The sequence below is a fragment of the Carassius auratus genome, chromosome 29 (assembly GCF_003368295.1).
Source record: "Carassius auratus strain Wakin chromosome 29, ASM336829v1, whole genome shotgun sequence".
Lineage (NCBI taxonomy): Eukaryota > Metazoa > Chordata > Actinopteri > Cypriniformes > Cyprinidae > Carassius > Carassius auratus.
In genome coordinates, this window is record NC_039271.1 from 11717903 (window position 1) to 11789991 (window position 72089).

Here is a 72089-nt window from a genome sequence, read left to right on the forward strand (position 1 = left end):
GACTGATCCACTTTTTTTTTTTAAATTGCTTAAGAAAATGGTAATACATATTAGAAGAAAAAAAAAATGTTATGCAAAAATCTTCCTTTCCATTCATAGTGATCAGGGTCATGGGCCTGCCTGAAGAAACAAGGACTGTCCCGTTACTGCAATCACAAATATGGGTAGGTATTTCTACAGGCAGCAGTCGAACTGTGCAACAAAGAAGTTATATTTAAAAACATGATATTTTAAGAGCACAATACAATACAACTAAGCATAAAATTATCTTACCAAGATGTTTAACAGAAATTTGACCAGCTGCCTGGAAGAATCCTGTTGATGGAGGTAAAGGTTGTACAAAAACCCTGAGACAAGTGAATCTCTATTGTGGAGAACAAAGAAGCTACCATGTCGTTTCTCATCACATTCTGCACAGAGGTAAGGGTAAGCGAGGCAGTCCCTACAGCGCACAACAGCTGCATTTGATCTGCACAGTTGGCAGGATGAGGAACTTGCATCTTCTCCTTTCAAAATGTTCTCCACAAGAGAAGATCTAGCTTCTTTCCATCTCTCCTCCCTCATTTCAGTTCTAATGGCCCAGTCATTAGAGATAGACCGAGGTTGATGATCTTGAATTGGGACAACATTTGCATCATCTTCCTTAGTGTCCAACAGCCTCTTTAGCTCTTCAAGAATAGTATCTAAGTTAAATTCATAAACATAAACATATTTTTTTTAAAGTCAAGATTTACATGTGCATGTACTTAAAAGTCTAATGATGAAAATATTCAGATTTATATAAAAAAGTCCATTAAATATAAACATAAAGCAAAATTTTTTCAGTGTATACCAGCTGTTTCAGAGGCATTTGCAGGGCCACCATTCAAGTCATCTTCCATAACAAATGGACCTGCCAGAACAAATGTAAGGAGGAAATAAACACAAAAGAAATACACATATACACAACAATATTTTTTATGTAAACATTACCTGAAACATTGGTGTGGTCTCTTTTTGGTCCTATTTACAAAACAGAAGCACAATTTGACATCATTTTAAATACTGCATAGCAAACAATTAAAAAAAAAAAAGTATGAATGCTTCATATATATATATATATATAGAGAGAGAGAGAGAGAGAGAGAGAGAGAGATTTGCATTTACAGTAAGTACATTAGTAAGTACATTATACTTGCTTTCTACAGTCGCTGCCCTTTTGGCTCTTGGATATTTGTAAAGTATTTCCCCTTGGCTGTCCCTCTTTCTCCACTGAACAGTAGGGGGTGAGGGTAGAGGGTGCACATTGCTTTTGCCCAGTCTTCCCTAAGTGCATAAAAATGACCAGCCAGTAATTCAAGAAATATAACTTAATGTCTTGTTAGGGTTAAAAACTGCTTACTAATGACCGATACAGTAACAGTAATGGCAAAATTAATATTGATTGTGACTTAATAATATTAAACCAACAGGAAAATATATTGAACTCAATGTATGTATGATGACTTTATTTTACCTCTCGAGCTTGTAAGTTTTCAAGGAGCTCATCAGTATTTCTCAGCTCTTCTTCAAACTCGAAGTGCATCATGTGAATGTATATAGACACTCAACAGATAGACGAATACACAGATCAAAACAGAGACAGACAGACAGACGAGATAGATAGATAGATAGATAGATAGATAGATAGATAGATAGATAGATAGATAGATAGATAGATAGATGAAAGATAGATAAGCTCTTAAAAGTGCTTTTGGGTTCGTTATATAGCCTATGGAAAAACAAAGAAAGATACTGCAAAAAAAATAAGATTATTTAATGTTCACATATACCATTGAATGTATATATATTAGGTTATCTAATAAACTCTGCAGACCCGGTACCGGGTCCGAAAATAGCATGCCAGATGTTTGTGTCTCATTTGCATATCCTTCCTTATATGGCATTTGCCCAAAAATGGGTTCATTTGAAAGCTTAGAGTGTTTTCTTTACAAAGAATACCATTAATTGGGGTTTTATGATACATAAAGTAGTCAAATTAAGCTAAGAAATATATTTCCCCCCCCCATAAATTTCCATCTAACGATTGCGAATACGTTTTCGTAAGAATGTGTATTTAAAATATTTTTCACAAAACAGTCAAGTCATATATCACAAGAAAGCTCTCATTCTCAGGAATCTGATGATGTAGATCATTTTATTGTGTGACAATCACAGATCGAATGATCTTCAACAGAATCGCGATGTAAAATTTCTCACCTTATTATTTATACATTTTGCACCGCTTCAGTCAGCCGCAAACAGCCACGCATACCTATATACTCGACATAATCTTTTAGATTAGAATCTCTTCTTTCAAACAAGACCATTTTTACGTTTCTGCGTGCTTCCATTGCTGAGATATAAAGCGTTTTGTACAAGTGCGCAAAAGCGCTCCAAGGGCTGTATTATTGAAAAGATCTTCAAGTCATATAGACGGGTCTAAATGCCTTTCTTCTGCTATAGACGTCTGATCTCTTTTGTGAAGCGCTATTTGTCCTGATAGCTGTCATTCACAAGTCGTTCCTCCAATCGAAGGTGTGAATTCAGCACCGCGGGGGTGCTGGAACTGGACAGCGACTGCCCACTCTTTTCCGCTCGTGGAGACGCAATGGTCCCTGGGAAACTGAGTTTTTTGCTGCTTCTAAACAAAGGCCACGCGAGGAAAAACTACAAATGGCCGAATCTCCGGATTTATAATGCATAATATTCATAAAACAAGTTATGGGTGGCCAACTTCGCCGTGGAGAGGTCAGGACGCGCATCTGGTAAGCCTATACGCGTGCTACTCGCTTTCATACATTTGATTCTTTATTCTGAGGCTTGGAAGCTTCGCTAGCAATAAGCTAATATGTTTATTTTCATAACTGTGCAGTGTTCGACCGCATCTCAGTGAATGTACAGTAATCCGTACAGTACTGGGGGAATAAACATAAATTAGTTTGTTGACGCTCCGAAGTTCGCGCAAAAGCTTCGGGGAGCTTGTTTACGCTGTTCAGAAACGAAACCAACATACACGCTGATAAAAAATCAAAATATGAAATATGAAAGAGACAGGCGAGGTCTCTCAATCTCTACACGATGCAGAATAGACATAAATGAAACGATATGAAGCTGGAGATTGTGGATTCTATTTTAGATTGTGATAGACCAGATATTTTTTATAATTTTATGCATGTTGCTATTGTGTAATATGACTTATTCTCTTTCAAAGACTGTTCAGAAAACCCACACACAAAAAAGCACATTGTATTGAGATGGTTCATCATATGTGAAACAACATAAATAATACTATTTGTCACAAACAGCAGCTTTTTATGTAACTTCTGAGTGTTTTCTGTCAAATAATATACAGAGATCACATTATTCCATACTGCAAGTGTGCAAAAGATGACTTCATACTTATTTAGACAAAAATTTTATACAAAAATGGTATTATTCCTTCCTTCAGTTGGAATAGAATAACTTTTGCATAGATTAGGATAGAAAGAAATTTCTGTTTTCCTCTAATAGCTGACAGTTGGAAGAATCACAAGACATTGGTCTGAAGTTGCCAGCCCCTTCAATGCCTGAGTTATACCATTTCAAACTTCAGTTTACACAAATAAAATAAAAAAGCGCCTTGTTTTTTTCCCTATTTATTATAACACAGACAGCATATATTGTCATTTTTATCAATTTCAACAGTGTTTTATGTAATTTCAAAGGGTTTCCTTTGAAATTATACCAAACTTTCTGAGCTTACACTGTAGCATTAGTATAGGCAGGCATTCAAAATTAGGTAGGAAAATGAAAAACGGAAATCCCCAAAATAGCATTTGTGCTTAAGAGGTGTCTTATAATTTCATGTAGCTTGTTTTCCTCCTTTAGGCCGTTACAACCTTAGCATGCCTCACTTGTCCTGTGCTTCGTGTGGATATTCACGAGAGGCGTCTTTGCCAGAACTTCAAAAGAGTGGTTACTGGCCTGGTAACATCCCTGCAAGTGCACTGTTCACAACAGATGTGCTTGTCTCATTTCAAGAGATGAAAATGGCATCACCAGGGATGTCTTTTCAAGCATTTGTTAAAATGTTTGATGAGAAAACAATTCTCTTTGGTAGAGTAAGTATTTTGTTTTGTTTTTAATTATTATAATTTTTTTCATCATTAACCATTGCCAAGTAAAATTACTATTTTCTTTGGACGAAGTAGAAACCTTTGCATGTATAGATTTAGCTATTAATATATTTAATGTACTGAGATTTTAATACATTATGATTCTCAATTTAGCTTTATAACCAAAACAAGTAGTTCATTTTCAATGTGAAAATGATTGCTTTTCTGTAGACTTTGCTAACTTTATATGAAATGTTAAACAGACTATCCTTTATGACTATCCCTTTTGAGTCTTTGGAGATTAATTTAAAAGAATATCAGTACTTTCAGTACTACATATAATAAAACATATCACCCAGTAAAACACCGGTATTACCTGTTCTTAATTTCAGAGTGGAAAAATATCGGCCATTGCCTTCAGCTGCAGTTTCAATGAATGGGTTGCAGCAAGATATGCAGTGGAAAAGATGTGTCAGGAGGAGTTTTTCACTTGTCTAGCATGCACTCCGGACATGTTAGCTGTATCTGTTGATGGCAATCGCAAACACTATCGCTTTAAAAACAAAGCAAGGTACTCATCTGTTTGTAAATTAAAGTGATTTTCTTAATTTTGAATGATGTGTTAATATAACTTCCGAATGTTTTCCTCATTAGCACAGAGAAAAGGGCATTACTTGACCAACTTTTTATACAGAGTGATGTGGATGTGTACTGATCACGTAAGTATTATGATTGGCAAATATTACTGTTTAACTTGATTTCACAGCTTTTCGCAAATAATTTTACACATTTCTTGAAGTAAAATGTATTTCTTAGAAAAAAATTTAACAGACCCAGAAGATATCGATATGATGCCCTCTGACAACATATGTATGTTTTGACTACTTAAGATGTTTGTGTTCATTGTTTTGAAATTAGCTAGGATTGAAGCATTTGGAGATTGTGTAGTTTAAGAACATAATATAACAGTAAACAGTTAATATGTACAACACATGGTGGGATAGATTTGGTTGTTTGAAGCATTAATAATTTTTTGAGAAATCTATAAACTTATCTTAATGTTCTGTAAATATTTCATCTTTTTTGTTGATCAGGTGTAAAGTTATGTCACATTTAGAGTGGTCTACAGTATTTAGCAGTGTATCTTTTGAGCTTTTAAAAAATGTGTGTAATTTATATGATCCAGGTGTCGGGAAGAGGATTATGTGGTGCATCACACTGGACAGCAGCAAAAGAACTGGCCAAGAAATCAAGCAGCAAACTGGATGAGGAGGGATTAGAGATCGCTGTCTGTCGCCATGGCGTTCTCCTTATGGCCTTAAATATGTTTCGAGGGGAAATTTTTGCTTACCCACTTTTTCTTGCAGACATGTCACAGGGGAGCATCAAATTCTTCTGTTCAGATGTAGCCTGTATTTCCAAGCACTTCCCCGAGCTGCAGTCTTTACTGGACATGCATCCTTTTCTGTCAGTGATGCATGCCAAAGCACACTATTGGAAATGTGAGGTACATTGCCATGTGTTTTAAGTATGTTATTCTAAGAAATAATATAAAATATACATAAAAAATTTGAGTGCATTGTTTTTGTCGGATTTGAAAACTTGTTAGGTCAAGTATAGTGGGGCCTACCAGGAAGGAGCTGGGTCAACTATTGGTGAGGAAGTGGAGCAGGCGAACAGCTTCCTATCTAGAATTGCTGTTACAAGCAAATACATGTCAAAATCAGGTATGTTGAATAAGGTATGATTTTATGCAGAATGCCTTTTGTTATGTACACATGTCTCATTACATGTTCTACTATTTCTGTTATAGGCCGAGCAGACATGATTACAATGCAAGCCATGTTGTGGATTAAGCGGAAGATTCTCAATTTGGGACAAGCTCTGGTTAACAGATATGTAAAGGTATTACTTTCTTATCAGTCAAATATTGCAGTTGGGATTTGTAGGTTTTACTACTTGATACATATATATTAGTGCTCTAATATAATTAAATATTTTTAAGAAAAAATATACGTTTGAACATAATGCACAAGTGCAGTTAAACCTGAATCTGACATTCTTTATCTAAATGATGTAATTTTGTCCCATAATTTACCGTTTTAAAGGACGAGATATAGCAGTGGCTGGCGCGGGATGCTAGAGTGGTGGGGGATGGGGGTGGGGGATGGGGTGGTTTGCTTTATCTTCTTCTTTGGAATTTTCGGTGTATTGCGCACCACATAACGCCGCCAACTGTTTATATGTATGTATTTAACTGTTTATGTATGATACAAAGTTAGTACCGTCCCAAGCTTGTGTATTCCTTTATTCCTTTGCTTTATTTATTTATTTATTTATTCCAAACATCCAATTTCTCTTATTTTTTTCTTTATCCTTACCTTTTAAGTTCTTTATCATTTTAATTATTATTACATGTTCAACGGTCCTGCAATATGTTTACCTATTTGGTATATACGGTTTCAACGGCATCAACATAAACAAACATTAATGCGCGTGAGCGCTTTTGTGGACCTAACTTAACTTCCGGTAGACTCCAAATAGAATCAATAACAACAGCCAAGTCCCTCTAGAGTAGAAATTTTTTGATAACAAACAAAATGTGTTTTCTGTGTGGATCAGGCGGACTTAATGAAAATGCTAATTCATTCTTTGCCAGCAGGAGATGTTTTAAAGCATAGACATAAAGCGCGAGAAATAGAGGTTTCCCCAGTAACAGCTGTAAACAAAGCAGAGCTACGCTCATACGCTGCTATCAGGCATATAACATGCAAATCTTCTTTCAGAAATACAGCGATATAAAAACACCCGTGCCTCGTTTTGATATTTAAACATAAATGTAAGGAATTATTATTAAACGTGTGGTATGTTACGTAATGTTACGTTACTCATGTTTATTTAACGAAGCCTTTTTGAAAATCGATCAGTTTTAAAATTGTGGCGAGTCTCCAAAAATAAATAAATGTATGGGAAACACATCCCGCAGCACAACCACCTGAGCCCAACTTCAGTCTACTCATCACCTTGGCTTTAACTGCGTTTGTAGATGGCACCGCAGCCAGACCGATATACACAACACAGACCGGAAGTTAACTTAGGTCCAGGCGCGTGCGCCCGATGAAACCGTCTATAGTGATGCATTTAGTCCTGCGTGCCCAAATGATAATCTATTTAAAATCACCTCATCTTTCCTATATCTTCCAAAATGTTATATATTTTTTTAAACTGATGAATTAGAACCCAGAGCCTTAGAAATTAGAGCCTCTCCTTGAACTGTCACCTTATCGTGGTGGAGAGGTTTGAGTACCCGAATGATCCTGGGAGCTATGTTGTCTGGGGCTATATGCTCCTGGTAGGGTCTCCCAAGGCAAACAGGTCCTTGGTGACGGGCCAGACTAAGAACAGTTCACAAAACCCCTTATGGCAAAATTAAAATCAAGGACCGTGACGTCGCCCGGCATGGCGCAGCCGGGGCCCCACCCTGGAGCCAGGCCCGGGGTTGGGGCTCGTATGCGAGCGCCTGGTGGCCGGGCCTTCCCCCATGGGGTCCGGCCGGGCTTTGCCCGAAGGAGTGACGTGGGGCCGCCCTCCTGTGGGCTCACCACCTGCAGGAGGGAGCGTAAGGGGCCGGTGCATAGTGGATCGGGCGACAGTCGTAGGCGAGACCCCCGACGACCCGATCTCTGGACACGGAATCTGGCTTTAGGGACGTGGAATGTCACCTCGTTGGCGGGGAAGGAGCCTGAGCTTGTGCGGGAGGTCGAGAGGTACCGACTAGAGATAGTCGGGCTCACCTCAACGCACAGCTTGGGCTCTGGAACCACACTTCTTGAGAGAGGCTGGACTCTCTACCACTCTGGAGTTGCCCATGGTGAGAGGCGGAGGGCTGGAGTGGGTTTGCTAATAGCCCCCCAGCTCAGCCGCCATGTGTTGGAGTTTACCCCGGTGAACGAGAGGGTCGCTTCCCTGCGCCTTCGAGTCGGGGATAGGTCTCTCACTGTCGTTTGTGCCTACGGGCCGAACGGCAGTGCGGACTACCCGGCATTCTTGGAGTCTCTGGGAGGGGTGCTGGAAAGTGCTCTGACTGGAGACTCCGTCGTTCTACTGGGGGACTTCAACGCTCACGTGGGCAGTGACAGTGACACCTGGAGGGGCGTGATTGGGAGGAACGGCCCCCCTGACCTGAACCCGAGCGGTGTTCTGTTATTGGATTTCTGTGCTAACCACGGTTTGTCCATAACGAACACCATGTTCAAGCATAAGGGTGTCCATCAGTGCACGTGGCACCAGGACACCCTTGGCCGGAGGTCGATGATCGACTTTGTGGTCGTGTCATCAGACCTTCGGCCATATGTCTTGGACACTCGGGTGAAGAGAGGGGCGGAGCTGTCAACTGATCACCACCTGGTGGTGAGTTGGATCCGATGGCGGGGGAGGAAGCTGGACAGACTCGGCAGACCCAAACGTACTGTGAGGGTCTGTTGGGAACGTTTGGCCGAGCCCCCTGTCAGAGAGATCTTCAACTCCCACCTCCGGCAGAGCTTCGACCGGATCCCGAGGGAGTCTGGAGATATTGAGTCCGAGTGGACCATGTTCTCCACCTCCATTGTCGCTGCGGCTGCTCGGAGCTGTGGCTGTAAGGTCTCCGGTGCCTGTCGAGGCGGCAATCCCCGAACCTGGTGGTGGACACCGGAAGTAAGGGATGCTGTCAAGCTGAAGAAGGAGTCCTATCGGGCCTGGATGGCTTGTGGGACTCCGGAGGCAGCTGACAGGTACCGGCAGGCCAAGCGGACTGCAGCCCGGGTAGTCGTGGAGGCAAAAACTCGGGCCTGGGAGGAGTTCGGTGAGGCCATGGAGAAAGACTATCGGTTGGCCTCGAAGAGATTCTGGCAAACTGTTCGACGCCTCAGGAGGGGGAAGCAGTGCCCTACCAACACTGTTTACAGTAGAGATGGGCACCTGTTGACCTCAACTGGGGATATCGTCGGGCGGTGGAAGGAATACTTCGAGGATCTTCTCAATCCCACCGACTTGTGTTCCGTTGAGGAAGCAGTGGCTGGGGACTCGGAGGAGCACTCGTCCATCACCCGGGCTGAAGTCATCGAGGTAGTTAAAAAGCTCCTCGGTGGCAAGGCACCGGGGGTGGACGAGATCCGCCCCGAGTACCTCAAGTCTCTGGATGTTGTGGGGCTGTCTTGGCTGGCACGCCTCTGCAACATCGCATGGCGGTTGGGGACAGTACCTCTGGACTGGCAGACCGGGGTGGTGGTCCCTCTTTTCAAGAAGGGGGACCGGAGAGTGTGTTCCAACTATAGGGGGATCACACTTCTCAGCCTCCCTGGGAAAGTCTATGCCAGGGTACTGGAGAGGAGAATTCGGCCGATAGTGGAACCTCGGATTCAGGAGGAACAGTGTGGTTTTCGTCCCAGTCGTGGAACACTGGACCAGCTCTATACCCTTTCCAGGGTGCTGGAGGGTTCATGGGAGTTTGGCCAACCAGTCCACATGTGTTTTGTGGACTTGGAGAAGGCATTCGACCGTGTTCCTCGCGACATCCTGTGGAGGGTGCTCCGGGAGTATGGGGTCGGCGGCTCCCTACTTAGGGCTGTTCGGTCCCTGTACGACCGGAGCAAGAGCTTGGTTCGCATTGCCGGCAGTAAGTCAGACGTGTTCCCGGTGCATGTTGGACTCCGTTAGGGCTGCCCTTTGTCACCGGTTCTGTTCATAATTTTTATGGACAGAATTTCTAGGCGCAGCCAAGGGCCGGAGAGTGTCCGGTTTGGGGACCATACGATTTCATCGCTGCTTTTTGCGGATGATGTTGTCGTGTTGGCATCCTCAGACCAGGACCTTCAGTGTGCATTGGGACGGTTTGCAGCCGAGTGTGAATCGGCTGGGATGAAAATCTTCACCTCCAAGTCCGAGGCCATGGTTCTCAGTCGGAAAAGGGTGGATTGCCCACTTCAGGTTGGTGGAGAGTTCCTGCCTCAAGTGGAGGAGTTCAGGTATCTTGGAGTCTTGTTCACGAGTGAGGGAAGGATGGAACGTGAGATTGACAGACGGATCAGTGCAGCTTCTGCAGTAATGCGGTCGCTGTACCGGTCTTTCGTGGTGAAGAAGGAGCTGAGCTGTAAGGCAAAGCTCTCGATTTACCAGTCAATCTACGTTCCTACTCTCACCTATGGTCATGAGCTGTGGGTCATGACCGAAAGGACAAGATCCCGGATACAGGCGGCCGAAATGAGCTTTCTCCGTCGGGTGGCTGGGCGCTCCCTTAGAGATAGGGTGAGAAGCTCGGTCACTCGGGAGGATCTCAGAGTAGAGCCGTTGCTCCTCCACATCGAGAGGAGCCAGCTGAGGTGGCTCGGGCATCTATTTCGGATGCCTCCTGGACGCCTTCCCAGGGAGGTGTTCCAGGCACGTCTCACCGGGAGGAGACCCCGGGGAAGACCTAGGACACGCTGGAGGGACTATGTCTCCCGGCTGGCCTGGGAACGCCTCGGGGTCCCCCCGGAAGAGCTGGAAGAAGTGGCTAGGGAGAGGGAAGTCTGGGCGTCTCTGCTTAGACTGTTGCCCCCGCGACCCGGCCCCGGATAAGCGGAAGATGATGGATGGATGGATGGATGGATGAATTAGGGATTACTTCTTTAATTTAATTATTTATTTATTGTTGTAATACAGTATTTTAAATGTCTTAATTATAAACCAACAATTATAATTTTACTCCGTAAAAATATCATTTTTTATTGTCTGTATGAGTTTCACAGTATTTTTTTGATTGGCCAACATAATAAGAACCAGATGTAAAAGCACGTTAATCTGATAATATTTTACAGACAACATTAATGAGCTGATTATTAATTTATTAATGTCCCTGGCATCAGATGTAAAAAAAGGCCTAAAGTGCAAATAGCAGTAATAATAATAATAATAATAATAATAATAATAATAATACATTACGCATGTACAAATCAAATAATTAACGACATAAGTGTAACTGGGCATCTCCAAACTACAAATAAAAAATAAATAAATAAATTGTTTCATTGTTTTAATATTTCATATATATATACACATACACACACACACACACACACACACACAGAGAGAGAGAGAGAGAATACATAGTTGGTCTACACAATAATTTAATTATGCATCATAAAAACGCAAAGGTTTATATAATATATAAACACAAGTGCTGTGGATTTGAAAGTTTAGGAGTGGCTGAAGGTAGCCTATATAACCAGATAAAAGTCTTTACAGAAAATATGAAATAGGGGATTTATAGACAAAAATTACATTTATGCATAAAAACTGACCTAGGAAAACTAATCAATTTAATATTTATTCCTTACCAGAGCTTTAGAAAACTGCAGGACGTTTAGGCTATTATTCTAGGCTCATTTGCTTTATGCATCTTTTTCTGACGCATAAGGCACGCAGTTAAAATCAATGGAGTTCCCTGATCGTCGAGATAGTGACGCCTAGGGGTAACTTCAGCGTCGCAGTTGTGAAGCGGAAGGCACTTGACCATGCTTCAGTTTTTGAGCCTTGGCAGTGAGAATGGGTTGACAGAGCTAATATTAAATTTTCTAAGACACTTTTTGTGTATAGAAAGGGTCTATGCTATCATGCATTATGTTGTGATTTACACCTGAGAAGACAAAGGCCTGCATAATGAGCTGCATAATGAGCCTCTCAGTCAGGTGTGTGACTGAGAGGGAAAAGTTACAAGAAAGAGTGTGAGGACAAAATAAATCTATATATTTTTATGCTTGTAGTTTATTTAGAATATGATTATCCAACAAAATAGTTTAATATTCACTTGTGAGTGCAGTTAAACAGTTTATTAGGAACAATCAAAGCTGACTTTCAAAGCATAATTACTCCAGTAACACACTGATTTGCACTGACAAAAACAAACAAACAGAAATACTTGTTTAAGCAACTTCATTTATTTATTTATTTGTTTGTTTTCAAGTTTAAAAAAAAATTATCTTATAGTTTCACCCATTCAACCATTCAATTTGTGTCTCAGTGAGAAGAGAACAAGTCTCACTGAAATAGTTAAAAAGCATTCCATTAATTAAGAACTAATTGTACAATACAAAAATAGACATTAATAAACTTTAAAATTTAATTTATTATATAAAGACAAAAGAAAACGTTATGTTCTGTTTGAACTTTTTGTTAAATTAAAAACAATTAATGAATAAATGAAATATTAAATACATCAATAAATAGTTAATATTAGAAACAAATTTACAACAACAACATAAAACACTCAATTAGTAAATCATCGACATAAAAATACATGAATGGATTCCTAAGTAAAACTGTACATTTCAAAATGTAAAAAATGCAATTTAAAAAGAGAAAAAAATAAATGGATTTACAAACATAATTAGGATGCAGGTCTAATCAGGATTAAGGGGTATTATGTTTCCCATTTGCCTTTCAATTTCCCTGCTGTTTTTCCTATTTTCTAGTACGTAAATTTGACTAGTCATTTGGCTTCTCATTTTAGCCTCTCTATTTAGCAATGAATAAAGTGAGATGGGAAAAACAAGTTATATTTTGAGCTTGTGAAATGATCTATTAACAATTCCTTTATATTTTCTTTATATATATTATCATTGAGTTTGTCCTGTGTACATCAGTATCTGGTTTGGTTCAGCTACAAAATCGGACATCAGAAGACTACAGAGACTGCTAAAACAATTATTGGTACTCCCCTGCCCACCCTTCAAAAACTGTATACATCCAGAGTGAAGAAAAGGGCTCAGAAAATCACTCTGGATCCTTTTCATCCAAGTTACTCCATCTTTGAACTTTTGCCATCTGACCGGAGCTTCAGAGCTGCAAATACCAGAACAGTCAGGCACAAGAACAGTTTCTTCCCCCAGGCAATCTACCTCATGAACAGTTAAATGTTCCCCACTTATACAATAAAAATGTGCAATATCCTTATATTTACCGTATTTTTCGGACTATGAGTCGCACCTGAGTATAAGTCGCATCAGTCCAAAAATACGTTGTGATGAGGTAAAAAAAACATATATAAGTCGCACTGGAGTATAAGTTGCATTTATTTAGAACCAAGAACCAAGAGAAAACATTACCATCTACAGCCTCGAGAGGGCGCTCTATGTCTTCAGTGTAGACTACAGGAGCACTGAGACGCATAGAGCGCCCTCTGGTTGTTGCAGACGGTAATGTTTTCTCTTGGTTCATTTCTCTTAGTTGATTTCTTTTGGTTCATGTCAAATTAATTTTGATAAATTAGTCGCATCTGACTATAAGTCGCAGGACCAGCCAAACTATGAAAAAAAAAAAGCAACTTATAGTCCGGAAAATACGGTATTTGTTACTCCTCCATCCTAGAAAATTCATGCATCTTACTCAGTTTTATTCCATCATCCATAGCACAACTGTTTATGCAATCTATTTATTTGCTTCTTATTTGGTTGTCTCTGGTCACTGAAAGCTTATGTCACTGAAACAAATTGAAATGGAATTTGAATTTGTCTTAGTTTTTCTTCAAAACTATACGGTAAAATGACTTGTAAATGGATACAGTGAATGAATGAACACAGGGTCACTCTGAATAAATATCAATAAGACAGAATGAGCAAATCTATAAAGGAAAGATTTTTATGAATGCTTGAAAATGAGGCATGGTGCAATAGCAAGTATGGACTTTGATGTTTGTTTTTCAAAAAAAAAAAAAAATATTCCATACTATTTATATGAACTTTCATTAGATTGGGTTGTTCAATTGAGCAGACACAACTTTTTCTAAAATTTTAGACATAAATGAAATAGGCCTATATTTTGCCAGTACACTAGGATCTAGTTTTTGTTTCTTAATAAGAGGCTTAGTAAACACCAGCTTGATTGGTTTTGGGACGTGACCTAAAGATAACGATGAGTTAATAATATTGAGAAGAGGTTCTTCAGCTACAGGTAACAACTCTTTCAGTAATTTAGTGGGTACAGGATCTAATAAACATGTTGTTGGTTTAGATGCATTGATAAGTTTATTTAGCTCTTCCTGTCCTATAGTTGTAAGTTTATCTTTGGGTGCGATGGATGAAACTGAAGTATTAAATGCTGTAGAATCTACATTCGCGATTATATTTCTAATGTTATCTATTTTATCAGTGAAAAAATCATAAAGTCATTACTATTAAACGTTGATGGAATATTTAAATCAGGTGGCATCTGGTTATTTGTTAATTTAGCCACTGTGCTAAATAAAAACCGTGAATTATTTTGGTTATTTTCAATGAGTTTGTGGATAAGCTCTGCCCTGGCAGTTTTTAGAGCCTGTCTATAGCTGGACATACTGTTTTTCTACGCAATTCAAAAAACTGTCTTTGGGTTATCATCCTCAGAGCAACGGTCAGTCCGAGCGTGCCAACCAAGATTTGGATAGAATGTTGCGATGTTTGGTCTCAAAGAATCCTTCATCCTGGAGCCAGCAGCTCTGCTTTCTACTAACAACATTCAGCTCCGTTCCATTTCCAACAAGTTAGCTCCTAAATTGATTGGCCCGTTCACTGTCACCAAAATCATTAGTCTGGTAACAGTCTGCCTCAAACTTCCTAGGTGTATGGGAGGATTCATCCCACCTTTCATGTATCCAAAATTAAACCTGTGTTTTACTACCGCATTAATCCGCCTACCCCGGTCCCTTCCCGCCATGACTCGTAGATGGGGAACCAACTTATTCTGTAAATCGTTTTCTGGAATTGAGACGTAAGGGACGAGGATTCCAGTACTTGGTGGACTGGGAAGGTTATGGTCCGGAGGAGAGGAGTTGGGTTCCTGCTAGGGACATACTGGATCACTCCATTATTGATGATTACAATCGACAGGTAGGATCATCAGGTAATGCCAGGAGGCGTTCCTAGGGGGTAGGGAACTGTCACGGTTGGTAGAACTGTCGTCTCTGTTGATCACTATGTGGGTGGAGTTATGTGTATCTCTGATTGTTTCATGTGAGCGTCATCAGCTACAGCTGCCACTCATTACCTGCAATTGCCTCACAAGCAATTGCAAGTGAATAATAATTTAATAAGATGCATAAATGAACAGTAGTAAACCAGCATGACAACGGGATGGAGAGAGATGAAGTCACAGGTGGCCAGGAAGTTGCGGTGAGATGAGACAGCAGGAGAGCGTGACGCAGGAACTCAGATGGGCAATCCAGTGGAGAGGACAGTGGATGGGGTTCCAGTGGTGAAGTGATCCAGCGTGGTGAGAAAAACAGACTGAAACAAGGACAAGAACCAGGCATGTACACAGGGAGCTTCAAACAACGATCTGACAAACACAAGACGAAAGGAAGGGCAATAAACGGGGAGCAGCTATAGCTGAAGATGCTCAAATTAAACAATCAGTGCAGACGAGAGAGACACATAACTCCACCCACATAGTGATCAACAGAGACAACGGTTCTACCAACCATGACAGTTCCCTCCCCCCTAGGGATGCCTCCTGGCAATCCCTGATGATACAAGAATAATACAAGGAGAAAAATACTCTTCTGAATCAATTAAAGAACAGATCCCAACAATTAGCTATGACAGCTGACTGAATGGTAGGGCTGGGAATTGATTCCAAAAAGAATAGATTCCTCGATTCCGAGGCATTGGGAACCTTTGGAATCGATTCCATCAAGGGGGAATTAACTCCTCATTCAGAGTCTTTTTCAGTTCAACAAAGCTTGTCTATGGGAGTCTCTCAAACAGAAGGCTACATCCAACAAAGGCTGCACAAATATAAATTCATGAAAATAAACAGAATTTTTTTAGGATGTAGGCTTTCATTTCAGAAGCACAATTCACCTAAGCCATAATTACAACAGTTGTGAGATAAAAGATTAATAAAGACGATTCAGAGATTATTTCATGGTGGAACTGGATTGTCCACAATGACAATGACACATGACAGAATAGATCATGACGTCACTGAGAGTCTTGATCTTATTACCATCTAAAATATCTATTTTTAAAAAACATTTCTATCAGCCAATGATAATTATGACTAATACGTCACGAGCATAGATCAGTGGATGAGAGCGCATCTGATAAACCATGAGCTCCATCAGTCATTAATGTTCTGGTTATTTTGTTTCAGTGTACGGTTTGTTAATATTGTGCAAAGTATACAAAGTAAACTTCATCATTCAACTGAACTGTGTACATTTATTTTAGACACTTCATGTCTTATTAATGCGATAAATGCATGTCTCTGCTGAGCTGGCCTATGACTAATTTCACGGGCAAAGCTGAAAAAAACTAACATTTTTGTATCAACATTTTATTTTTTTCAGCTTCATATTATAAGGATACATTATACGACCTATCCTACAGTCATCATGGTGAGATTAGGTTCCTTTTAATTTAAAAACAAAAAACAAAACAACAACAACAACAAAAAAAAGAATTGGAAAAGAATCGAAAAACAACACTGATGAATCGATTCTTGGAATCGATTCCTGGACAACGAATTGGAATCGGAATCGATTTTCAAAAAAATTGTGGAATCTAACAGCCCTACTGAATGGATATCAAACAGTCCTCTTCTTTATGCACATCTTTTAACTATGTTCACTTTTCACTCACTAAATGTTGACTTTTATTTCTTATACTAATTTTTACATATTACCTTTCATGCAAAGCCTCTCATATGCAAATTGCTTTGAGACTGAAATTAATACTGATTTCCCATTCGGCCTTTGCATGCAATATAATGCTCTTCATTCAAATAGATGTACACAGGATGGAAATACTCATTAAGGATGCATATATCTCCAGGATGTCTGTTAATAAGTGCATATTATTATTATTATTAATAATATTATTATTCATAAAAAGGTTTTTTTTTTTTTTTTTTTTGCATTTTTGATGTCCAGAACTAAATAACAGTGTTTGTGGTAAAGATTATTCATTACGTTTAGGTTACTTTTTTTTTTTTTTAAGTCTGACTAACATTACAGTTTAGAACAATAATACAAATGTGCCACTCTATATTTTAATAAGGACTAAAAACAATGGCAAAATTACAGTACAATGGCTTGACTTAAGAAAAATTTAGGGGTGGTTTTCTGGACAAAAATTAAGCCTAGACATAGAATGTTTCTTAAGTCATGCCATTGTACTGTAATTTTGCCATTGTTTTTAGTCCTTATTAAAATATAATCTTGTATAAATACAAGCCAACACAAGAAGTAACTAGACCAAGATCCCAACTAAACCAAACACTGATCACCACAGTGGTGACTTCAAAGGAATCAAGTATCAACATTTAAACTAGGGGTGCTCCGATCACGATCGGCCGATCGTTATGCGTATCTCGTCAGTAAAGCCGGTTTTCTAATCAGCGGTTAATTCCATCAGGTGCGTGATTTCACATAGAGCAGCTGTTACTACACAGAGCCGTTGTTAACTGAGAAGATGGGCCAATAAACGCTGAAAATTAACGTGATTTGCGCATCTTCTCTATTAACAACGGCTCTGTGTAGTAACAGCTGCTCTATGTGAAATCACCTGATGGAATTAACAGCTGATTAGAGAACCGGCTTTACTGACGAGATACGCATAACGATCGGCCGATCGTGATCGGAGCACCCCTAATTTAAACCTCTGTTAATTCTCAATAAGAGCTTCTCTAGATGTCTGACAGAAATAAAGTCACAAAATCTTGTAAGGAGGATCTGTGAACGTCTATATCGGATGTACAGAAGACTTAAAAAACATTTAAAAAAAAGATGTCATAAAAACATTCTGTCTCCTCAGTGGATGTCTTTTCAATGCCTGCAAAGACATAAAAAGACGTCCACTGGATGTAACTTTGCCCAGTGGACTAGGTTGATGTTAAAATACGCAATATAGTAATTTTCACGTAAAAGTTCCTTTAAAAACAAACAAAAATGTTAAATACATGTGACTTTATGCCACAAGACTCCTAACGTATTAATATATAATTAACACTGGATTTATTTAACATGCATTATATACCATGTGTTGAGTTCAGTCTAAAATGCATCGAGTAAAGAAGGTAATATACAAGACTTGGTATGTCCTTGTGCTTTGGACACAAACTTTCAATAATAAAAAAAGTTATTTGACCCGTGTTATGGTCTTTTATGGTCTTTATTTAAACTATTTGAATAATATAAAGTCATGGCCTGTTGGTTAGAGAGTTTGATTCCTAACCCTAGGGTTGTGGGTTCGAAACTTGGGCTGGCAATACCACAACTTAGGTGCCCTTGAGTAAGGCACCGAAGTCCCAACTGCTCCCTGGGTGCCGCAGCATAAATGATGAACACTGCTCCAGGTGTGTGTTCAATCTGTGTGTGTATGTGTGTGTGTGTGCACTTTGGATGGGTTAAATCTAGAGCATGAATTCTGAGTATGGGTCACCATACTTGGCTGAATCTCATGTCACTTTAAAATTGTGTATGCTTTTAGATAATAGGCCTTGTGTTCAGTAAACAAAAAATATTTTGTTCTGATATTTTTTTAGGTTAACATGACTATTTATGTTGTGACAACTTGTGATAAAGTTATTATTTTAAGTTGGGTGGACTTTAGTCACCGTTTCTTAAGTTAGCGTTTGTGATAAGTTGCCTAATTTTTTTAAGTTGACGCAACTTTTTTTTTTTTTTTACAGTGTAATAATAATAATATGCACTTATTAACAGACATCCTGGAGATATACACATCCTTTATGAGCATTGAGTATTTCCATCCTGTGTACAGCTATTTGAATGCAGAGCATTATATTGCATGCAAAGGCAGAATGGAAAATCAGTATTAATTTCAGTCTCAAAGCAATTTGCATATGAGAGGCTTTGCATGAAAGGTAATATGTAAAAATTAGTATAAGAAATAAAAGTCAACATTTAGTGAGTGAAAAGTGAACATAGTTAAAAGATGTGCATAAAGAAGGTGACTGTTTGATATTCATTCAGTCAGCTGTAGCAGCTAATTGTTGGGATCTGTTCTTTAATTGATTCAGAACAGTTTTTTTTTCTTCTTGTATTATAGAAGAGAAAGTTTGCTTGTGATCAGAAAAATAAGGTGTTTCTACTTTTTCAAGTTCCATGCACATTTTAGATTCATCACCAATGGACAGACTCTTTCATATGCTATTTTTGCTTTCAGGTGAGTGTGTAGGCCTATTTTGTATTGTTATTTTGTTTGTCAGTAACATACACTACCATTTAAAAGTTTGGAATCAGTGAGATTTAGAACGTTTTATTTTATTTTTTTAAGTCCCTGTTTATCAAGGCTGCATTTATTTGATCCAATACACAGATTCAATATAAATTAATATGTCAAACGATGGTTTTCTGCTTTAATATATTATTTATCACACAATCCTTCAGGAATCATTCTAATATTCTAATTTTTATCAATGTGGGAAACATTTGTGATGCTTAATATTTTGTGGAACCTGTGATGCTTTTTAATCAGGATTCTTTGATGAATTAAAAGTTAAAAAGAACAGCATTTGTTAAATAAAGAAATCTTGGTAACTCTTTTGAGACCAATCCTCACTATTAACTAGTTGAATAGCATGCCTATTCTGTCTGTCACTGTAAATCTGCTTTGACACAGTCATTACTGGATAATGCATGCTGAATAAAAGTATTATTTTTTAATTTATTTTAATTTGAAAAAAAAAAAATAATAAACATTTACTGACCCCAAACTTTTGAACAGTATTGTATATTGTTTCTGTAAAATATTTCCATTATATATATATATATATATATATATATATATATATATATATATATATATATATATATATATATATATATATATATAAATCATCAGTTTAGCCTAATTGGATATGAATATTAAAAGGTAAGCTCAGATGTTTTATCAAGCTATTATTGTTTGATTCATATGTACTGCAGTAGACCATTTGACAAAAAATACTGTATGCTGGGGTTCAGTCAGTGTTTTCCGCTTGACAGAGTAAAATATGGAACATGTTTGATTCATTAGTTTTGTCTTGGCCACAACATTTACTCTTGGGAACATGATAATATTTTGTGGCCACAAGATCATTTTGTTGAGACGAAAGTAACTCTATGTTGTGGCCACGCAATGCTTTTTTTTTTTTTACAGAATCCCTAACCTGTAAGTCTACCTAGAGAAAAATAAGCAGTAATAAACAGTAATTTATTCACTCCTAAGAGCAACAAATGCAGAATAAACTGTAAGCTGTCATGCACTCAGTCGTGTAGCGTGACTGATGCTTAACAGACTGAACTTACCGTATGCAAAAGCTATGGAAGAAACATCTTTTTGAAGCTTTAAATCAATTGAACCAAGATGATAATGATCTGGTCAAAACTGTGTAACTACAACAAAAACTCAGTTTTGACCAGATCATTGTTGAATCTGGAACAATCTCTGTGCGTAACGGTCAAGTCAGGAAAACTATACTGGATGCCCATGATCTTCTGAGCCTTAGACGGCACTGCATCACATACAGGAATGCTACTGTAATGGAAATCATAACATGGGCTCAGGAATACTTCCAGAAAAAAAAAAAACGGGGAACATAATACACTGTACCATTAGCCACTGCCGGCTAAAACTATATAGGTCAAAAAAGAAGCCAAATCTAAACATGATCCAAAAGCGCAGGCGTTTTCTCTCATTTGTTTCTCTCATTTGAAATGGACTGTGGCAAAGTGGAAAACTGTTCTATGGTCAGCCTGCAGTCCAGATCTTTCACCCTTAGAAAACATTTGGCTCATCATAAAGAGGAAGATGCGACAAAGAAGACCTAAGACAGTTGAGCAACTAGAAGCCTGTATTAGACAAGAATGGGACAACATTCCTATTCCTAAACTTGAGAAACTTGTCTCCTCAGTCGCCAGACGTTTGCAGACTGTTATGAAAAGAAGAAGGGAATGACACACAGTAGTAAACATGGCCTTGTCCCAACTTTGAGATAAAAATGAACTTACTTTTCCCTTAAAATGATATATTTTCTCAGTTTAAGCATTTGATATGTCATCTATGTTGTATTCTGGAAAAAAAACTTTGAAATTTGAAACTTCCACATCATTGCATTCTCTTTTTATTCACAATTTTTGCAGTGTTCCAACTTTTTTGAAATCGGGTTTGTATGTATGTATGTACAGTATGTATGTATGTGTGTGTGTGTGTGTGTGTATATATATATATATATATATATATATATATATATATATAATGATAGGTCTATTTTATAAGATAGAGACGGAATATCAACCAAAAAAAAAAAAAATCCAGAAAAAAAGACATTATATAAAAGTTAGAAATTGATTTGCATTTCAGTGAGTGAAATAAGTATTTGACCCCTACCGATCCCCTACCGAGATCCCCTACCGATCCCACAGATTAGTCCTGTCAAGTAACTCCTAATGTCAGCAAAAGTAATTGTCAACAAATGTCAGAGACAAGATTGCAGATCTTCACAAGGCTTGCATGGGCTACAAGACAATCAGCAAGTATCTTATGAGAAGGTGACACCTGTTGGTGTGATTATTCGGAAATGGAAGAAATACAAAACAACCATCAACTGGCCTTGGTCTGGAGCTCTGTGCAAGATCGCACCTCATAGGGTAAGGATAAACATGAGAAATATGAGGGATCAGCCCGGAACTTTAATGGAAGGAGTTTAAGTCAGTAAGGACAACAGTCATCAAGCAAAACATTCGTAACAGACTATGCTGAAATGGACTGAAATCCTTTAGTGACCACAAGGTTACACTGCTCAAGAAGGCACATATGCAGACCCATTTAAAGTTTGCCAAAGAACATCTAAATGAAAAGTGCTGTGGCCAGATGAAAAAAAAAAATTAGCTCTTTGGCTTTAACTCGACTCGCATGACTTGGAGGAAAAGAAATGCTGACTATGACCCCAAGAACACCATCCCTAAAGTCAATGACAGAGGTGGAAACATTATGTTATGGGGGTGTTTTTCTGCTAAGGGTACTAGACGACTTCGCATTGAGGGGCAAATGAACTGGCCATGTACTGTAAAATTTTGGATGGAAAGCTCCATCCCTCAGCTAGAACACCGAAGATGGGTCATGGATTAGTCTATCAGCATGACAATGACCCAAGACATACCACCAAGGAAACAAAGGAGTGGCTCAAGAAGAAGCACATTTAGGTCATGGAGTGACCTAGCCAATCTGCAGACCTCAATCCTATAGAAAATCTGTGAAGGGAGCTGAAACTTTGAGTTATCAAATGACAGCCAAGAAACCTTAAAGGGGTTATATGATGTTGCTAAAGAGAAAATTAAGTGTATTTGGTGTAATGCAGGGTTGTGCCAGTTCATACTTAAAAAGAACTAGCTCAAAGTTCAGTTCACATATCTAAAAACGAACTAGTTCACGTTCATTTGTTAAATTCTTTTTAAGATAGGCCACTATCTTACTCAATAGAACCTCTTTACCATCCATTACCAGCTGCAAATCACTGCCACTCCAAAACTAATCAAAATTATTGTACCAATAAACAAGAGACAATTATTATAGCCAGGAGAAAAATAATGTTGAGATATAGAATATATTTACTAAAATCCTAACAAATAGGCTATGCTATGTACAAAAAATCAGATGAGCCCATAATATGAACGGTTAAGCATTTTCCTCCCATAGAAAACCATTATAAGAACGCTTAATGTGGCTTAATGCAGATTAGAATGTCCTCTTATTATGTCGAAATAACGAGATATCGATACTAGGCTACTGTGTCCTCCGTGGTCTCCTTTTTGATCAGCGGAAACTATTTTTCTGACTGTCCAGCGTATTTGAAAAGGTTAAGCAAACTTTCCTGTCTTCTTGACATTTTTCCCCTGCGTGAAACGATCGAGGCTAACAGCAATCTCAACTAGTACAACAAGCGCGCAAGTCATGTGTCACAAACATTGAACACTACACAAACAGTAATTTTTTTTTTCATTTAGGCAATTAATTTTAGTGACACAGGAGGTGCCGGATCCAATGTCTGAGGTGACGGAACATGTTCCGGCTCAAATTAAACCCTGGTAAAACCTGACTTTTCAAATGAGCGTGAACGTGAACTGCATGTGCTGTTCATTCCTGCCAGAGTGAGCGCCGCTCTCGTTCACATTCATTGTATGAAAAGTGATTCATTCAGTTCAGCGTTCGGCGAAAATATGAACGCGTTCAGTGAATGTCGTTCATTGAACGCGTTCATGCACAACACTGGTGTAATGAAATGTGTTTATGCAGCTTATGGTTCAAAAAAGTAATTATTCACCACATAATGTAAATTAGGAGGGGGCAGCTGTGGCCTAACGGTTAGAGAGTTGGACTTGTAACCTGAAGGTCACAGATTCAAGTCTCTGTGATTGCAGGAGTTGTAGATGGGGAGGGGTGAATGAAAAGCGCTCTCAGAGGAATCCACCAGGTAGGGGCTGTGATCCAGGGAATGAAAGAACTACTCTTTTTCCTACAATAAAAGTGCCAGTGCCTCCTGGGTGTTGGTCTTCAAACAAAAAGGAAAACATAATAAAACTAGAAAAAAAAGTTTGTTGAGACAAACTTTAAGTTGGCTTGAGAAAGCCTGACCAGAAAGTTTGAAGAAGTTTAAAGAAGTTAGAAGTTTATAGTTTAAAGTTAGATTGATAGATTAGTTGAAAGAAAAAAGATATATTAGTTAGAAAGAATGACAGATAGATTAGTTAGAAAGAATGATATAGATTAGCTCAAATGAAAGAATGATAGATAGATTAGTTTGACAGAAAGAATGCATGCGACTAACATGTTTCTAGCATGATTAGCAAGTTACTAGCATGTTGTTAGCATTACTAGCATGTCGCTACCATGTTTGTAGTATGACTAGCATGTTGTTAGCATGTTTCTAGCATGATTAGCATGTGAATAGCATGTTTTTAGCATGACTAGCATGTCGCTACCTTGTTTCTACCATGTTTATAGCATGATTAACATGATGTTAGCATGTTGCTAGCATTTTTATAGTATGATTAGTAAGTTACTAGCATGTGGTTAGCATGACTAGCATGTTGCTGGCATGTTTCTAGCATGACTAGCATGCGACTAGCATGTTGCTGGCATGTTTCTAACATGATTAGCATGCTAATAACATGTTGCTAGCATTTTGTTATCATGACTAACATGTTGCTAGTATATTTCTAGCATGATTAGCATCTGACTAGCACGTTGCTAACATGTTTCTAGTATGATTAGCATTTTGTAAGCATGTGACTAGCATGATTACCATGCGACTAGCATGATTTTAGGATGATTAGCATGCGACTATAATGTCGCTTGCATGTTTCTAGCATGATTAACATGTTTCTAGCATGACTAGCATGCAACTAGCATGATTTTAGCATGAAAAGCATGATTCTAACATGTTTCTAGCATGATTAACATGCGGCTAGCATGTTGCTAGCATGTTTCTAACATGATTAGCATGTTACTAGTATGTTGCTACCATGTTTCTAACATGACTAGCATGCAACTAGCATTTTGCTAGCATGTTTCTAGTATTATTAGCATGTTGCTAGCATGTTTCTAGCATGATTAGCATGTTGCTGGCATGTCGCTAACATGTTTCTAGCATGATTAGCATGCAACTAGTATGTTGCTACCATGATTAGCATGCGACTAGCATGTTTGCTAACATGTTGCTACCATGTCACTACCATGTTTCTAACATGATTAACATGTTTCTAGCATGACTAGCATGCAACTAGCTTGTTTCTAGCATTTTTAACATGTTGCTAGCATTTTTCTAGCATGACTAGCATGTCGTCAACATGTCTCTAGCATGATTAGCATGTTGCTAGCATGTTTCTAGCATGACTAACATGCGACTAGCATGTTGCTAGCATGATTTTAGCATGATTGACATGTTGTTACCAGGTTTCTAGCATGACTAGCATGTGCATAGCATGTCGCTAGGATGATTTTAGTATAATAGCATGTTGCTAACATGTTTCTAGCATAATTAGCATGTTGCTAGCATGTTTCTAGCATGTTTTAGCATGATTAGCATGTTGCTAGCATGTTTCTAGCATGGCTAGCATGCGACTAGCATGTTGCTAGCATTATATTTGCATGATTAGCATATTATTAGGACAGATAGACAGATAGATTTACCATAGTTTACCATGATTTACCATAGTTTACCATGATTTACTATAGTTTACCATGATTTACCATGTTCAAGTATGATTTACTGATTCTAGCATTATTTAGCATAGTTTACCATGATTTACCACGATTTACCGTAGTTTACCATGATTTACTATAGTATACCACAATTTACCATGTTCAAGTATGATTTATTGATTCTAGCATGATTTACCATAGTTTACCATGATTTACCACAATTTACTATAGTTTACCATGATTTACTATAGCATACCACGATTTGCCATGTTCAAGTATAATTTACTGATTCTAGCCTGATTTATCATAGTTTAGCATGATTTACAATAGTTTACCATTATTTACTATAGTATACCATGATTTACAATGTTCAAGTATGATTTACTATGATTCTAGCATGATTTACAATAGTTTACCACGATTTACCATAGTTTACCACGATTTACCATAGTTTACCATGATTTACCACAATTTACCAAAGTTTACCATGATTTACTATAGTATACCACGATTTACCATGTTCAAGTATGATTTACTGATTCTAGCATGATTTATCATAGTTTACCATGATTTACCATAGTTTACCATTATTTACCACGATTTACCATAGTTTACCATAGTTTACCATGATTTACCATGATTTACCATAGTTTACCATTATTTACCACGATTTACCATAGTTTACCATGATTTACCATGTTCAAGTATGATTTACTGATTCTAGCATGATTTATCATAGTTTACCATGATTTATGATCTATGATAGATAGATAGATAGATAGATAGAAATAGTCAGATAGATAGATAGATAGATAGATAGATGAATTAGTCAGATAGATAGATAGATAGATAGAGTTAGTCAGATAGATAGATAGATTAGATGAATTTGAATGAGTTTAAATCGATTAGCATCAAAGCTTGATTGAGTCTAATGGGATTTGGAGCTTGGGTCATCTGAACATCCGGTCAATGAAAGTCTATGGGCATTTTTATGATTTTTAATATTCATTTTTAAGAAAACCGTAACTAAAACCAGTCTGAAAAGATATAGCACACCGAGTCAGAACAGTATGAAGGTCTGACCCGAGTTTGGAGTATGTAGCTTGAACAGTCTAGGAGGAGTAGGAGTCCAAAAAATTTTCCGCCCAGAAAAATAAGAAGAAGAAGAAGAAGAAGAAGAAGAAGAAATTTAAATAGGATTTCAGTAAGTTAGCTTTCTCAAGCCAACTTAATAATCTACTCCCCAGCCCTCTACTGGGTGATGGAGTGGTCCTCCATGCTCAGAAGTGCAGTCCTTAACCCTCATCACTCTCTGATGGAGAATGTGAGACATCAAGCACCTGTAGGAGGCAATGGAATCATGCAAAAGCAAGATGTGTTTACAATAATCACCTCCTCTGTTTCTTTACTGCTGGGCAAAGTCCTTGATAGTGTCACTGAAAAGACCACCGTTCAAGATGGGGGCATCAAGAAAGCAAAAAAAGATATGACCTCCCTCATCTTTAACCACAGATGAACCCAGTGGGTGAGGAGAGAGCCCACTGCAATGTATCATAACAATCCCTGAGAATGGGAACAAGATACTGCACCTTGAATTTACATTATGGGGAACGCTATCAGCGTCAAGTCAAGTCAAGTCACCTTTATTTATATAGCGCTTTATACAAAATACATTGCGTCAAAGCAAATGAACAACATTCATTAGGAAAACAGTGTGTCAATAATGCAAAATGACAGTTAAAGGCAGTTCATCATTGAATTCAGTGATGTCATCTCTGTTCAGTTAAATAGTGTCTGTGCATTTATTTGCAATCAAGTCAACGATATCGCTGTAGATGAAGTGACTCCAACTAAGCAAACCAGAGGCGACAGCGGCAAGGAACCGAAACTCCATCGGTGACAGAATGGAGAAAAAAACCTTGGGAGAAACCAGGCTCAGTTGGGGGCCAGTTCTCCTCTGACCAGACGAAAACCAGTAGTTCAATTCCAGGCTGCAGCAAAGTCAGATTGTGCAGAAGAATCATCTGTTTCCTGTGGTCTTGTCCTGGTGGTCCTCTGAGACAAGTTCTTTGCAGGGAATCTGTATCTGGGGCTCTAGTTGTCCTGGTCTCCACTGTCTTTCAGGGCAGTAGAGGTCCTTTCTAGGTGCTGATCCACCATCTGGTCTGGATACGTACTGGATCCGGGTGACTGCAGTGACCTTCTGATCTGGATACAGACTGGATCTGGTGGCTACGGTGACCTCGGAATAAGAGAGAAACAGACAAATATTAGCATAGATGCCATTCTTCTAATGATGTAGCAAGTACAATGGGTGTTATGGGAAGTGTTCCCAGTTCCGGTTTACCTAATTAATGCAGCCTAAAAATCCTTTAACGGATTTGGATATTAAAAGCACATTAGTATGTTATGCGTGACCGGTGTCTTAAGCACATGTGCAAACACAACAATTCTCTTGGTCAACAACATGCTATGAAATCATTACCTGGGAGTATTGCCATTAAAAACACACACAGAAAATATATTCCATTGCCAAGTCAATGTGGAGCATAATAAAAAAAAAAAAAACACATGACAGGTAATCAAGTTGCAGAAACAAACCAAAGATTTATAGAAGCATTTGTAAAATGGTAGGGTTACCTCACCAATGAATCATGTTATTTGGTGATTCTCCCACCTTAAAAATTCCAAATAGAACCATGGATTCACGTGTGTTCCTGCACACTCTTACATTCTGTTTCTCTCAACAGGATTCTGTTCGTTCACTGGAAGCACATTACGTGACTATGTTCTCATACAGGAACAGAAGACTTGGGACGAAGCACAGGATTATTGCAGAAGGACTCACATTGACTTAGCCACAGTTCAGAGTACTGAAGACTCTGCAAATCTACGAGAAGCAGTTTATAAAATGAGTAACATGGCCTGGATTGGACTGTACAATGACATTAATAGCTGGCGGTGGTCTTATCAGGATGAGAAAATTACATTCCAGAATTGGGAAACTGGGGAACCAGACAACATTGGCGGACATGAGGAATGTGCTTCGATATATTATACCAGCACATGGATTGATGTGCGTTGCACTAAACTATTTCCTTTTTTTTGCTATACAGGTAAGAAAATGATAGCAACATGTGTTCATAATGTGGAAATTCTGAACAGACTTTGCAGTAACAGATTTTTTTAAAATACACTCACTAGGTATAATACTTAAGATAATTTATAACTTCGGTAGGGCTACCTCTGAATTATTCCCGAAAAACTCTGATGATGACGAAAACCTTTATTGCCCCGAGGGGAATTTGTTTTGCACTCAAGGGAGCCACATTTAACATTAACACAGATAACATAAAGGATACAGTAAAAAGTAAAACAAAACAAACAACAACACAGCAATGGTGTTGACATACAAACACAAATTGAGGGTATACTGATCTGCGAGATTGGAGATGCTTTTAACCTCAGATCCAGTAATTTTCCTGACCATTTTAGTCACCTTTTTTGAGCATATTCCTGTTCTGGACAGAAAGAGAACTTATACTCCTCCACAGTCTCAATAACTGTCCCTTGAATAGTAACAGGTTGCAGTGGAGGGGGCCTTTTCCTTAAATCGATCACCATTTCTTTTGTTTTTGAAATATTTAAAATTAATGAATTTTGACTGCACCATTAATGAAATTGGTCAACCTCAGTCCTATAGTCCTGTTCATTATCGGTTAAAAAAACCAACTAGGGCAGCATCATCTGCAAACTTAATCAGTGAACAGTTAGAATGGTGACTGACACAATCATTAGTATATAAAATAAATAACAATGGTGATAAAACACATTCCCAAAGCCAGGTAGGGAAAGACTGTCATCATTCACTGTACGATTCAACCAAGTCTCACTGAAACATAACAGACAACTATCTCTGTATTCATACCGGTATTGCGTAGAGGCATGGAGTTCATCTAATTTGTTCCTTAGCGATCTCACATTAGAGAGGAACATGGTTGGTAGTGGGGGTATAGATCCTCTTGCACGAACGCGGCGTTTAATTCCTCCTCTCGAGCCACGCTTCCTCTTTGTCCTGACAAATCGCTGTTCAGGTGGACATAGGCATTCCCAGGGAAAATCCCGTTATCCTGAATGGCTCAGCGTTTGACAGAAGTAGAGAGAGTAGAGTGATCGCCAGAAAGAGTTCCAAGTAAGCCATGTTACCGTCCATTGTTTACATCCAATTGCAGACGTTTACACTCGCGATATTCAAATACACAACTTGACACCGTGGGACCGTAATTAATAAACAAACAAAAAACTAGAAAAACTGGAAGAGAAATAAAAGAAAAAACAACGTATACTAACAAACATTGACCAAACAATCAGAGCTCCCGTGTGCGTGTCAGCCACTGAGCAGCGCCACCTCCATTATAAGTTTTGAAAAGAGTCATCTATTTTACCTTGCAAAACTGAAAGAATTTGTAATTCGGTAATGTAAGGCCTGTATATTAAGGTTACTGCTTCACTTTTTGTGTTTTCACACTCACAGTATTTCTGTTATTTCGCTGTACAGAGAATAAAGTCACTATGTTAGTGAGTATTTCATTTAAAATCCCTAATTCAATAAATTCCTTAACAGGAGTTATTACAAAGTTGATCATCATCAAAGTTAATGGTAATTACACAAAACAGAGCTACACTGTTTCACTTTGTATTGCAAACACTTGCTTCGAGTGAATACGTACACACACACAACATATGTACAACAGTTACTTGGTCCTCGAATCTGATTGAAATGTTCCAACCATGCAATAATCTACCAGTATAACCACAGGAACCATTTAAATGGATGCATTACTCTCATAAACTTGTTTTAATATCTTTTTCATTAAATAATAATAATAATAATAATAATAATAATATACAAATAATATTATTGTACAAATTATTATAAAATTCTATTGACTGCGAATAAGATGGCAGTTTCACATTTTGCATATGCATTACAAAGTTTTTTTTTTTTTACATGCAATTATCCAAATTTTTTTTACTAAAATAAAAGGAAATAATTTATAAAACAATTTCTTAATGAGTGAACAGACAGATATCTTTTCCCAAATAGGTTATCTGTCAAAATAAAGGACAGGTAACGAATAAAGTATATGGGTGACAAAAATGCATGCTGTTTTATTAAAGGCATTTTAAAATACAGTATAAACAAAAAATATATTTGTGACAAATACAGGCTTAATATGTGAGAATACTGACATTTTGCATATAAATCCATGTAGCTTAGCCCACTAAATTAGACTACCACTTTTAATGCTGATGCAAAGTAAACCACCATTTCTTTAGGATAATATAAGACATAATAAATATTAAATAAATAATACTAAACACCTATTAAATGTTGGAAATCTAAAATATGGTGCAATGTAGAGTGGTATGATATGGAAAATAAATAAGGCTCACCTTCCACAGCTTTAATTTATTCATCTTTGTCTGTTAATTAACATAGCACGCCCCGTGTATGTTAAATTATTCAGCTTTGTTATCTGAAATGATAGCTACGTCCTTGTGTGACAAAATTTTAGCCTATGCATAATACTTTTTATTCATAAAATATCTTGTTTTACATAAATTTATATGCCATGTCATGCCATAGGATTATTAAACTAGCATCTAACAATGGAAAAATTAGTTTTTTCTAACCTATGGTTCTCTAAACATAAAGGCTGATTCGCCCCCTGAATAAGCATTTCAATAATTTAGGGGAAGCATTTAAGTAATCCTGTGAATGTACTTAAAGAACGCAGAATCTAACTGTTATAATCGAATTGTTCTGTAATTTAATTTATGCATTAAGCAGATACTTACAATGCATTCAGGCTAAGATTTTTTACCTAACGTGTTCCCTGGGAATCAAACCCACAACCTTTTGCGCTGCTAACACAATGCTCTACCACTGAGCCACAGGAACACTATGTGGATGAAAGATGCGATTATTTCCAATAATTAGAGTACGGACTTAATTGCAGTATGATGTTTACATGTCAAGAGCAAAGCTCTTCACTCCCGTTTACATATAATTTCCATTATTCGTAATATTCAATAAAAATTGTGGTATTTTTTTCTAGTTTGCACTACCCTTTGACCATGTTCAATGTTTGTATCACTCAACTTGTGGCATTTCACACAGTAAGAACCATGGCTAGGAACAAAACTATTACTATGCGGGGGCATTTTGGGGGGACAATAAAAATTAAATTTCTCAAGAGTAACTTTTGAAGGGGACACAAATAATCCAGCCTAAATTGCACTTGCAAAGATACGTATACACAAAGGAATGCCTTACTGCCTTACTGTTAGGGTAGCAGGTAGACCGTGCTAAATTATACAACTACAAGCTGTTGTGGTTGCCTCATGATAGCGCTCTTGTCCGATGCAGTGGCAGCTCGTGGGTTTTAAAGGAGTCACACTAATTGTATTGGTCTGGGGATCCCTGACGATTATTATTATTATTTGCTTAACCACTTTAAAATGGCCTTTTGGTTGCTTTTAGTTAGAATACAATACAATAATATGCACCGTGGAGATATAGGGAGGAATGGTGAAGGATTCAGAGGCTGGCGGCGGAGACAAGGGATCCTCCAGCCATGATGATTATGGAGAATGGCAGACCCATGGCGAATCCAGCACACAGACGGTGGACTGAGGATGAGCAGAGGACTTGGCAGGTGATAGTGGTGTCGGCCAGAGAGGGAGGGTGGGTGGAAATATAGACAGACATCAAGTTCTAGGCAGACAGATAGTTCAGGACTGACAGAGTTCATTTGAAGACTGGAGAAGAGGGGGCATGTCTGCATATATTTCCACATTATAATACATAGTGTCCACATTAGTGTCCATAGAGCTCTGCTCAACCTCAGCCATGGTGCAATAGACAGAGTTTCTCTCCGCACTCTCGCTGTTTATGTGTATGTTACTCTCCACCGTGGCAAGCTCTGTTGGCTCATGCACCTGGTCTGACGTTGTGGCCTCTGCCTCCGCTGCAGTCCTCAGCTCTGTCACCGTCCATGGCGATGGCTCATCAGTCACGGCGGGCTCACCGTCAGTGATCTCCGTGAAGATCGCCAAGTGGACCTCAAGAGTCATCTTCCCCTGCTCCAGCAGTAGGAGGAGGACATCGGGGTGATGTTTGTGTTGAAGGAGGGGAAGAAGATATTTCAAATAATCCATGATTGACAAAAAAAAAAAACTAGGAAAAAGAAACCAAACGGAGAGTAGGGACGCCGCTACTTTAACTTTTAGATCGGTATTCTGTCACAGTTTGGTGCAATAGCGAATGAACATGGACTAAGATGAAGATACAATAATACTGTAAAGACTTTAACCTTTGAGTGATACGGTCCCACATATGGGATTCTTATTTCCATGCCCCTGGGAGTATGGACCCACATATGGGATTTAGAACGTTTGGTGATGTCACATAACTTTCAAATTCAAACTGCGTTTTCGTGCATTGGCTGGTGCTGAGCCAGAGACAGACATGCACTGCTCTTGTCATATCACAACTATGCTGTGTTATTAACAGTGTTGAGCAAGTTACTTCCAAACTGTAATACATTATATATTACTTGTTACTGTCATTTAAAAGTAATTCCCTACATCACAATATTACTGTCTCAGAATTGTAATGCGTTACATTACCCCTGAATTACTTTTGAGTTACTTTCAGCAGAACCAACCTTGTAAAAATTTTTTGAGTACCATCAGCGTGGCAAGAGGGGTTTGGGGGGGGGGGGGTGTTTGGAGTAAACAGTTTACGGTTTGCAGTTTACCGTACCTGTTTATTTCTTTATTTTTGCTATTTATTTGTTTTTATGCTATTCGAAAAAAGGGAAAAATATACTTGAAATAAAACTCCACTTCTGTATAGGGCTGGGCGATCTGAGTAAAAATTCATATCTCTCAATTTTTTTGTCTGATTTGCGGTATAAGGTATATATATATATATTAAAGCAGAAGTTAAAGTTAAAAATGAAAATTATGAGATTAATTATGAAAGCACAGACTGAGTAAAAAGGCTATTTTGTTTAACCCATTACACTTTACAGTACGTGCTATCATACAAATACACTTACTTATAGGTTTAAAATTCTACATGTCATATTTAATGTCCAACTATAAATATTTCAGCAAAATGTATACATTAGAATTATTGCGCTCCTGTTTCATTGAGCTCATCTGTTTGGCGCGCATGCGCGGCTGCGCTCGACTAGCGGAGAATCGCTGAAGCAAAAGCTCGTGCTCTTCTGACAGCAAAATGGAAATATTTCCATTGGTTTTTTAACATTTACAGATGGAGAATATACCTGTGCAATGTAAGTTATGCATTAAGGAAAACAGCACATCTCAAACACGTCTCTCAGTCTCTGTCAGCCTCACACACATGCAGCCTTTCTGTCAGAGCTTCTAACGGGGCGAGCGCGAGCCGCTTTGAAAGAAGTAAAACGCAGAAATTATTTAAATGCAAAACAAACACCACAAGCAGCTATTGACTGACCACGAACAGGAAATATGACTTACTTTCATATTTCGATTCGTTAATGTCTTGCGGTCTTTAGTTTTTTTTTTCTCTTCTTTTCTTTGAAAAATTTAATTTTGGGCTAAAAGTGCATTGTAACGCAAACATTACTGAACATGTACCGAGTAAAATATTACTGAAAATTGATTAGTAATGCCTTACACTACTGCGTTACAGAAAAAAAGTTTTGTAATGCGTTACTCCCAACACTGGTTATTAACCACATAATGCATATTTTATGTTTCAGACATTTAAATACACATAAATACTAGTAAAACAATAGTAGTATACAAAAATTGCTTGAAAAATACATATGTCTATGGAATCAACAATAACAATCCATTCAAAATTAATTTGCAGATGTGCTTTATTCATATCAGATACACATCAAGGAAGTAACTGTAAAGTTCACTATTCATCACCTAGTTCACCCGCCACTTATTACTTGGGTTTCATATTTTTTTGAAGCACCCCTGGGCGCCGCTATTGGCTAGCGGACCCCCACCTGCTGTTAGCATTCCATTGACTCCCATTTATTTTGGCTTCACTTTGACAGCGAATAACTTTACATCTGAGGCGTTTAAAGACTCCATTTGTCCATTAATTATTTCTAAAGAAACATGAAAATGTATAAAAGGCTCCATTACCTTGTATCTTACGTTATGGTCCCGTAGAAGCAGTTTTGTAAAAAAAAAAAAAAATAGGCTAATGATTGCGTCATAACCAGCGACTCTCTGTCGCACAGTAGAGAAAATTACCATAAGGACAGGAGGAGAAGCTCACAGTCAATCTTTTACTGTCTATGAGGCAATCAGGAGGAGGTGAAGGCATAAAGTCAAGGAAGATAATCAGAATACTTACCAAAATTTACTCCTGTTCACGCTCGCCTTCTCTGAAAGATTCGGTGGGTGATTCCGATTTCTCTTGGCACAGCGGTTAGAAGATTTACAGGTTGCTCAGGTGACATCTACGTCATCAAGCTCAGTTTGAGTCTGCACAGTACGCCCCACCCCCAGGAAGTGCGTGCTTCTAATTGACTTCATTTTTCTCCGTTGAAGCCAAGGGGCAAGGAACTCGACCGGAAGTTGAAGTCGGGTGGGGGCTGCCATCTTGTAGCAGAACTTCACTTGCGTTAGCATTCCCATTGACTCCCATTCATTTTGGCGTCACTTTGACAGCGAATAACTTTACATCTGAGGCGTTTAAAGACTCTGTTTGTCCATTATTTATTTCTAAAGATACACGACAATGTATAAAGGGCTCCATTACCTTCTATGTTACATTATGGCCCCGTATAAACAGTTTTTGTAAAAAATAGGCTAACGATTGCGTCATAACCTCTCGGCTCTCTGTCGCATTACCCTACAGACAGGAGGAGAAGCTCACAGGCAATTAACTTAATATGGCGTACTGTATATACTATACAAAATAATTAATCAGAATACTTACTCCTGCTCACTCACGACAAAGAACTCCCCGCTCAAGCTCGCCGTCTCTGCAAGATTAACGATGGCAGTTTTCACGCACAGCTATTAGAAGATTTACATCTGCCAGACAGGTTGCTGACGTCGTCAAGCTTCGTTTGAGTCTGCGCGTCAGAAACGGAAGTGCTAAAAAACGCTAAAACTGGGCTTCATTTGTCTCAATTGAGTTCCAATGGGGTCGCTGTGTCCATTTCTTTTACTGTCTATGGTTGAAGCCTTGAATTTTATGCGAGCAGCTATTGGAAGCCAGAGCAATTGATAAACAGAGGTGTGACTAGCATTCTTTTTGGCTCATTAAAAATTATTCTTGCTGCCACATTCTGGATTATTTGTAAAGGTTTGATAGAACTGGCTGGAAGACCTACCAAAAGAGGGTACAGGTTAGCATCCATAATAACCATAATAATTTCACTTCAACAATTCTATTAAGGAGGTAAATTATTCATGCACATGATGAGTCAAGGCGTTGATCACAGCTTCTTAAAAAAACATGTCTAGCTGCAGCATTGACATTTATTGTGTGAAAGTTACACTGCAAAACATAAATGTAATTTAATCTATTTTTGCTACAGAGAATGGACCAAACAGATTTGTTTTCATCAATACTACCATGACCTGGAAGGATGCTCATAGCTACTGCAGACAGTATTACAAAGATCTGGTCATTATTCAGAATCAAACTGACAATAACCAGCTGACAGTGATGATGACACCAAATAAATATGCTTGGATTGGTCTTTTCAGAGATGCGTGGAAATGGTCTCTGTCTCCACTTCCTTCATTACCTGTTTCCACTTCCTTCATTACCTGGATGAAAGGACAGCCTGACATGCTTGGACTGCAAAGACCTTGTAGTGCTTCAGATCCTTCTGGTTCGATCAATGATCAGCTCTGCTCAAATGTCCTTCCTTTCTTGTGCATGGACCGCCGTAAGTACACATTATGCTTGTTTATAATCATTTGATAGGAAAGTGCACTTTAAACAGTACTGTATATGTGAAAGATTTGCCATTACACTTCATTTTGGTCAGCCAATCACCTAGTGATGCTCCGATCCGCTTTTTTTTTGTGCCTCCGATACAGATTCTTTTGTCCTATGACAAAAATGTTTCAAACTAAGTTAGTGTTTGGCAACAAAAGTTATTCAGTGCAAAATAATTTTATAAAACCAAATATTTAGTAAAAAATAAAAAACAATTTGTGGGGGACAAATAATTTTTTTTTCTTTTTACTAAATATGGTAAAATGTTACACATTGCTATTTATATTATTATAAAAATCCATTCATTAAAAACATCAAGGAAAGTATTTATATGTAAGTATATACTATAAAATAAAAAAATATATATTTTAAATGTATAGCATTTTTTAAATAAGGCAACAACATATGATAGATATGATAGGACAAAACAAAAACAGTGCAGCACAAAGCGTTTAAAATGTGCACATCCAGTGTGCAGAATGATGCGCTTGAAGCTACACTGCATCACAACCTGAGAGAGCCTGACGCCATGTAGCATAATTCTGCACACCGGATGTGCACATTGTAAACGATTCGTGCATTAATTAATTTGCATAGTGTATTCTATATGTTTAACAGTTTTAGAGCTTTCTTTTAACAGTTTTAAATTTCAGTTACTATGTGTGTTAAAAACAATTGAGTTTTTTCTACACCCATGTTTTGTTCTCACAGACATCCGGTAGCAAGTAACAAAACAACGTTAAACTCCGGCAAGATATTAAAGTCCTCTTTGCGAATTAATAGACATGTATATACAAATCAAGTATAATAATGGGAACACAGAATGGTCTTGGAGAGAGCTTTACTGAGCTGACTGTCGTAACCAAACGCGAAGAGTGTTAAAGGCTGAAAGGCTGACTGAAAGACACAGCAGAGAAAAGAGTTTGTGTTAACTTTAATGTAAGGACTTAAATATTCATATGTAGCTCACATTAAGCCAGCGGTTCTCAATTCCAGTCCTCGCGCCCCCCAGTCTCTCTTTGTTAACACATCTGATTCAGATAACCATCTCATTAGAAGTGAGCTCTGTGCATGAATTGTGTTCCCACTGACATGCTCCCTAATCCCTGAGCAGGGGAAATCTGTTGAAGTTTACCTCAGTTTGGATCATTCATTCACGGATTTGCGCTTTGCAACATCTGCACACACGGACACGTGTGACATCATATACCTAATAAATACAGATTAAGTTAATGTCTCTCACACTTCAGTGCACTTTGAATGAAACATATACGTTCATTTCGGAATCATGGCGGAATATCCAGTCATGGCCACTTCGCAGGGCACTTATGTTCGAATAGAATAAAAATCTGAAGCGATAAGAGAAATGTACAAAATGTGCAGATCAAGGGCGCGAGGACTGGATTTGAGAACTGCTGCATTAAGCTATTGTATGGCTTCAGAAGTAACAGAATAATTTGTACAATCAAAAAAAATAATTCTCGGATTTGGATCGGCCCTCTCTGATCGATACCCGATCCGATAAAAATTGCAGGATACCGATTTGAATATAGGATAGGTGCATCCCTACAATCATCTGTAAAATCTAAACGAACACAGACATTACCAGGTATCCCAGTTCTTAATATTCCTCTCACTGAACTGCATAATAGTTTTGGGAAGAGCTTATTGCAATTTTTATAAAAAATGCAAAGATCAGATTTTATATTTGTTATTTTGTTCCCTAATAGTGACAGTATTGTCTCTGGTTTTAGTTATCCATTTTTGACTGCTGTTAGCACAAAAAGGCGCCCTGTTGACAGCACTTCCTGGTGATTTATGTAGGAAACCACCATCATGCTGTCCAATTGGACCAAGACGTGGTGTCCCCTCAGGTCCAGGCAGGAGGGTTTGTCAGGCCCGACATACTGCCAACATTTTGAGGCAGTTGATGTGAAGGCTGTTCTCCACTCTTGACCAATGGACAATCAACGGTTTTTCTTCATGCAGAGCTCCCCAACCCCAATTGGATTCGACTGTTGAAACTACCTTCCTCCTGTGGACCATTCCCAGGGAAACGCCCTGTTCTATCCTTTGCATATTCTTCCAGGGAGCCAGGGCTGATATACAAGCCTGATTCACACTGATAAGCAAACGTCTGTGGCACTATGCATGGGACGAAACTTGTGGTTTCAGCCAGTACTGAAGGGGGCACATACGAAGCAGGCCCAACCGTAGCACTGGAGATGCTGCGGCCATCAGTCCCAGCAGCTTCTTAAACATCTTGAGGGTGTGAGAGTCACAGGCTTGGAAGGAGGCTGCAAGTTGCTACAATGCACTCTGTCGTGACCATTGCTCTCATATGCACTGAGTCGAACACTGTTCCCAGGAATGAAATGCGTTGGCTGGGGGACAGTGCACTCTTGGCCATGTTCACTCTGAGCCCCAGGCATTCTAGGTGGCTGAGGAGCATGGCTTTGTGAGATATTGGCTCTATCTCTGATTGGGCAAGAATGAGCCAATCGTATAGGTAATTGATAATGTGGATTTCCTTCTGTCTCGGGGGGAAAGAGCCACATCTATGCATTTTGTAAAAGTTTGTGGAGCCAGAAAGACTGTGTATTGATAAGTCACTCCTTCGAAGGAGAAAGTAGGTGTCTTTCAAATCCACAGAAAAGAACCAGTACTCTGGGCAGATTTGTGAGAGGATCTGCTTCAATGAAGTCATCCTGAACGTCCTTTTCGTGAGGGCCTGATTCAGGTTTCTTAGGTCAAGAATGGGCTGTAGGCCACCATCCTTTTTTGGGACGAGGAAGTTACGGCTGTAAAAGCCAGACTCACTCTGGGCTGGGAGAACCACTTCTATGGCCCTGTTCACCAGCAGGTTTTGCACTTCAGCATGTAGGACGTGAGCATTCTTTACTGAAATGGGGAGAACCCCGTTGAAGTGCGGGGGGTCTCTGAGTGAATGGAAGGGAGTAGACTGGTTTTATTATCCCCAAAACCTAGTTTGACACACCGGGGATGGCTTGCCATGCCTCAGCCCGGATAGACAGAGGTTGAATCGGTTTGAGTGCCTGGTTGCTACAAGGGGACACTGTACTCTCAACACTTATGAATTGCGGAAGAGGAAGTTTTCTCTCTTTTGAAAATTTATTTCATTTTTACTGTTGTAACAGCAGTAAGTTGTGTGGGTGCTGATCGAACGTTTCCTAGGTTCACAATAATATTTATCACAAACACATTGCAATCGGCACCCGGAAGTGAACGAGGTGCTTGGAGGCATGACAGAGGGCACTAGAATCTATGCTTTCGAATCAAGCAGTCCAACCCAAATGGGCGTGGCCCAGACGCGTCCAGTATCTGAAGCTGTCAGTTAATCATAGTGACAGGCTTTTCTTTCAATATGTCTAACGAGATCAAACCACTCATAGAAGAAGTATATTTATGATCCTTATGTGTTAACACACCGGCAGATCAAAAGTGCTGCACCCAGAATTCTCAGATCCACTTCTTAACAAACGAAGGGAGGGGCTGCATTCATGAATGTGAGCCGCTTGGGATAAACTCTGGCAGATCAAGAGCTGCATGGAGAGTGGAACATGGGGGCTGTGCTGGCATAAATTCACTCAAGCATGATTGCTCAAACCCGCAAGTTCGCTATTTCTTTCACCATGGCAACTAGGAAGGGAGAATGCCAATGTAGGCAGGGACCTAACCAGGAGCCCGACACTGCAAGCCCATTGCACATAGCACCCCAGCCCATCTTGGAAGCATCTGTTGTGACAACAACACACCTGAACACTTGGCAATGCAAGGTTCAACCAAGGGCTGAAAAGATGGTGACAGGTTGGTGTGATGGAAAAGTGGTGTGTGCCAGGGCACCATGCCCATCTTGGGACTTGGTCATGAAGCCAATGCTGAAGCTGTCTCATATGAAGCAGTACAAGTGGTTTCACTGTGGCTGCAAATGCCATATGCCCCAGGAGACTCTGGAATTGTTTCAGTAGAACAGCTGTCTTGTGCTTGAAGAAATTCAAGCAGTTCAGCAATGACACAGCACGGTCTGGTGAGAGACGCGCTATCATGGTGACCATGTTCAACTCCACACCGAGAAAAGAGATGCTCTGCAAAGGGGAGAGCTTGCTCTTCTCCCAGTTGACCCAAAGTCCAAATCGGGCTAGGTGCCGAAGGACTTAGTCAACCAACTCGCCGGACATAGAAGAATCAGCCAGTTGTCGAGGTAGATGATGATGCGAATATGTATACATATATATATATATATATATATATATATATATATATATATATATATATATATATATTATTTTTTTTTATTTTTTTTTTTTATTTTTTATTTTTTTGATGACTACCCTCATCCCCTGAGGTAACAACAACTATATTGAAGGGGTTTTATATACAGCAGTCAACAGATGACCTTATAAAAAAGGGGGGTGTCTGCGGTCTTGGGTGACGGGGTGGGGGGCTTATGATATTAGATTTTGTAGCCTATAATAAAAGATAATGAATTTCAAACCTTAACTAAACACATTTTTATTCAAAGATCAATCGTCTGTCATTACTCTTTAGTCTGCCACAAGAAACAACATTATATCATGAACTTAAATGTCATTGTAAAAAGAAAAAAAAAACAATGACTGTTGTAACAGTGCGTAAATCAGACCTTTCTGTAATGCTAACGCTAATGAGCTTAAACGTATTTTTTGTACACAGTGCCGTGAACTGTCAATCACTCCTGTACGTGTGCATCACTGTCCTCCTTGCAGCTGCAGCAACTTGCGCTCTCTTCATCAAGCTTTAAAACAAAAAGGGGACAAAAAGGTTGTATTGTCTTTGTTCGTATAGATTAATTAGATAAATGAATATATAAATTTGTGCCTAGCCGCCTACGGACTACGGTATTTTTTTAGAAATTAGAAAAAAGATGCTGCAGCCAATGAACAGGCGCCGGGGGCTGAATGCAGGATGACTCAACCTCCGCAGACAGTTTTTAATGTTTATCAGACAATAACTAAAGATTTTGCTTTAGTATAATTTTTGGATTCGGGACAGTTTAGATTTCGGGACTGTTCCGAATTTTTGGGGACATCTGGTCACCCTACCTGAAAGAGCTACTGCATTACTTCATTAGCTTGCATCTGACTTGCAACGATATCATCTTGGCTTGGTTGGGTGTAAGCCAGCGAGTCATCTGATTCCGACCGTGTTGTTTTAGTACTCCGAGTCTGAAGCCAGGAGAACATATTAAGTGTTGTTCACAGTATTTGTATTTTTACCGAGCCGGATGTGCGCGTTTCACACACCCTCTCCGGCCACATTGTTACTGACGCAGGCGCTTTTCACTTGTAAAACTTAAGGGTGAATGGGTAATGTAGTCTCTGCTCTCGGTGGGACGAATTAGGAAGCTCGCATTGTGAAGTGCGCACTGAAAAGCGGCAGCGCAGGTAAAAGATTAAAACCTCTATTAAAACAGATGTCCACATGAGCGTACCGGTACGCTAAAAGCACGTTCTGGGTGCACGGAGAGGTGGCGGTATGCTCAAGAGCTATATTTGGAAGTGGCGGTACTGAGTACCGGTGCGTACCGGCCCACTTAAAGCACTGCTGCTCATGCAGTGGAGCAAGGGCAGTCTCCACAACCTTTGTAAAGACGCAAGGTGGCAGGGACAGCCCAAAGGAGAGGACCTTGTACTGATATGTTCATCCTTCAAGGTAGAACTGAATAAATGGCTGGTTCTGAAGAAGGATGGAGACATGAAAGTATGTAAGCTTCAGGTCTATTGCTGTGAACCAATCCTTCTACTGAACACACATAAACGTGTTGAACAGTGGACATTCTGAATGGAAGACTGTGTAGGGTCCGATTCAATACTCAAAGGTCCAGGATCGGTCTTAGTCAGCTGCCATTCTTGGTTACAATGAATTAAGGGCTGTAAAAAACCCTTCTTCATCTCAGCTGGGGGGACAAGCTGTATTGCATCCATCGCTAGAAGTTTGACAATCTTCTACCACAAGACAGTGGCACTGTCGCCTCAAACTGAGGTGAAAAGAACACTGCTGCACTTGGGCGGATGACTGACAAACTGAATCGCATAACCAAGGCAGATTGTCCTGACCATACATCATGACAAAGTGAGAAGCAACAACAATGTTTCCAGACTCCGAATGAGTGGTACTAAGGGGACAATAACTGGGGCCTGTGATTGGGAGCCTATGGCAAGATGTAACAAGGTCTATAAGATAAGACACAGGGCTCTTCCAAGCACTTACCTTGTTCTACGGGCCCACAGTGGCAGACGTGTTGTGGAGGAACAGCTCCTTGAATGCACACCCAAAGTATTTTTCCCCAGGATAAGGTATAGATGACAAAAAGTTGATTATGATGATCAAGCTTCATATCAGATAGAGGTGTAAATCCCTCATTCTCTTCAAGCCATAGTTCCCTTCTGTGATTAAATAAAGTCCTGATGCTAATACATAGCTGTTGAGATATAGTGGTCCAAATAAAACAAATATCACGTAAATTTCCAGACGATATCTTGAAATATTGTGCCTAGTAAATGGGAAAATGCTACGTGATAATGAGCCCTATTTTAACGATCTAAATGCAAAGTGTAAAGCGCACAGCACAGATGCACTCAGGACGTGTCCAAATCCACTTTTGCTATTTTAATGACGGAAAAACAGTTGGAGCGCCTGGGCTCATGATCTCAACTGGTTGTCCCTGTTCTCTTAATGATTAATGGGTGTTTTTTGGGCGTAATGTGCAATAAACCAGTCAGAGTCTCATCTTCCATTCCCTTTAAGAGCCAGTTGCGCTCGTGCCATGACGGATTTGCTATTTACACGGCGGAATTTGGCAAGCGCGAAGACAGAACGTGTCTCCGAGATTAAACAAAGCTGCTTGTGTGCGAGGAAATAGATAGCCTAATTCTGATACATGCGATGACTAGCCATTATGAGATGTAGGCATTTTTATATTTAATTAGCCTACAAAAAAACATTATGCATTGCAATCCTTTAATTTTTTATATTTGGCATGTTTGTGTGCTGCTGTGCATCCCTGTGTTTAATAAGCAGCGTGTTCCAGTGGCCAGGATTTAATAACGTTTGCAATTTTACAGGGACAAAACAACAAATTGTAAGACTGAAGGTGAAATCTAGTCAGAATCTAAATGACCCTGCAGTGATGGAGACTATTTTACAATGGGTAAGTATTTGGTACAATTGGCAAAATATTTGTGTTGAAAAAGCTAATCAATAAACTGAAGTTGGCACATTGATTTACATTACATCATTACTAGCAACATTAGAGCAACTAGCATGAATTAGATTAAATATGGAGCTTATAATATGGCAAAACAAATTGAATGTGTATTGTGTACATTTTAATTATTGACAAATGTCATTTAACAAAACTAAATATTTATGAATCTGCTTTTTTTTTTTTAACTGAATATATTTATGGCAGAGTTTTATAGACATGTATTTTCAAACAGCATTTTTTTTGGTTCTGAAATCTTAGACTGCAAATTTCCAGCTTTTAAAAATAAAGCTTCAAGTTTTCAAGATAAAGAGGAAATTCGGAACATTAAATTCAATAATTCTAAAATTCAATAAGCAGAAATACAGATTGTAGAGAAAGTAGGTCAGAGGCAATCCACAGGAAAGAGTAAAAAAAATATCTCTGAAAAGTCAAACAAAGCCTTTTGGCCAATTAGTAGTTTTCTGGCATGAGCGTGCGGTTCAAGATCTATCTTGAACAATAAAATCGCTATATAGCCTAATTTCAGGTGTTTAGTGCAGAAAAATTATTATTAAATTGAGCGATCCCTTATATATATTTTTTCCTGCAGAGAGAACTTGTGGATATAAACGTGTAACTAGTTGACTTGAAAAAATCTTCAGTCGGGGGTAGGCCTATGTCACATATTCCATTGCACAAGTTATCCATTTGAGTCAAATGTTTTTATTTTATTTAATCTTTTTTTATGTATGGACGTGCATGTGCTCCTTTGTGCATGGATTGCTATGACATAATATTTCTGAACACAGTCCTGTATATTAATGTTATTGTTGAAATTAATGCACAACAAGTGTTTTATAAGGAATGGTAGCCAAAGACTCATGTTTTGGAGAAGTGTCTGAGGATCAGTTATGTACAATCGGCATCAAACGCTTAAAATTCGCTAATTCTAACAGAGGAACTGTTTTACCGATGACATCAACCTGCCTTCTGATCGCTGTGTCTCCACACATTCAGAAAAGTTTCATTTTTCATTTGTAATTTGTTGTGCTTAGTTACTCTGCATGTATGCAATTCGTTGGAGTCTCCATCTGACCTTGTTTGGTATTGCAGGTTGACTTGTGCTTATTTGTAAAGTTACTGTATAATTAAGGTTTAGGTACTTCTAAGTACTTTTAAGTTGGAAAGAATATCTTCAGTGACATTTTTGCAAAGTTGATTTGGAGTGGAGGGGGGCCTTGGAGTAAAAAAGTTTGAGAACCACTGGCTTAGACAAATGTTCCACATGCTAAGAATGATAACCTAACATATAAGCATATAAACCATAAATGTTTAATAATCACTTACTGTAGGCTACCTCTACGATTTATGATCAGTTAGATCTTGAACCGCATGCTCACAACAGAGAACTAATAATTGGCCAAAATGCTTTATCTATGATCTGGATTTCTGCGTATTGAATTTTAGAATATTTAATTTGATGTTCCGAATATCCTCTTCATCTTGAAAACTTTAGAAACTGTATATTCGCGGTCTAAGATTTCATAACAAATAAATTAAATTAATGCTGTTTGAAAATAAAGTGGAAAAAAAAGTGACATGACATTCAGCCATGTATGGTGACCCATAGTCAGAATTTGTGCTCTGCATTTAACCCATCCAAAGTGCACACACACAGGGCAGTGAACACACACACACTGTGAACACACACCCGGAGCAGTGGGCAGCCATTTATGCTGCGGCGCCCGGGGAGCAGTTGGGGGTTCGATGCCTTGCTCAAGGGCACCTAAGTCGTGGTATTGAAGGTGGAGAGAGAGCTGTACATGCACTCCCCCCACCCACAATTCCGTCCGGCCCGAGACTAGAACCCACAAATATTAAATTGCCAGTCTGACTCTCTAACCATTAGGCCACGACTTCCCCTTAAATAAGTATATAAACCTCAGCTTTCTTACATTTTAAATGTTTAATATTCAAGAAAAAAACTAAATCAGAACCATGTTAAATGCCACATAATATTAAGTTTTGTTAAATGACACTTGTCAATAATTCAAATTTACGTAGCACAAATTCAGTTTGTTTTGTCATATTATAAGCTCCATAATTAAACAGCCCTCTAGCCTTTTCCACATCAGAAGTCTGGAACTTGACTTTGATCCCCCCCCCCATAATTAACTGAATGTATTAATTTATTGAATTTATATTTGTTTGTATCAGTGTCCAACATTTTCAGCCAAATACTTTGCTGCACTAATTTCCACCATTACAAACATTTCTTCCTATTGTTATGCCAAAAAAATAAAAATAAAAAAATAACCGCCTTTGGACCCCCATTCTAATCTCATCCCAATTTCTCTATTTTTGACAAAATTCAAATTACAAAATTAATATTGTTCTGTAATTTATGTGGAATATAAATTCAAGTATAGCAATTACTTCAAACCAGCATGTAGTCCAAACATAGCTAACCCTAAATACCTACATTCACTAACATACTCATTAAAACAAACTAATTCTAAAGAGTTTAGGCTCCATTGAGTTACAAAAAGTAGCAGTTCCTCTTAATACAGGAAGAAAGGTTGGGTGAGCACTAGTAGTACTTGGAATAAAAGTTTGATTCTATTCCTTAGATAAAGCAGAATCTGAAGGAACATGGGATAGAAGAGGACATAGTAAGAGTGGCATGGAACATTCACCCAGATGGAAATGTTTTTTCAAATGATTAAAAACAAACCGTGATTTATACATTTGTCATGTGATTTATGAAACTGTCAAATGTTTGAAAACTTTAATCTTTTTTAATTAACTTAAACATATTATATTGCTTCATTCCCTGAGTGCATTTAGTGTTGAGGGGCAGAAATATAAATTTGCTGGTTTTGAAGTGTAACTTTAATAGTGAAAGTAAAATATGTTAGTATATGATGTAATACGTTTAGCAATATCTTAAACTTTCATCAGTCTTATAATACAAGTTGAGAGATATATTATTGTAACCTTTATTTAATTTTATTTTTTATTTCATCTTATTTTACTTTAGCATTGATGTGATTTTGTTGAAAAATGGGTGATGCCATGCTTTTTCTTTATAAAAGCTGTTTATTTTTCTTGAGTCAAACGCGTGTTAATTTTAATTGAATAGTACTGTATAGATATTGTTAATGGAGATGATGATTTTGCAATTATACTGTCTTGATTAATGCTTGATTTGCTTTAAACTGATGTAACCTAAGTAGTAATAATGCCTTTGCTTAAGTACAAATGTGTAACCCAATTATTAATGCTATATGGAAAATATTGTGTGACTTCACTACCATTAAAAAAACTGCTTACTTGCATGAAATGTATGTATTGGCTGATTTAGAGTAGAAAGCACTTAATTATTAGAAATAGTTTCATGATAAAGGGAAAATGTAGTAGTTAAGGTGTATGTTACAGACAGTTACGAGAAGAAGAAGAGAAGATACTGTAAAGCAATGCGACGTAAACAACTGAAAGCCTTAGCGGAGGATTTGGCAGCACTCCAGGTGATTACATCAGAAGAACCAGCGTTTGACGTCTGCGTATAAAAGACCGAGAGAGAGACTTGACGGACGGATATTAAACAAGCACAGTATCCCTCGACGCCTGATACCAGCTGATTATACCTTGATTTTGCAACTTTACTATTGTACTTTGATGAAACTTTTGTTAACTTTAATAAAACTTATATTTTATTATTGACAAGTTATTGTCTACCAGAGTAGTAATTTAAGAGCCGTAAGCAAGAACTGACCACAGGGAAGTGTGCTGAGCAAGTTGTAATGCTTATAGTTTAGTCCAGATTAGAATTTCCGAACCTACCTGAGAATAATAAATAAATAGGTAAAAAGTGTATAGATAAATCAGACACCATAAAACAATATATTAATAAAAATAACATGTTTTATAGAGATTATAGTAATTATATACAGTTGTACAACATTCGGGTACCATGGTCCATAATTATTATTTTGTTTTTATAATAATATCAAACAAACAAACACATACACACAAACAGACATTTATGGATTTGAACGTGGTAAGAGAAAATAAAAATGTCAAGCTCTGTAGCGTCTGGACCAATCAGACACAATCAATTATTCATTAGATTTACAAATTATCCCAGACCCCTTCTGATGATCTAAATGAGAGTGTATATTATTTTGGTACACAGGCAATGTATTAGTGTTCTAAAAATCTTTAGTAATTTTGCATTAACACTCAATCAAGTTCCACATAAAACTCTCCAGTATTTCCAAACTCCCGCTTGGAATTTCAGCCTTTCTCATTGGACAAGCCCATCCTGAGAGGCGGGAATCTCCTCAGACCTTAAAGGCATCACATCAGTGACCCACCTGCATTTCTGTTAGATTCTGAGAAGATGAGGATGTGCGCCAGAAAGATTTTAAGGACACTCTTAAGACACCCTTAAGTAAAACTCCCAATCACCATCGAGTCAGAACATCTTTGGAATTCATCACTTTTCAAACTCGGAAGGTGATCGCAACTCCTACACCACCGAACCTCGAAAACCATCAAGACATCCGACACTGCATCCCAACGCTCGTTCCAGCCTAAGGCAATGTAAGTTTAACATTTAACTAAACAAAACAGAGGTTTAGAATAAGCTAAGCGCTGATGGTTTTACTCAGGTGGTTAACTGACTCTTTCCATCACTGCATTCTCTGGTTTCTCTCTAATGGCTTCATTCATCCGCTTTAGCTCTCCTTTTGTATGCACGCATCAGTGTATGAATGTATGTTTTTTTTGTTAGACTAGTTTGTGTTAGTGTTTAGTTAATAAAACTCTTTCTGATTCTGCCTTGCAAGTTAATTTCCCCATTACAATTTTGATCCTTGCTACATGCTCTAATGCATTATTAAGCTACTGTAAGAAGGTTGTTTTCCTTAATAATTCCTTACATTTAAATAGCGCTTTTCTAGGCAGAAATGTACAGAAAAAAAGTATAAGAGATGTAATCAAACAGACTATGAACACTATTAACAGCAATTATTAAATGATGCAATCAAACTTAAAGCAAAATTTGGTCGTTCTGTCTGTTTTTTCAGGGTTGTCATCATCTGAGGTCCTCTGATGGGTTGGCATCATCTCTTCTCAGGTGTTGCTCATTCTGATCAGTGTTTACATTCCTCCACAAGCGCACGTGAGCTCAGCTTCAGCTACAGAAACTCGCTGATCAGATCACAGATACAGAACAACAACACCCAGACCGTTTTAATAATTCTTGGGGACTTTAATGAAGCCAATCTCTCCCTTGAACTGCCAAAATACAGACAGCATGTTACATGTCCCACCAGAGACAGTAATATATTGGATCACTGCTACACCACAATAAAAGATGCATGTCACTCTGGTCCACAAGCAGCTTTGGGACGTTCTGATCACTGTCTGCTTCATCTTATACCGTCCTACAAGCAAAAACTTAAATCTGCTAAACCTGTAGTAAAGACTGTGAAGAGACGGACCAGCGAAACAGAACTGGATTTACCATCTTGTTTTGACCTCACTGATTGGAGTGTTTTTGAAGCTACTGGCACCGATATGGACGAGCTCATAAAGACTGTAACATCATATATAGGTTTCTGTGAAGATACCTGCATTTTAATGCATTTCCCTTCAAATCTTCCTATGTCAATGTTTCTAAATGCCGAGCTCAGAGCCCTCTCCCATTAGAGCACGCCAAATATGCATAACCTTTACTCTGTTCACTATCTGTAAGTGTGAATTGGTTAAGTGATGTTTTATTAACAAATTTCAGGAGGAGCATATGCAGATAATTAACATGGCCAATCCATCATCAGTAATTATACCATCTATCCAATTAGCACAAGAGCAAGCCCCTATAAATAATCCCCAGAGCTCGGGGGAGCGCTTGGGTCCAGGCTAAACGCCGAGCTTGGACACCTCTCCCCAGACAGGGGGAGCACCTCGGGCTCGAGGGGAACTACCGAGCTCTCTTCTCAGACAATACGCCAAATTCGCATAAACCTTACTCTGTTAATTATCTGTAAGTGTGAACTCGTGAAATGATTTTAGCTGTGGAATGACATGTTTTTTTTTTTAAGCATAGACCTGGTATCATTCCAGATAGTTTCTAGATGTCATGCAACTAGGCAACATCAGTCACCATAAACACTGCTGTATCTCTTTTTTCTTTCTTTTTTCCCCCATCAAAATCGAATACATTAATTTGTTTAGAATAATAGGAATAGGCATTGTGCACTTGAGAGATCCAATTATAATTTCTCATATGTAACTTGTGTAATTTAATTTGAGTCAAATACCCCCCCCCCCCTTTTTTTTAAGAAGAGGATTAGAGATCTCTGCCTAATCTAGGATCCATGGGCATAAATGTTTCCATCTTATTATCCCCAGTGATGACAGCATATGTGATTTAGGATATTTGGAGTATTTTTGTTATTATCTTATTCAATCTAGCCCTAGAAAATTACCTTTATACAAAATGGAGTGACCAATATACTTTTATTTTATAAGCCAGAATTTTGTTATTCTATTGGACATTTTTCTATTTGTCTTTTTTTTTTTTTTTTTAAAGAGTTCAGCATTGTTGTCAATAATTCAGTTGTGCATTTTGTTCTATTTGGTTAATGAAATAGCCCTCACTATGCCAAATCTAGCTCCATTTGTATCTGATTTGTGAGTCAAGCACACACTTCCGTCTGTCAAAATGACTTTTTCTTTAAGACATAATGCTGGACTGGATCCTGTTGAAAAGCAGATTAAGAATGTAAATTAAAACACAGAATTCCAAGAAGTGCTCTGAGACCAGTGAATAATCAAGATTACTATAGCTAATAAAACAATTATAGTGCATATTAAATATGCAGCACCTGTGCACACAATGGAAAGGGATGGAAGTCCTTCTGGTTAGATCATCATCAGCCTGGACTGTTCAGTCTGTGATGGCACTCACTTTGTTAACTCTTGACCAATTTTGTCTGAGCAATCTGCTCTTGATCTAATTTTCACTTTTCAACCACCTTTTTTAGTGGTCCCTTAAAGGGGGGGTGAAATGCTATTTCATGCATACTGAGTTTTTTACACTGTTAAAGAGTTGGATTCCCATGCTAAACATGGACAAAGTTTCAAAAATTAAGTTGTATGTTTGAAGGAGTATTTTTGTTCCAAAAAAACCTCTTCCGGTTTGTCACAAGTTTCGGAAAGTTTTTCTCAAGTATGGCTCTGTGTGACGTTAGATGGAGCGGAATTTCATTATATGGGTCCTGAGGCACTTCTGCCGGAAGAGCGCACGCTCCCATATAGCACAGCACTGAGAGGCTGAGCACAGCCTGATCAGAGCGAGAGCGTCGCGAAAAGTCACAAAAGGAGTGTGTTTTTGGTTTCCAGGGCAAGACAACCCTGCACAGATTACCAAAAGAGAAACAGCATTAAGGGACCAGTGGATGGAGTTTATTTTTACAGAGCATCAACGGAGTTGTGCAAGTGTTTTTGTTTGTTCCCTGCATTTCGGATTGCACATCGTTTATTTCTTAAGGATAATGCAGTCCCAATGAAAAAGGGTCACGACCGTGTGTTGGAACCGCATGCGGTGAGTAAAACTGCTTCAAATATCTCTGTGTTGTTAACTTAGCTATCAGCGTGTTAGCACATCAAGTAAACAACATGCGATGTTGTCATCAAACTGAACTTTCCACATGTACAGCTTAAAAAAAAAAAAAAAAAAGACGACATAAAGTGGAACTTAGTCATTTTCCAAAACCGCTAAGCAAATATATACAGTTTCAGTACATACCACATAGCATATCACCTTTGCTGATGCTGCTCTTGTTAAATTTCAGCCTCTGGATCTGTGTCACAGCTTCCACATGCTCTCAACTCAAAAGCCTACTGGCGCTCGTGATTCTTTAGCTCCGCCCACACGTCGCGCCTCTAGGCGCTCGTGTTTTTCCGGGAAAAATCGGTACAGACTATCTTTCTCTTATAAATATAATAAAAATAAAGACTTTTTGGAGTTATGAAGGATGCAGTACTACTCTATAGGTACTCAAGATTAACAGGATATTGAGTGAAAATAAGCATTTCACCCCCCCCCCCCCCCCCCCCTAATAAAAAAGGTCTCATCTGGTTAAAAACAGCAGTTCCCTTATTCTATGTTAGTAAAGCAAGTTCTTCATTGCGGAACAAAAGCAACAACAACAACAACAAAAAAAAAAAAAAGAAGAAGAAGAAGTATACTGCAATAAAACAAACTAATCCTTCCTTTTTATAACAGCATGACATGGGTATGGCAAAATAAAGATTCAATCATCATTTTTCTTCTATATTCCCATACATAATTTGGAATAACCTGCTACTGGTGAATTAATTTCCCCCAACCAACATAAAATAATTCTTATTATTTCATATTTAAAAATTAAATCATCAAGTTCCATTTCTATAGTAAAATGCCTATGGCTTTTGAAATCAAAATTCCTATGAACTTGGTCACCCAATCTTGCTCTCATTAAACACTGCAGTATACAAGTTATCTTTAAGTTAACTCAAGCCCAATTCTCTGAAACTTTGTAATGGATTGACACACACACACAAAACAACAACAACAACATTCATACAGGTCCCTATATTGCTAAGGGGGCTCATACACTCATTCTTTGTCCCTTTTTTAGAAAGGGCTCATGCACTCATTCACTCTTCTCCAGCGTATATCCGTGACCTGATCACACTCAAGTGACAGTTCAGGAGGGGCACACACCTCCTGCTCCAGATACAGTTTATTTTCTTATACAACCACAGTCATTCACACAAACACGGCCACTTTCACTTACAATTAAAACAGACTACACTTCACTCCTCCTGAGTGATCTGTCAGTACTCACTCTTTTTACTGTTAACACTTCCTCAACGCAGTAAAAAAGCAATACTCTGCAGAAATGTTTGCCTATTCGTTCAGACCTCTGTTCTTCCTTACGCCAAAAGAGCGGTATCAATAGGACTTTGCACGCTTTCATATACTTTATCTGCCTAATGTATTTTTGATGCCAGAATTAAGATTTTATGATAAAGAGACAATAAAACTGAGGAAGCCCTGCAGAACAGTCTACTGAGTCTGTGTTTGTACTTCATCTTTATACAGTGTTTTCCAAACGGGTGCCATTGTTCAAAACATTTCATACATATGGTTGTTTATCAACTCTTTGACCTCTCTTGGCTGTCTCTCCAGCCTCTTAGAATTTAGAATTGATTTTAAGTGAAATGAGGAGGCCTAATCATACAAATGCTGGTCATATAATTAGAATATCATCAAAAAGTTGATTTATTTCACTAATTCCATTCAAAAAGTCAAACAACTAATAACTAACGAAAATCCCAAATTTAGTATTTCAGAAGATTAGAATATTACTATAGACCAAAACAGAGAAAGGATTTTTAGAAATCTTGGCCAACTAAAAGGTATAAAAATGAAAATAAATTATGAGCACAATACTTAGTTGGGGCTCCTTTTGCCTGAATTACTGCAGCAATGCGGCGTGGCATGGAGTCGATCAGTCTGTGGCACTGCTCAGGTGTTATGAGAGCCCAGGTTGCTCTGATAGTGGCCTTCAGCTCTTCTGCATTCTTGGGTCTGGATTATCGCATCTTCCTCTTCACAATACCCCATAGATTTTCTATGGGGTTAAGGTCAAGGGAGTTTGCTGGCCAATTAAGAACAGGGAAACCATGGTCCTTAAACCAGGTACTGGAAGCTTCGGCACTGTGTGCAGGTGCCGAGTCCTGTTGGAGAATGAAATCTGTATCTCCATAAAGTTGGTCAGCAGCAGGAAGCATGACGTGCTCTAAAACGTCCTGGTATGCAGCTGCGTTGACAATGGACCTCAGAAAACACAGTGGACCAACACCAGCAGATGACAAGGCACCGCAAACCATCACTGACTGTAGAAACTTTACACTGGACCTCAAGCAACGTGGATTGTGTGCCTCTCCTCTCTTCCTCCAGACTCTGGGGCCCTGATTTCCAAAGGTAATGCAAAATTTACTTTCATCAGAGAACATAACTTTGGACTACTCAGCAGCAGTCCAGTCCTTTTTGAAGCGAGATGCTTCTGACGCTGTCTGTTGTTTAAGAGTGGCTTGACACAAGGAATGCGACAGCTGAAACACATGACTTGCATACGTCTGTGCGTAGTGGTTCTTGAAGCACTGGCTCCAGCTGCAGTCCACTCTTTGTGAATCTCCCCCACAATTAAAAGAAATAAACATTTGAAATATATCAGTCTGTTTGTAATGAATGAATATAAAATTTTCACTCTTTGAATGGAATTAACTTTTTGATGATATTCTAATTATATGACCAGCACCTGTAGAATACCTTTGATACAATAATGGCTAAAATTAAAATTGATTATACATGATTAGTTCATATTTTGACCAATACAAATCTTCCACAGTACTGGCCCCCAGTCGGAACCTGTTTTTTCCTTGCCACTTTCGCTTTTAGCTTGCTAATTTGGGGATGCTTAATTTATGGCAATACTGTTGACTTAATTGCACAGATACTTTTTTAACTAAACTGAGCTGGATGATGACATCATTGAATCAATGATGAAATTACTGTAACTTGAAAGATTTCAAACAGTGAACAATGCCAAAGTTCTGTGGGACCCTCAAACAAAACCCAGTGGGCTACTGGTGGTCATTTGAATATCCGTAGTTTGATTTCTAAAAGTGATGAGATAAAACATATTCTTGTGGACTCTAACTTGGACTTCCTATGCTTATCTGAAACTTGGTTGAATAAAAACTCCCCATCTGCAGCCCTACATATTCCTGGCTATAATGCTTTCAGGAAAGATAGAAAGGTTGGCAAAGGTGGTGGGTTACTGTTATATATTAAAGACCATATATCATGTAAAGAGGTTCAAGGCTCAGTTATGAATGAGCTTGAGTATATTAGCCTTTCACCACAAATGTCCTTCTTTCTCATTGGAGTGTACAGACCTCCATCTGCAAAAGCTATTTTCTTTGACAAATTAGAATCTGTTTTAAAGGAATGCAGGTCAGGGCAGGAAATACTAGTAATGGGTGACTTCAATGTAAATTGGGAGGACAAAGGCATTAGTAAAGCACTACAACGGGTCTCTAATAAATGTGATTTCACACAACTAATTAATGGGCCCACTAGAATAACCTCATCCTCAAAAACTCAAATTGACTTGATATTCACCAACAAACCTGAAAGGGTATCAAAATCTTTTAATATGGTCACTGGTCTGTCTGACCATAACCTCACTCTTATAGCCAGAAAGCTCACTAAATCCCGTTTTCATTTAAAACCTAACATCAAATCTAGCCAGTTACGAATACCCAAGTGTGATGTTGATGAATTTGACAGAGAAATCAAAAATATTAACTGGGATCAAATCATAGCTGGTGTAGATGTGATTCCTCAAGAAAAGCAACTTTAAAGGGAATAGTACATATACCCTCCCCTGGATCTCTAGTGACATAAGGAGATTAATGAAGGAGAGAGATAATGCTTTAAAGCTCTCTCTCAAGTCCAAATCATTGATTGACAGGCATATATTTGTGTCCTTGAGGAATAGAGTAATAAAGGATATCAGGGCAGCTAAATCTAACTTCTTTGTTGACCTCATACGGGACGCTAAGGGTTATCATAAACAAGTCTGGGACTGTCTGCATAAACTAACAGGGAAAGGACAAAATAAAGCAACAATGCAGCTGGAGATCAAAGATAATGGTACCCTATATAAGGAACCAGCTGAAATAGTGACTATCCTTAATAACCATTTTGTCAATTCTGTTAGATTGTCTGTGCATAGTCCCATAAGTGGTCCACTACACTCCTTACCAATTGATGTATCAATCTTCACTCTGACTGAAATTTCTGAACCTAAGGTTAAGTCTATAATTACTTATTTTAAGAATTCCAAATCAAAAGACATATTTGGACTGGACTCTATGTTTTTAAAGAAACATGCTGCCTCCCTCTCAGGGCCTATTACTAAAATCATAAACACCTCTTTTAAGGAGTTAAAATTCCCTAACGCCTGGAAGTCAGCCATTGTTGTACCAGTCTATAAGTCAGGAGATACAACTGATATGAATAATTATAGACCAATTAGTATTTTACCCATCTTGTCTAAGATCTCTGAAAAATGTGTGGCTGAGCAAATGATTGAGCATCTTAACAGTAGTCCTTTTAAACTTCACTCCATGCAATTTGGTTTTAGAGCCAAACATTCCCCTGAGACAGCAAATTGTTTCTTTGTGGAAAATATCAAGTTAAAATTGGATAAAGGAGGCATAGTTGGAGCAATTTTCTTAGATCTGAAAAAAGCTTTTGACACTGTCAACCATGAAATACTCATCCACAAAATGTCTTATTTTAATTTCTCAACCAGTGTTATTGAGTGGATGAGGTCTTACCTGTCAAAAAGAGTTCAGTATGTGAGAATTAATGGTGAGACATCACCACCCTTGAGGAACGAACTGGGTGTACCCCAGGGATCTGTCCTGGGTCCTATTCTGTTCAGCATCTACATAAATGACCTGCCATTAGTGTGCACTGGATGTGAGGTGCAGATGTATGCTGATGATACAGTCATATATGTTCATGCGAAAACTAAAGCTCAAGCTTCTGCCAAGCTCAGTGACACAATGGTACATGTACAAAAATGGCTTACTGGCTCACAGCTGGATCTCAATGTTAAGAATACAGTCTGTAAGTTTTTTAGTAAAAGCAACACCGTATCTCATTGTGAATCCAATGTCTGGGGAGGTCATTCAAACAGTTACAAATTTTAAATATCTAGGCATTATTCTAGACTCTACTCTATCATTTAAACCTCAAGTGAGAAAGGTAGTGCAAAATTTTGTGTTTACTATTTTCCTCTTGTATGATTAACACACAATTTTCTTGTTTAATACTGCAAAGCTGCTTTGACACACTCAAGATTGAGGAATAATAATAATAATAATAATAATAATAATAATAATAATGAAACAAACAGGGTCAACAGCCAGGAAGAAGAAGAGTAAGGATGTGAGGTGGAAGGGTAGGAAGGCAAAAGAGATGCCAATGATATAGACATGTTTCTGCTGAAATAAGTGCCAGTATTGTATACCATGTTCTTAATCATGACTGTACAACAGCATATATATATATATATATATATATATATATATATACAGTATTGTTCAAAATAATAGCAGTACAATGTGACTAACCAGAATAATCAAGGTTTTTCGCATATTTTTTTATTGCTACGTGGCAAACAAGTTACCAGTAGGTTCAGTAGATTCTCAGAAAACAAATGAGACCCAGCATTCATGATATGCACGCTCTTAATGCTGTGCAATTGGGCAATTAGTTGAATTAGTTGAAAGGGGTGTGTTCAAAAAAATAGCAGTGTGGCATTCAATCACTGAGGTCATCAATTTTGTGAAGAAACAGGTGTGAATCAGGTGGCCCCTATTTAAGGATGAAGCCAACACTTGTTGAACATGCATTTGAAAGCTGAGGAAAATGGGTCGTTCAAGACATTGTTCAGAAGAACAGCGTACTTTGATTAAAAAGTTGATTAGAGAGGGGAAAACCTATAAAGAGGTGCAAAAAATGATAGGCTGTTCAGCTAAAATGATCTCCAATGCCTTAAAATGGAGAGCAAAACCAGAGAGACGTGGAAGAAAACGGAAGACAACCATCAAAATGGATAGAAGAATAACCAGAATGGCAAAGGCTCAGCCAATGATCACCTCCAGGATGATCAAAGACAGTCTGGAGTTACCTGTAAGTACTGTGACAGTTAGAAGACGTCTGTGTGAAGCTAATCTATTTTCAAGAATCCTCCGCAAAGTCCCTCTGTTAAAAAAAAGGCATGTGCAGAAGAGGTTACAATTTGCCAAAGAACACATCAACTGGCCTAAAGAGAAATGGAGGAACATTTTGTGGACTGATGAGAGTAAAATTGTTCTTTTTGGGTCCAAGGGCCACAGGCAGTTTGTGAGACGACCCCCAAACTCTGAACTCAAGCCACAGTACACAGTGAAGACAGTGAAGCATGGAGGTGCAAGCATCATGATATGGGCATGTTTCTCCTACTATGGTGTTGGGCCTATTTATCGCATACCAGGGATCATGGATCAGTTTGCATATGTTAAAATACTTGAAGAGGTCATGTTGCCCTATGCTGAAGAGGACATGCCCTTGAAATGGTTGTTTCAACAAGACAATGACCCAAAACACACTAGTAAACGGGCAAAGTCTTGGTTCCAAACCAACAAAATTAATGTTATGGAGTGGCCAGCCCAATCTCCAGACCTTAATCCAATTGAGAACTTGTGGGGTGATATCAAAAATGCTGTTTCTGAAGCAAAACCAAGAAATGTGAATGAATTGTGGAATGTTGTTAAAGAATCATGGAGTGGAATAACAGCTGAGAGGTGCCACAAGTTGGTTGACTCCATGCCACACAGATGTCAAGCAGTTTTAAAAAACTGTGGTCATACAACTAAATATTAGTTTAGTGATTCACAGGATTGCTAAATCCCAGAAAAAAAAAATGTTTGTACAAAATAGTTTTGAGTTTGTACAGTCAAAGGTAGACACTGCTATTTTTTTGAACACACCCCTTTCAACTAATTGCCCAATTGCACAGCCTTAACACTAGAACTGCCATGACGGTCTAAATGACCGTTTTGAAATGTATATGTACAATAACTTTGTTGAATAAAAAAATACAATCTTGCTGGTTTGTGACTTTTCCTAAAAGTGTTTCTGTTTTTACTTACAATAGATTTTATATAAATTACATAAAAGGCAAAAAAAATATAAGCATTTCTACCTATTAAAGCCATAACGGTCATATTGACCGCTCTAAATCTCGCGCGATTCTATTGTTCTTTCCCGCGGTTTATTGTCTCTGTCAGCGTCACCAGTACTATTAGCATATGCTCATTTGATTATAAATACAAATTCTTGGACTACAAATTATTATTGCCTTTTAAAAAATAAATTTATAAAGAGTTTATAGGGAGCGTTTAGAAAATGTCTAATACAAATAATAGAATGAAGAGAAATATGACTTTTGCCATGGCCTTGGAAATGCTTCACAATCTGGACAGTGATGACTCTGATGCAGGGGCGCTGTCTGAGGTGGAAAGTGACAGCGACCTTTCCTGGGTGCAAGACAACAGTTCATCCTCATCAGAGAGTGAGTCAGAGTCCGTAAAAAGGAAAAAGAGGCGGTTACCTTCCTCGGAGATTAGGGAACCAGATGTTCCATTCACAGCTGACGTTCCAGGTAAACTTGGATGCCCATATTTACTAGTTCTGCTGTTCATATTATTATTATTATTTTATTATCTTATAATATTATAAAATTATTATTATTATTAGAATATTACTATCATTCTTACGTAATTGTTATTGTTGTTCTTATTAGAATATTATTATTATTGTGATATTATTATTATTATTATTATTATTATTATATTTTTTGTTATTATTATTCTTATTAGTGTTATATTGTTGTCCTAGGCCTTCCCGAACCAGTACCTGCACTTGAGCCAGCTGGAGTGCTCAGCCCGCCCTTAGAGTCATCTCGGCCGGAGGTGGCTGTGGAAAAGGGAAAGGATGGGACGGTGTAGACCATCCTTCAGTCAACTGAACGTCCAGGGAGAAGGCAGAGCCAAAATGTTCTGACTGAAGCTGCCGGTCCCACCGCGCACGCGAAGCGCAACATCGAAGATGCGCTCACTGCCTTTCTGTGTTTGTTTGACGATGGCATGTTGAAACACATCAGGGACTGCACTGTGGCTGAGGCACATCAGCACCGTGGTGACAGCTCATGGGACCTGACAGTGGCTGAACTGAAAGCCTTCATAGCTCTGTTATATATCCGTGGAGCACAGGGTGCGAAGAACATGGATTTGGGGAGCCTTTGGTCGGAGAAATGGGGTTTCCCGTTTTTCAAAGAAACCATAGCCAGAAATCGCTTCAGGGAGATAATGAGATTTCTGTGGTTCGATAAAAAAGAAACCCGACGTGTGCGTCTGCAGGATGACAGGTTTGCCCTGGTATCGGCCACTTGGAACAAGTTTATTCAGAACAGCATAGCCTGTTACAAGCCCGGTGCCGACATAACCATAGATGAGCAGCTGTTCCCCACCAAGGCCCGGTGCAGATTTCTTCAGTACATGGGGAATAAGCCTGATAAATTTGGCATCAAATTTTGGCTGGCTGCTGATGTCCGTTCGAAATACATGCTGAACGGGGCTCCGTTTCTGGGTAAAGAAGAGGCACGGAGCAGAGGTCAGCTCGTGGGAGAGAGTGTGGTGCTGAAACTGGCGGAGCCATTCTTGGGTAAGGGAAGAAATATTACCACGGATAATTTCTTCACTTCACTGAAACTGGCCACCGCCTTACAGGCCAAGAAGACCAGCCTGGTTGGCACTATGGGAAAAAGTAAGCGCGAGTTGCCCCCCTCCGCAAAAGAGCAAGCGGAGTTGTATAACACAAAAGTGCTAAAATGTGCGGATGCGACGCTCACGATATACCAGGGAAAGCCGAGGAAGAATGTGTGCATTTTGAGCTCCGTGCACACAAGCGTGGGGATCACCGATGGGCCGAAAGCAAAGCCGGAGTCTGTGACCTATTACAACAACACCAAGTATGGGGTGGATGTCCTAGATCAGATGGCACGGGCATACTCTGTGAAAGGCGGTACGCGTAGATGGCCAGTGGCTGTATTTTACAACATCCTCGACCTTGCTGGAATCAATGCCCACATCCTCTTCAAGGAGTGCACCAGCAGCAAAATTGCCCGGAGGAAGTTCCTGCTGCGACTGGCAGAGGAGCTGAGAGCGGAGTTCATGGAGGGAAAAAGGGCAGCATCGCAGTCGACACAAGGTCCCAACCAAAAAAATCAACCCCCGCAACTGACACCAAAACGGAGACAGTGCCAGGTGCGGAGAATCTGCAAACAAAATAAAACGCACGACACCTGCTGCAAATGCCACAAACCCGTGTGTGGAAATTGTGCGAGAAGAACAGAAGTAACTTGTGTTGACTGTGAATCTTAAATAGCCGAGCACGATATAGATTTATTTAATATAGAATTTGTAGCATAATTGTTTTATGGTTCCAAACTTCCTTCGTGACTCTTTTTAACTTTAGAGCTGCTTGTTTCCAGCTTATGTTCTGTGTTATAATGTATCATAAATGTTGTAACATTTTTTTTTTCATAATCAAATAGATCATTTTAAATGTTATTTTGTTGTTCTGAGTTATGTAAAATAAATACAGAGAAATACTGAATATGCAATAATTACATTTTCCTATGAAATGATGCGAATATTTCAAAATTTATAATTATCATTTTTAACTAAATAAAAAATGTAAATGTTGGTGTTATTTGTTTTTTTAAAAGATATCCTAACACAGTTAATACATTAATCTCTCATTTGGACAATTTATTTAGAGATTATAGCGTTTATAATATAGCGGTCAAAATGACCGCTCACGGCTGTTCTAGTAGTTTTGGAATTCTGGCTCTTCTAGTGTTAAGAGCGTGCATATCATGAATGCTGGGTCTTGTTTGTTTTCTGACAATCTACTGAACCTACTGGTAACTTGTTTGCCACGTAGCAATAAAAAATATACTAAAAACCTTGATTATTCTGGTTAGTCACATTGTACTGCTATTATTTTGAACAATACTGTATATATATATATATATATATATATATATATATATATATATATAACTCACACTGACCTAAAGGATTATTGAACAGGAAATTGAAATTGAAATTGAACAGGAACAACTGTTCAATTTCTCAATGCAATCATCTAATTAACCAATCGCATGGCAGTTGCTTCAATGCATTTAGGGGTGAATCTCCTGAACTCCAAACTGAATGTCAGAATGGGAAAGAAAGGTGATTTAAGCAAAATTGAAAATAACCACTCGTTCCAACCGAGGGATGCAGCAAAGCATTTGTGAAGCCACAACATGCACAACCTTGAGGTGGATGGGCTACAACAGCAGAAGACCCCACCACTCATCTCCATTACAAATAGGAAAAAGAGGCTACAATTTGCACGAGCTCACCAAAATTGGACAGTTGAAGACTGGAAAAATGTTGTCTGGTCTGATGAGTCTCGATTTCTGTTGAGACATTCAGATGGTAGAGTCAGAATTTGGCGTAAACAGAATGAGAACATGGATCCATCATGCCTTGTTACCACTGTGCAGGCTGGTGTTGGTGGTGTAATGGTGTGGGGGGTGATTTCTTGGTACGCTTTAGGCCCCTTAGTGCCAATTGGGCATCGTTTAAATGCCATGGCCCACCTGAGCATTGTTTCTGACCATGTCCATCCCTTAATGACCACCATGTACCCATCCTCTGATGGCTACTTCCAGCAGGATAATGCACCATGTCACAAAGCTCGAATCATTTCAAATTGGTTTCTTGAACATGACAATGAGTTCACTGTACTAAAATGAGCCCACAGTCAACAGATATCATCCCAATAGAGCATCTTTGGGATGTGGTGGAACGGGAGCTTCGTGCCCTGGATGTGCATCCCACAAATCTCCATCAACTGCAAGACGCTATCCTATCAATATGGGCCAACATTTCTAAAGAATGCTTTCAGCGCCTTGTTGAAACAATGCTGTGGTGTATTTTGCCGGTTCTCCGAAGAATCGAACTCGGTCAGGGATTTTTCTCTCAGAAGAAAAGACTTTATTTTAAGCAAAACAAAGCCGAGAGCTCGTTGCAAGGAGTTCTTATGAAATGCTAGGTTGCATCTCATTATATACCCTATACAGGGCGTTTCCAAATAGTCAAACTTTTCCTTATGCTTGCGATTTTGATCCCTCCCTAGGGAGGAGGGCCCCTACTTGTTTTTGTATAACGAAAGGCCGTTTCCGGCCATATGTTTTTCCTCAGTTTTGTACATTCCAGGGTGTAGGCAACTTTCTCTCCATTACCTATAGGATTATAATGGAAAAACAACTAGCAACAAAAATGGCTTGATTCACATTGATTAAAATCTTACTAATAAAAATCTTCCACATATTCTCCCCTTTGAGACTTAATAAGTCTCACATTTGATTATTTTTATCCAGAGTGCTACTCCATAATCCAGTCATATTATTTACACTACCTAGTGACTAAATAAGTCACATTGTATTATCACCAGTGACTAGATTATGAAATTCCACTCTGAGGGATTACTGGACCAAACATCTCTCTCCTAATTTGACATGGAGTGAGTAAAAGATCCAGTCTCCCTAACCCCTCTTTAATAGTAGACATTGTTAAAAGCATGAATGTGCAATTGGTTCAGCATTTGCCTGGTTATCACAGTTTTGTATAAAAGGCGTAAAAATGCATACACATACAAATACAAATCACATCACACATTGAATATCACAAGATTATAAGAGTTGATCTTCAGCTTAGATACCTTATGTATCAATTTCCCATTATCTTGATATCTTTGAATTTAATTTGCTTAGCTGTGGCTTTGACTAGTGACCTCAATATAGGAAGTACACAGTAAAATAGTAAATATCCTGTCAATAATGCAATTCCTAAAAACTTTCCCTATTTAATTATAAACTATGCTCCACATGCTCCTAACTGTAAATCAAACCAGTCTTACATTTTATTATCTTTTCCAACATTTTCTTTATCTATCATTCTTAGCCTTTTCAATTTGATCAGTTCTTCATTAAATGCTCCCTTCTATAAATACAGCATTTTCCCCAAACATAACACATACTTTTCCTTCTTCAATTCACAACTCTTGAGCTTTTCTATTTTGCTCCTTTCATTCTATTTGTTGCATCAAATTGCTCTATTTTCCCTTCAAATCTTCCTACATCCATATGTGGCGGGAAGTTAATTGGGCAAACTGTAACTCAGCTGACTACGCCACCCTGTTAACAGGGAACATTATTGTAAATCAATCACCTACTAAAAGCACACAGGAATGTGGTTTCCAAAGACAGAGGCAAGAGACGTGGATACCAAAAATACAAAATGTTTATTTCAACAATAAATATGAATATTAATCTTAAAAAAGTCACTATGGACGGAAGTAGAGGAGGCATACAAAACAAAAGGAAACCGAGGCTTACCTAAGGCAGGTAGGCTAGCTTAATGAGTATGTGGCTACTATATTGCCAGAAGCATAACACCAAGTGCACAATTCGCACCACACACACACACACACACACACACGGTAAGGTCAAGCGTGAACACACTGCACTCTTTGACAGAGTCCCACCACCGCACACAAGGGCCAACTAGCAGTCTGCCTGAAGCCTCGGTTCCTATAACAAAAGACACAGTTAATCAAATTTAATTCTCAAAGAAAGATCAAAGAAATAATAACAATAATAAAAATACTTAGCAGTTGAATGAAATACAATGAAACAAATAAAGACTTAAACCAACCAAATCAAAACACCTGGGAAGTTGTAAAGAATTAACTCAGCTGGAGGTGAATACTCACCCCAGTTTCATGGCCAGGTGCCAATTAAATGAAAACAAACTAAACAAAACAACAAATCATAAATCAGGCACTTACATAACCAAAGTAAAACAACAAAAATGTAATATAACAATGAATAAGAATGAAATAAATAAATTCAAAAAAAGACAAACTGAAACAAATTACAACTTTCACAATCCAATAGGCAGAACGCAGAAAAGTTGATCAAATGGAGAGGACCAATACCCGCGCCAACTCACGCCTCTGCGTTAGATTGCAAAAACAGACATGAACTAAACATAAACAAAGCAGCAGCATCAAAATACGTTGCCCCACAGGCTGCACTGAATGAATCCTCCTTAAAACTATTCCACCTAAAAAGGATTAAGTAGAGCATTGATTCGTCGCACCAAACACCTCAAATATCAACAGGGATGGTTACACATACCTTTTTATCGTAGCTATGATCACACGTCCAGCCGCACACGCAAACAGACATCAAACCGGCAAGAAGGGGTGGAAATGCAGCGGAAGTGCATTTAAAAGCAGTCGCCAAGCAACATGAGATGGTTATATGTCGGAAACTATGATTCAAAATAATGCTGGTTACCACAAGCGCACCACTGATTTGCATTCGCTAGCAAGCACATACCTGCAAGACAGGAAGCGTCTAAGTCAGGAAGGGGCGGGCCTCGAGCAATGACGCACAAGAGGTGAGCACAACACGGTGCATTAAAAGTCCCCTTTTATATAACCGTGAATGTGTATGATTGGACAACTGATGAAACAAATTTAAAGAGGAGACACCCAAGTTCGTCCCACTACATTCTACCCCCCCACTGATGGATCGTCGCCCCGACGGTCCTACTACTAGGGTCAGGATTACCTAATCCCATGGCCTAAAAATGCCTGGCACCATGCCATGCATTTGTTGCTGGGAGCCCTCACCTGTCCCACCTACTGAACGGGGAAGATGGTGTAGATTTGAATGTTGGCCCGCATTTGCACGGCTTGTCCTGCGTAAATCACCCTCATCTACCCTAACAAGGGCTTCAGGCTGTGGCTCCGGCAACATACCTATATCCCTAGCTGGAACCTGTGATCCTGGCCAGTTAGCAGGAGCTGGTCCCATAACACTCACCCTTTCCTGTGGACCATGTTCCACCCCAGATGCTGGACCACCAAGTCTTAATTCAACATCAACTCGATCCCGTCCTTGGACCAAAGCTAATAAATCTACCTCATCCTCTTCCTCAGCTAACGAGGATGGGTCCATAACTGGGTCAGGTAAAGGACTATCATGGTTAGTACCAACTGTTTCCTTACGGACTCTTCTCTTTAAAAGTGAACGATGCACGTTCCTTACCTTGGTCAGGTCATCTACAGGCGCAATGGTGTACACTACACCACCCTCCTTGGGTGCCCTTGTCACTTGATAGACCACTGGGCTCCACAGGTCCTGGATTTTATGGCGGCCCCTTACCCCATAATCACGGAGGTACACCAGTTGACCCTCCACCAGTGGTTCATCTCGGACGTGCTGATCATGATTGGCCTTGCGCCTATCAGCCATGACCTGCAACCGTTCCCGTGCACCTGCAAAGGCCACCTGGAGCCTCGTTTGATGTTCCAAGACCCAGTCATTCACACTACCCTCTCTTAGCTGTAGTTCTCTCCCCAACAAAAAATCTATGGGCAATCGTGGCTCCTGACCAAACATCAAGAAGTGTGGCGATTCCCCTGTGGTCTGATGAGGGGTGCTATTATAACTGAACACTACCTGGGGAAGACACGCTACCCAGTCTCGTTTCCTGAACACTGGCAGAGTACGCAACAGATTGTGTAACGTGCGGTTAAAGCGTTCACACTGGCCGTTGCCAGCCGGGTGATAAGGGGTAGTACGAGACTTCACCACACCATAAAGCTCACATAACTGACGTATCAACAAAGACTCAAAATTTCGTCCCTGATCCGAGTGGAGACGGCCCGGAACACCGAACCTGTAAAACCATTCGGTCACCAGGGTTTGTGCCACAGTCTCCGCTCGCTGATCCCTCGTTGGAACAGCAAGGGTATACTTGCTGAAAACATCAGTCATCACCAAAACATTTTCGGTGCCAGAGCTTGTGGGTTCTAACACTGTGAAGTCCACTGCCAAGATGTCATTTGGCCTAGATGACATTAACCGCCCCATAAAAGTCTGAGCCAATGGCTGGGTGTCCTTGGCTGCCTGGCACCGGTCACACTCTTGACACCAGCTTGCCACATCCGAGGACAAACCCGGCCAATAACACCTCTGTTGCACTAACTCCATGGTGCGCTCTCTGCCCTGGTGTCCATGTTGTTGATGCAACTGTCTTAACACCTCTGGTCTCAAGGCAGCAGGCAAAACCAATTGTAACATCTCTTCCTTACCATTAGGGCAGTAAACCCGACGATACAGCATACCATCTAACTCCCTCAACCGATCCCACTGGCGGAGCAAGGTTAAGGCCGCCTTAGTCATTTGGCGCCGCTCATCCGGCCCTGGGCGATTTCCTTGTCTCCAAAATCGCAGCACTTCCCAAATAACTGGGTCCGCTACCTGCAAAGAACGCAACTCACCAGCAGAATAACCAGGCAGTGTAGAGACCATACACTGGGTCACTATGCCCACAGAATCTACCCCAGTTAATGACCGCAAAGACTCAGGAATTACAGTGCCTGGGGTCAAACCATCCAACCCACCAGGTTCCAGAAGATCCCTTCTGGACAGCGCATCAGCATTCCGATTACTCTTACCAGATCGATACTTGATCTCGAAATCGAAAGCCGCCAGCTGAGAAGCCCAACGCTGCTCAGTCGCCCCCAACTTTGCAGAGGTCAGATGGCTAAGGGGATTATTATCCGTGAATACCACACACTTGTTACCCAACAGATATTCACGGAATTTCTCCGTCATGGCCCACTTGAGCGCAACAAACTCCAACTTCATAGAGCTATAATTTGACATGTTGCGCTCAGTGGGCCTTAAACTACGGCTGGCATATGCCACTGGTCTTACCTTACCTTCAGTTTTCTGGGAAAGGACTGCCCCTAAACCTTGATAACTAGCGTCCACCTCCAAAATAAAAGGTTTAGAGAAATCCGCATACGCGAGTACTGGGGCGGTAGTTAGTTTCTCCTTTAACGCCTCAAAGCTCACCTGACAGTTTTCACTCCAGGCACTAACAAAACTCCTACCTTTCTGCTTACCCTTTACACCAGCAAATTCCCCCACCAGTTTATGCAGCGGGGCAGCCAACTTGGCAAACCCTTCCACAAACCGCCGATAGTAGCTGGAAAAACCCAGAAAGGATCTCAACTCTGCAATGCTAGAGGGACGAGGCCACTGGGCCACAGCCTCGATCTTACTAGGGTCGGTTGCCACACCCCTGGAAGAGATAACATGACCCAAATATTTCACCTCTTGCTGAAGGAAGGCACACTTCTCTAGCCTAGCCTTTAACTCTTCCCGTTCTAGGCGGCTTAACACAACCTCTAACCTCTCCAAGTGTTGAGTGATCGAGGTGGAGAACACCACAATATCGTCTAGATATAAAAGTAAGGACTGACACTGTTGGTCCCCGAATACCCTCTCCATAAGTCGCTGGAAGGTAGAGGGGGCATTGCACAACCCAAAGGGCATACGATTCCATTCAAACAGGCCAAATGGGGTGCAAAAAGCGGTCTTCGGCTTATCCCCCTCTGTGACAGGGACCTGGTTATAACCACTAGCTAAATCCATAGTGGAAAACCAACAGGCCCCTGTCAACGCATCCAGCGACTCCTCAATCCGAGGCAAAGGAAATGCATCCTTTCTAGTCTTGGCGTTTAACTGGCGGTAGTCAACGCATAAGCGTAGACTACCATCCTTTTTTTTTACCAAGACGATTGGGGAGGCATATGGGCTGCAACTTTCCCTAATTACCTGAGACTCCAACAGCTGATTGATGTGGGCTCGAACAACCTCATACTCAGAGGGAGGCACCCGGCGATGTCGCTGACGCACAGGGATGTCATCTAAGAGTGGGATGTCATGAGATATAAGACTTGTACATCCCAAATCACCGTCATGTTCAGAAAATACCGTCTGATATTTTGTAAGCAAGGCCCTCACCTTTCCCTGTTCCAGTTCTGGTAATGCAGTCAGATCTACTTTTGCAATCTGCTCTAAAACGGGGGCACTAACTGCTAGAGTGGCTTGAGAGTACACATTTGCTGTAGTGGATCTAACTTCAGTGACACCTGCTGGCAAACTAACAACATTCACTCTAACCAGGGTACCCAATACTCTGCGTGGATAAAGGAGGACATCAAACGTGCCTATGTTGACCACTGGCACATAAACTGAGCCTCCAATCACTCGCACCAAGGCGGGGGATGCCAACAACCCTTCAGGTAACCCAGACTCAATGGGCTCGAACAGTACTGTACTACCTAACAACTGTTCTGCACAGGTTGCTGCAACCAACTTAATAGTACCACCTGTGACACGACATGCCCGAGGACCGCGCACCCTTACCTTAGTCATACACTCAACGAGAGATTGTTCGCTACCTTGATGGCAGTGTTGTAAGGCTTGAAAAACTGAAAGTGGCGCACTAGAAACCGGAGGAAAATCAAACAAAGAGGGGCCATGCTGTCCAAAGAGCTCCTGGTAGCATCGCCCAAGTACATTCATCCCCAACACACCAGGGACTTGAGAGCGCAAGCCACCAGGAGGATCCCTGACCACCAGCACCCCACATCGCGGAACTATCCTACCACAGAGCTCAATATCCAATTCCATATAACCGATATATGGGATTGAGAGCCCATTTGCAGCCCTTAGCTGCAACCAGGAACATGACTTCAAGCGCTCATGACCCCATGGCTCAAAGTGTTGAATAAAACAACTTTTCCGTAATAGTTGATACCATTGAACCGGTGTCAATTAAACAAGGGACTAACACGCCACCAATTGAAACATTCAGATGCGGGCAAGGAGACATTAAATTTGGAACTGAACTAGATTTCTTACCGTCTGAGTCAGTCATTTTCCCAGCCGAGCTGTGACTCTTCAGCACGGCGGGAATTAGTTTTCCGACACATTAGCTTGCGACTGCACACCTCCACTGGCTTGATCAACACGAGAACGTAATGGTGACCGGGGCATGACACGTTCCCCCTCGCATTCCCGTGCAAAATGGCCTGGTTTTTGACAACGCCTACAGATAATGGGCCCACTACGAAAAGGCTGGGTACGAGGACGATGGGGGCCTTGCAGACGGGCCATATTCTGGGTAAGCTGATTTAATTGCTCCTGTTGTAACTTTAACATTTCTCTAAGCTCCCCCATTTCAGACTTCTCAGACGAGCTACAACGGCCCTGGACTTCATACTGAAACCCGTGCGCCAAAGGGACAGAAAGGCTTCGACCCCTTGCTCCGCCCGGCATTCCCTCCCGCTCCCAACGAATAGCTTCGCCACGCACCTCCAAGAGTGTAGAATCGGGCTGTTGACGAACCAATTGTTTCAATTCACGGCGAAGAGAAGCGTCGCAAACATATTCGACGAACTGGTCCCTTAATAAAATCTCTGCATTTGGCATGGCATTTGGGGACTTCTGCCTCACTTTCTCTAAGAGGCTCATTAAGGCCAATGAGAACTCCAGCAAGGTCTCGCCTTCCTGTTGCCTCCTAGAGAAAAAGGCTTCCTGCAGGGCAACATAAGACTGGGAGCATCCATATAGCTCTTGCAAAATGGAAAAAATTCTCTCTGGGTCTCCACGCTCAATAACAGGGCGATGTCTAACCTCCTCACGTGCGTTCCCTCCTAAATGATCAAATAGGAAAAATGCCTGGTCTGCCACTGACAAATGACGAGTTCTTATACAAGCTTTTGCTTCCTCGATCCATTCATTGATGCCAATACCCGATCTACCATCGAATATTGGACATTTTCTATCCCTTGGAATAAACACAAGGCGTTCGGTTAACGTGGCACTAGCACTAACGGTTTGATCAGTAGGTGGCACTACAGATTCTCGAGAGGGGCCAGCTATAGGACTAGATGGAGCAGCATGACTCTGCTCCTGACGCAATTTCTCATTATCCGCCCTTAATTGGGCAACAAGATCCCTTAATTCCTGCAATTCCGCTTCCATTTGTTTAAGGGAAACTTACCAAACAAAAAGCTATGGGAACCCACTGCTGGGACACTCCAAGTCCACTGAAATGACACTGCTGCTTTGTTCCACACACTCTAAACACACAAAAAAAGAAAAAAAAAAAAAAAAAAAAAACACAATACAAGAAATCACCAACTAATCCATCCACAAATCACAGCTAAACATTTAGCCAAATAACAATAAGCATCCACGTCTCAGCCCAACAAGAGAAACGACCCTGCCGACTACGCCAAAATGTGGCGGGAAGTTAATTGGGCAAACTGTAACTCAGCTGACTACGCCACCCTGTTAACAGGGAACATTATTGTAAATCAATCACCTACTAAAAGCACACAGGAATGTGGTTTCCAAAGACAGAGGCAAGAGACGTGGATACCAAAAATACAAAATGTTTATTTCAACAATAAATATGAATATTAATCTTAAAAAAGTCACTATGGACGGAAGTAGAGGAGGCATACAAAACAAAAGGAAACCGAGGCTTACCTAAGGCAGGTAGGCTAGCTTAATGAGTATGTGGCTACTATATTGCCAGAAGCATAACACCAAGTGCACAATTCGCACCACACACACACACACACACACACGGTAAGGTCAAGCGTGAACACACTGCACTCTTTGACAGAGTCCCACCACCGCACACAAGGGCCAACTAGCAGTCTGCCTGAAGCCTCGGTTCCTATAACAAAAGACACAGTTAATCAAATTTAATTCTCAAAGAAAGATCAAAGAAATAATAACAATAATAAAAATACTTAGCAGTTGAATGAAATACAATGAAACAAATAAAGACTTAAACCAACCAAATCAAAACACCTGGGAAGTTGTAAAGAATTAACTCAGCTGGAGGTGAATACTCACCCCAGTTTCATGGCCAGGTGCCAATTAAATGAAAACAAACTAAACAAAACAACAAATCATAAATCAGGCACTTACATAACCAAAGTAAAACAACAAAAATGTAATATAACAATGAATAAGAATGAAATAAATTCAAAAAAAGACAAACTGAAACAAATTACAACTTTCACAATCCAATAGGCAGAACGCAGAAAAGTTGATCAAATGGAGAGGACCAATACCCGCGCCAACTCACGCCTCTGCGTTAGATTGCAAAAACAGACATGAACTAAACATAAACAAAGCAGCAGCATCAAAATACGTTGCCCCACAGGCTGCACTGAATGAATCCTCCTTAAAACTATTCCACCTAAAAAGGATTAAGTAGAGCATTGATTCGTCGCACCAAACACCTCAAATATCAACAGGGATGGTTACACATACCTTTTTATCGTAGCTATGATCACACGTCCAGCCGCACACGCAAACAGACATCAAACCGGCAAGAAGGGGTGGAAATGCAGCGGAAGTGCATTTAAAAGCAGTCGCCAAGCAACATGAGATGGTTATATGTCGGAAACTATGATTCAAAATAATGCTGGTTACCACAAGCGCACCACTGATTTGCATTCGCTAGCAAGCACATACCTGCAAGACAGGAAGCGTCTAAGTCAGGAAGGGGCGGGCCTCGAGCAATGACGCACAAGAGGTGAGCACAACACGGTGCATTAAAAGTCCCCTTTTATATAACCGTGAATGTGTATGATTGGACAACTGATGAAACAAATTTAAAGAGGAGACACCCAAGTTCGTCCCACTACACATATTTCCCTTCTCATAACCTTCAAATTCTTCATCTACCATTACTTAACATTCTCTTTTCACTTTTTCTTTTCTATTTGTTGGCTCATATCT

At 39.4% G+C, this 72089-nt stretch overlaps 4 protein-coding genes across 4 annotated transcripts in view; 3 read left to right on the forward strand and 1 right to left on the reverse strand.

Moving 5' to 3' along the window:
* The window catches only part of LOC113048617 (uncharacterized), a 2586-nt gene extending 1584 nt beyond the window's left edge, over window positions 1-1002 (reverse strand). Inside the window, exons 1-4 of the mRNA XM_026210485.1 lie at window positions 973-1002; window positions 833-892; window positions 274-683; window positions 1-192 (exon numbers count right to left, since the gene is read on the reverse strand). The exon at window positions 1-192 is cut by the window's left edge and continues 381 nt beyond it. The gene's annotated coding sequence lies outside the window, so the exon portion shown is untranslated. The remainder of the gene's footprint in view (window positions 193-273; window positions 684-832; window positions 893-972) is intronic.
* A 2897-nt stretch (window positions 1003-3899) lies between these two features.
* LOC113048080 (uncharacterized) lies at window positions 3900-29093 on the forward strand. The gene is made up of 7 exons (XM_026209587.1): window positions 3900-4121; window positions 4508-4686; window positions 4770-4834; window positions 5302-5622; window positions 5725-5842; window positions 5929-6020; window positions 28060-29093. Exons 2-7 carry the CDS (start codon window positions 4647-4649, stop codon window positions 28165-28167), a joined length of 744 nt encoding a protein of 247 aa, XP_026065372.1. The 5' UTR covers window positions 3900-4121; window positions 4508-4646; the 3' UTR covers window positions 28168-29093.
* Window positions 29094-35822: 6729 nt separating this feature from the next.
* Window positions 35823-47244, forward strand: LOC113048081 (hepatic lectin-like). Its single transcript, XM_026209588.1, has 3 exons — window positions 35823-36294; window positions 43472-43557; window positions 46224-47244. Exons 1-3 carry the CDS (start codon window positions 35976-35978, stop codon window positions 46317-46319), a joined length of 501 nt encoding a protein of 166 aa, XP_026065373.1. The 5' UTR covers window positions 35823-35975; the 3' UTR covers window positions 46320-47244.
* A 12177-nt stretch (window positions 47245-59421) lies between these two features.
* On the forward strand, window positions 59422-60940 carry LOC113047734 (uncharacterized). Its single transcript, XM_026209019.1, has one exon. The coding sequence runs from the start codon at window positions 59422-59424 to the stop codon at window positions 60715-60717; it is 1296 nt and encodes a 431-aa protein (XP_026064804.1). The 3' UTR covers window positions 60718-60940.
* The last annotated feature ends 11149 nt before the right edge of the window (window positions 60941-72089 follow it).

What these genes read in the sequence shown, in the direction of transcription:
- LOC113048080 (XM_026209587.1), top strand. Translation starts at nt 4,647, where the DNA reads ATGGCAATCGCAAACACTATCGCTTTAAAAACAAAGCAAG. An exon ending in CACACTATTGGAAATGTGAG is followed by an intron (nt 5,623 to 5,724) that starts GTACATTGCCAT and finishes AAAACTTGTTAG; the next exon opens with GTCAAGTATAGTGGGGCCTA. An exon ending in CAAATACATGTCAAAATCAG is followed by an intron (nt 5,843 to 5,928) that starts GTATGTTGAATA and finishes TTTCTGTTATAG; the next exon opens with GCCGAGCAGACATGATTACA.
- LOC113048081 (XM_026209588.1), top strand. Translation starts at nt 35,976, where the DNA reads ATGACCTGGAAGGATGCTCATAGCTACTGCAGACAGTATTACAAAGAT. An exon ending in TTTCTTGTGCATGGACCGCC is followed by an intron (nt 36,295 to 43,471) that starts GTAAGTACACAT and finishes GCAATTTTACAG; the next exon opens with GGACAAAACAACAAATTGTA. An exon ending in TGGAGACTATTTTACAATGG is followed by an intron (nt 43,558 to 46,223) that starts GTAAGTATTTGG and finishes TCTATTCCTTAG; the next exon opens with ATAAAGCAGAATCTGAAGGA.
- LOC113047734 (XM_026209019.1), top strand. Translation starts at nt 59,422, where the DNA reads ATGTTGAAACACATCAGGGACTGCACTGTGGCTGAGGCACATCAGCAC.